The sequence below is a fragment of the Chroicocephalus ridibundus genome, chromosome 5 (assembly GCF_963924245.1).
Source record: "Chroicocephalus ridibundus chromosome 5, bChrRid1.1, whole genome shotgun sequence".
In the NCBI taxonomy this organism is placed as follows: domain Eukaryota; kingdom Metazoa; phylum Chordata; class Aves; order Charadriiformes; family Laridae; genus Chroicocephalus; species Chroicocephalus ridibundus.
This window is the reverse complement of record NC_086288.1, coordinates 83,631,011-83,702,854: the sequence shown is the minus strand read 5'-3', so window position 1 is coordinate 83,702,854 and position 71,844 is coordinate 83,631,011. Positions and strand designations below refer to the sequence as shown.

At 46.3% G+C, this 71,844-nt stretch overlaps 1 protein-coding gene and 1 long non-coding RNA gene across 3 annotated transcripts; both read right to left on the bottom strand.

The window, feature by feature from the left end:
- Positions 1-22,260: 22,260 nt before the first annotated feature.
- On the bottom strand, positions 22,261-28,690 carry LOC134516185 (uncharacterized protein DKFZp434B061-like). 2 transcript variants are annotated; one of them, XM_063336122.1, is made up of 5 exons: positions 27,584-28,690; positions 24,851-24,913; positions 24,386-24,441; positions 24,130-24,299; positions 22,261-22,314 (listed from the first exon to the last, which is right to left on the bottom strand). In XM_063336122.1, exon 1 carries the CDS (start codon positions 28,653-28,655, stop codon positions 27,702-27,704), a length of 954 nt encoding a protein of 317 aa, XP_063192192.1. In that variant the 5' UTR covers positions 28,656-28,690; the 3' UTR covers positions 22,261-22,314; positions 24,130-24,299; positions 24,386-24,441; positions 24,851-24,913; positions 27,584-27,701. The 2 variants fall into 2 exon arrangements, with proteins under 2 accessions (XP_063192192.1, XP_063192193.1); XM_063336123.1 differs by lacking the exons at positions 22,261-22,314; positions 24,130-24,299; positions 24,386-24,441; positions 24,851-24,913 and adding an exon at positions 27,029-27,080.
- Positions 28,691-29,839: 1,149 nt separating this feature from the next.
- Positions 29,840-46,343, bottom strand: LOC134516487 (uncharacterized). Its single transcript, XR_010071333.1, has 6 exons — positions 45,288-46,343; positions 37,220-37,298; positions 36,112-36,159; positions 35,351-35,437; positions 34,301-34,483; positions 29,840-33,668 (listed from the first exon to the last, which is right to left on the bottom strand). It is a non-coding gene; the product is annotated as an uncharacterized LOC134516487 (long non-coding RNA).
- Positions 46,344-71,844: the final 25,501 nt, after the last annotated feature.

Here is a 71,844-nt window from a genome sequence, read left to right as displayed (position 1 = left end):
AGAGAGACCTGGACAGGTTGGAGATCTGGGCAGAGAGAAACCTTATGAAGTTCAACAAGGGCAAGTGTAGGGTGCTACACCTGGGGAGGAACAACCCCATGCACCAGTACAGGTTGGGTGCTGACCTGCTGGAGAGCAGCTCTGTGGAAAGAGACCTGGGAGTCCTGGTGGACAACAGGATGACCATGAGTCAGCAATGTGCCCTTGTGGCCAAGAAGGCCAATGGCATCCTGGGGTGCATCAAGAGGAGCGTGGCCAGCAGGTCAAGGGAGGTCATCCTCCCCCTCTACTCTGCCTTGGTGAGACCGCACCTGGAGTACTGTGTCCAGTTCTGGGCTCCCCGGTTCAAGAGGGACAGGGAACTGCTGGAAAGGGTGCAGCGGAGGGCTACGAGGATGATTAGGGGACTGGAACACCTCTCTTATGAGGAAAGGCTGAGGGATTTGGGTCTCTTCAGTCTGGAAAAAAGACGTCTGAGGGGTGACCTTATCAACGCTTATAAATACTTAAAGGGTGGGTGTCAGGACGATGGGGCGAGGCTCTTTTCAGTGGTGCCCGGGGACAGGACAAGAGGCAATGGGCACAAACTGGAACATAGGAAGTTCCACCTAAACATGAGGAGGAACTTCTTTACCCTGAGGGTGGCAGAGCACTGGAACAGGCTGCCCAGAGAGGTGGTGGAGTCTCCAACTCTGGAGACATTCAAAACCCACCTGGACGTGTTCCTGTGTAACCTGCTTTAGGTGACCCTGCTCTGGCAGGGGGGTTGGACTAGATGATCTCCAGAGGTCCCTTCCAACCCTATGATTCTATGATTCTATGATTCTATGATTCTATGATTCTATGATTCTATGATTCTATGATTCTATGATTCTATGATTCTATGATTCTATGATTCTATGATTCTATGATTCTATGATTCTATGATTCTATGATTCTATGATTCTATGATTCTATGATTCTTAGCTTTCAGAGGGCCGGGGGTCCAAAGCTGCTGTCAATGAAAGAATGATGTGTCAGCTATCTGGGACTTTCTTGCAGTCACCAGGTTCCTCTTCATCATCTGAAATAATAAAAAAAGCAACCACACTAAACAGTGCTAGCAAAAAGTATCACAGAAGTCAACACTGACCTCTTCCACAACTCCCCCTTCCTCAAAAGCATAATGGCATTCTGCTCACCAGCACACTGCAGAGTCTGATGCTGTGGCCGTCTCAGCTCCTAGCACCTGAGATACCAAGAAATTAGCATTAGATACCAAAATTAGCATTGCGCTTGTGAGTAATGACTGGCCCCGTGATCCTCCTCGCTACTGCCCCGGCTCACCTCAAATGCTTCTCTAATTCCAAAAGATGGCTTGCAGAGCCTCTACAAAACCAAACGTTAAATTCTTAACCGAGTCACCATATACTACTTCACTATGAGACACTGACATGGCTCACACGTGCCTCACCTGCTTGGCCCGCTCATCCCCATGTGGCTGTGCCCCTCTGAGCCTGCGTGCCGCACATGACATAAAAAAACCCACCCAAACAGAAGGCACGAGCTGAGATACTGCCAAAAACCTCAGCCTGAGTGCAATAATTCTCATACCCCACTCTTTTACCTTGCCCGCTAGTCCACCTGGCCTCCATACTGTGGGGCTGCCACCTTGAGGCTTGCGCACCCCCTGTAAGACAGAACCAAAGGACTTTTAGAACTTTGCCCACAATACAACACCTGAAAGAGAACTGTGACTTCAGCCCTACCCACTGCTACTTACCTTGCCCCGCCCAGCCCCTGTGCCCATATCAAATATCGCCCATTGCTTCAAATCAAAAAAATAGGATACCACAGTGTAGTCACAGAACCACCGGGCACATCGCCCCTCTCAGACCACACGCCGACCCACCTTCTTACCACACGGCTCTCCTACGTTGCCTGATACAGCTTGTCCCTCGTGCTTCTGATAAACAATATCAAACTAATAACCTGAATGCAGAGCGATACCTTCATAATACAAAAAGTCTTGTTCCAATTTAGAAATACTATCTCAGCTCCAACTGCAGCCTACCATTAAAAACCCCACTGAATTTAAGGCCCACACAAAGCACCCTTGACATCTTTGAAATGCGGTCTCCTTCAGTACTGCTGAACAGCCATTCCCACATATCTCTGCTCTTCCCCATAAAACGTTACTCTAAGTCATGTCCGTACAACATGCTGATGTCTACTCCAGCTGAGGCGACTGTACCGCCCTGGCCTCAGTCTAGGCAGATCCACATACTAACCGCAGACTCTTACCGCTGTTCAGCCTACCCCTTACTCTACATCCCTGGGCAGGCCGGCTCCGAACCAAACACACACAAGCACAGACCAACGCTACACAGATTACTGTAAAAAGTGTGCCTCAGAGATGAGAGAAAGCTCTCTGCAAGAAGAATGACACCAGGACGGAAGTCACCGTCAGGCAAGAAGACCTGTGGGTCCCTGATGGTGATGTGAAGAGGCTCTACGGAACTCCCTGAAACCAAGCGTAGAATGTCAGGGTCTGTGATAAGAAGAGACTCTCTAAAATGAGAAGATGTGTGCGCAGGAAGCGTGGCTTCGAGACCTAAGAACGTAACAACGCACAGCAGAAATCCCAGAAGTCCCTGAAAATGGACCGCTTAGAGAGAAGAACTGCTCATGCAACCGGGAACAACTCTGCAAAAGAGGACCGACTGGAAACTTCCCAGACTCGAGAGCAATCCATCATTTAAGCTTGTAATGCAACGAAAACAGCTTTGCCCGATTGATGTTCTGCCAATATGTACCGACATTTGAGACCCTACAGGCTGCGACCGAGGTGCATGCTGTTGCCCTTCAGCACAAAGGGCAACAAGGACATGGAGAATCCAGGAAGGTCTAAAACACAGACGACAGACCACACCAACTACACAACAACAGACACAGGCTGGAACTGCCCTGCCCGGCGCAACCTAGCATCATGCCAAAGACTAACCCGCTCCCTTTACCTGCCCTGAGGGGACCACCCCTGGAAACGCCTCTGCTCTATGCTGACTTTAAAACCCCTCCCTGCAATTGCCATCCTTGTCCCCTCCCTCCCCTGACTCCGCTCCAGTGCTGGTCCCTCAACTTACCTTTTGGGGAGCAGGGAGTCTGACTCCATACTCAACAAAGAAAACCACAATCGGCCAACAGGATGAACCCTTCAGTTGTCAGGTTCTTCATCATCTACAAAAGAGTCCACACACAACAGGGCAGTCAGTCAACAACGCATCAGCCAACACAGACCCTTCCTCCAACAACCTGCTCCTCTGAAGGCTCTGGCCTTCTGCTCGCTTGCACTGTGCAAACTCCAAAGTCAGATGCTGCAGCTGTGTCTGAGCTGGCAGAGGCAGGACACGTTAACAACCACAAAACAACAGAAAAACTGCAGAGTTTTGTTACATCGGCAACAAAGGAATGCCAAAAGCGGCACCTGGGCAAAGGCCCACAAGCAACACTGTAGGTGCTGCAGAGCTCAGCTGATGCTAGCTGATTGCCAAGCACCCTGTTTTCACTGGTCTATCAGGGATTGACACAGGTAGAGTTTAACCACTGTGCTTCAGTCTTTCCCACGGCAGAGCAGGGGTTTCAAGTGTGTTCCTTAGGGCGCTTCTGAGCCTACAAGAGGCCTCTTATAAGTCAACAGGTGTTCTACTTGTTAAGCACAGAAGACTGAATACCGCTTAAGATACAAATCTTTTTCTACACCCCACCCTTAGAGTGACCTCTAAGTCACTTGAGCATGTTTAGAACCGTGCTCACCAACATTCCCTTTTCACCGCCCCCCACAGGCTATCTTTGGTTGTGCCATCTAAGAGACCAAGACAGAGAAAATAATCATTGCGCTTAAAGTAATCACCAGCCCCATGCACCTGCTCTCTACTACCCTGCTCACCTCAAACACTCATCCGGTTCCATAAGCTGCCCGCACATACCTGAAAACCAAAGACAAGCACTCCACTGAACTGCCGGACACCGATCGTACTAAAACCACCTGACCTGTTTGAGTCCCTTATCAGCATGTGGCATCACCCCTCTGAGCCTGGGTGGGGCACCTGCAAAAACCCAAGCAAGACGGTACATGCTGAGATACTGTCCAAATCCATAGCCTGCGTGCACCGATTCCCTTCTCCCGCCCCTTTACCTTGACAACTTGCCGGCCCATCCCCCATCAATTTGGGTTGCTGCCTGAAGGCTTGCACGCCACCTGTAAAATCCACATCAAATGGGTTGCTTAAAACTTGACCCACAATACAACACCTGAAAAAATAACTGCAACTTCAGCCCATCACTTACCTTGCCCTAGTCAGCCCTGGCAGCCAAATCCAATATCACTTCAAGCTCCAAACTGAAAAAATACATTACCGTACTGCAGTCATAGATCCACACATCCCATCTTCGCTTTAATACCACCCACTGACCCCCTTTGTTACGATGCTCCCCTCGGCTCTCCTATGTTGTTCTGCACAGCTTGTCCCTCATGCATCTGATATAACTATATCAAACCGGTCAGCTGGATGCAGATCAATACCTTCATAACACTGAAATTCTTCTTCCTATTTAGAAAGACCACCTTGGCTGTAACTACAGCCTAACAATAAAAAACCCCATTAACTTTAAGCCCCACACAAAACAGCCTTGACATCTTTGAGATGCAATCTCCTTCACTATTGAACAACCCCTCCCACATAGCTCTGCTCTTCCCGTAGAAGATTAATGAAGAACCTGTCCACACAGCCTGCTGATGACTACAAAAACCTTTACCTCAGTCCAAGCAGATCAACATATTAACCACAGACTCTTATTGCTGCACCTCCTACTCCTGACGCTACACGCACAGGCAGGGCAGCCCCGAGCCAAACACACGTATATGCACAAACCAACACTACACAGAACACTACAAACAATGTGCCTCCAAAATGACGGAAAACTCTCAGCAGGAAAAGTGACGCTTATGAAAGAACAATCTCATTAAGAACACCACACCTAAATGGAAGTCACCCTTGGGGAAGAAGGCCTGCGTGCCCCTGATGGTGACGTGAGGAGGCTCTAGAGAAGCCCCAGGAAATGGGTAGAATGACATGGCCCAAGACAAGAAGTGACTTTCAAAACTGAGTGGACATATGCACAGGAAGCCTGGCTTCAAGACCTAAGAACATAATGATGCGTCTCAGAAGTTTCCAAATGACCCACTTACACAACTAGGACTTCTTTCCTGCAAGACCGATCTACACTTTAAGCATGTAACACAAGAAGAGCAGCAGATGATTGGTGCTACGCCCACAGATGCAGGCATTCAAGACTGTGGGGATGGCACCTGAGGCACTATGCTGTGCTCCTGGAGCTTAAAGATGACCTCAAGACCTGAGAAAGGTCTAAGACACAGAACACTGACCACACAAGTGACATGACAACAGACACAGGCTGGAACTGCCCTGCCTGGGATGTGCTAGCATCATGCTGAACAGTAAGCCACATCCTTTACCTGCCCAAAGGGGACTGTGCTCCAGGACAGCCCTCACCACTACGCTAACTTCAAAGACCCATTTCAGCAACTGTCAACCCCATCCCCTTGGCCCCTCTCGGGCACCAGTGTCTCAACTTAGCTTTTGGATGGCCAGGGGTCAGAAACCATCCTTGACGCAATCCACAAAAAACAGCCATCCGATATCTTCCTGCAGTCACCAGCTTCCTCCTCTTCCTCTGCAAAAGGAAAAAAAACCCATGAATCCCCAAAGCAACCACAGCATCAGCAATAAGCATCTTGAGAGGAGATGCCAACCTCTTCCACAACACCCGCATCCTCCCAAACGCCATGGTGTTCTGTTCACCTGCTCCACACTGATTCTGGAGGCCAAAGCTGCAGTGACAAAATTATTTATGGCAGCTAGTATACCAAGAAACACAACGTTACCAGTGTGCTTATGTGAAATCACCAGTTCTGTGCTCATCCTCGCTACTATCGGGCTCACCTCAAATGCGAGAGGCTAGAACAGACCAGACCCCATCAACACCCAAACCCAACTGCAAAACCTGTCTAAGACAGAATCGTGAACCTGCCTCCCTTTCCCAGCCATCCCCCAGCACCAAAGCTTTAGAAACCCCTTCTGTTCTCCCGAGCCATCAAAGAAAGAATCCCACTTCTTCCTGACAGCTCCTGCCCCCCGTTGGCTGGCTTGAGCCCCTGCATCAGTCACTCCTTGGGAGCTGATCTTCCAAGCCCTGCCCTGTGTTCAGCAGTCACCTCCTATCTTGTGTATTACTACAGACTCCAGGCTCTACTACAAATCCATGAAATCAGTGAAACCCTGATATGACCTACGAGGGGCCTGCCGCAAGCCACAACAGCTCTAGGGCCACCATGATACTCTGCATACCACCAGGGAAGAAAATGCGCTGTCCCATATCCTGAAAGGCAACATGCCTTACATCCCTGCTGCTTCCTCAAAGCGCTAAATCCAATGTATATACACATACAAGACATTCATCTTAACTCCTACTCAACAATCTCATAACTGGCCCAATTAAGGCTAATAAAAACAATTACTAAAAGAGTGTTGTACAAAACTAGAAAAAACACAGAATTCTATCTTCAACAAAGTGAGGAATTACAGTAAGACACACAGCACCTGGAATAACAAAAGAAGAGAGACATGCTATTAAACCACCTAGCCACACTAAACACTCATTGCAAAACCACTGTTCCAAAAAAAAAAAAAAAAACACACAAGAAAAGTAACATACAAGTCCATTTTCTACTATATATGGCATTAAGCCTTACATTAGTTGAAAAGTCTTACCTCTAATTTCTTACCTATACTAGTCTTAATATGAAAAGAGAGCTACCCAAACAGCTGAAAAAGCTCCAAAGCTGCACTTTGCTCAACAAACCACAGAGCTCTCATCCTGGAAAAGCCCAGCAGCACAATGAGCTCCTGAGCCCAGGCTGTGGCTCACATACCCCGGGCCCCGCCCACTGCCCTTCCCACAATCCTCTGGGTAAAGGGTGGGGCCAACCCCCCAGAAGCATAAAAGTGCCCAGAGAAGTGCGTTTTGTTATTTGCCTTAAGTTTACAGTGTGTGAGGTGGCAAAGGAGGAGAGTGACCTTTAGTAGAAGAAGAGATACCTGCTGTTTTACTATAACTCTATCTATTGCATCAACAACATGACCAGGTAGGCAATTAGATTGTTTTTTTTGTGGAACATAGATAGAAAAAAAACCACCACAATTTATGTACTGGAGTATCATTTTAAAAAAAAAAATCTCAACATACTACTATGGGCTTATTCTTTGTTTCTAGTAAGACCTTGTGTGTTACTGAGCTTCTGCCCATATTCTGGATGGGACTGAATGACAAAACAGAATCAGATTCCATGAGAAAACATTCTCAACAATATCTTCCTCTGCAAAATAAGTTATTTATTCTAAACTAGCAGCAATTTTGAGTCATATTGGTGATCTCTTTTTGACTTATTTACTCAACAGTGCTACTTCAGTCACAAAAGACAGAAAGCAACAAAAAAGCATGGAAATATAAGTAACGTACCTGAAACTGCATAAAGTACATTAATTAACATCTAAGTAGCTAGAACAAAAACAAGTTGTAAAAGGCAACAAAAATAATCATGGCAGATATATTGATAAAAGTAGATAAAGGCTAAGAAAAGGTCCAAGCCTACAATAGACATCGTTAGGGTACCAGATACAAAATAGAAACATAATATAATGCAGAAACCAAACAGACTGCTCTAGAGCACAGAGATGATTTTGGAAAAGGCTCTGGCAAAATGAGAGGCCTTGCCAGAGAAACCAAAGATGTCTTGGGATATGATGATCTCAAAAGGGAATCGAGCAAAGATACGGTTGTCCTCAGGGGACAGACTGCAAGTGCACCAAAAAGATGAGAGGAACAAAAGACTGATGAGGTTAATGGTTGCGGGCTCTGGAAAGGTTCTGAGGGGAAAAGAGGGGTTCAAAGTGCCCTCCGGGACTAAAACAGGGCTCTGGGGCATAGGGGAGGTCTCATGAGAGCTCGGCGATGGGAGTGGGAGAGTACCAGTAAGCCTCAGAGATAACAAGGCAGAACTCTGAAGGGGATTTTGACAAAGTACAGATGATGTTAGGGGGCCGGGGACAGAATGAAGGCATCCTAAACAGCAAAGGGGAAGTTAAGGGCACTCTGAAGAGCGTGAAAAAAAACAAAATCAAAAGGGAGCTGAAGTGCTGACAGTGCTGTGGGGTATGAGAAAGGACTCAGCGGACCCAGCTTTAGAAAGCAGGGGCATTATGAGGGGGCAGGGTAGGAAAAGAAAGCTCAGAGACGCAGCGAGGGCTTAGGAGTCTTGGGAGGGGGTCTGGGCAAACTACATGAATGAATGAGAGAGGAACTGAACGGAGATGCCCTCGATGGCAGAGAGAAACATGACGGGGCACCATGTAGCAAAGAAAGACGAGAGGCTCTGATGGAAGAAAAGGCATAGGGAGGTAAAATGCTAGGAGAGGCTGTGGAGTTTGAGGAAGATCTTGGGAAGCTTCGTGAGGGCGGAGAGGCGTCGAGCAGGGCGGGTAGACAAAAGAAGGCTGGGGAGGACAAGGAGGGACTTGGATGATCATCTGAGGGGAGTATGGATGTTCCCATGTGGCCGGGGACTAAACACAGGAATCCTAGGTAGCATAGAGGAACAAATGAGAGCTCTACGACTCAAAGATGGACCCACCTAAAATGCTGTGAGGTGGATGTGGAGGGCCAGGAAACTCCTGGGGGGCATTGTGACCAGGAGAAGAAAAGTCCTGATGGAGCCAGAGAGACAGAAAAATGATGGGAAGCGTGATGATTAAATCCAGGGGGAATCTGAACTGAGTAAATGTTGCCTTGGAGGCCAGGGAACTAATAGAGGCAGGGCTAGAAGGAGAAGACGACAGAAGAATGGGGCTGGGTGTTGAAGAAGAGCCCGGGAAGACCCTCCTGATGAGCAGCGAGGTTCAGACTGGACTCCCTTGCTTTCTAAACTCTTTCTCGGAGAGGAGTCTGGGTGCGGCTGGATCCAGTCTTAGCCTCCAACTGTAAAGGACAATTCGGACCCGGGTTCTGTCACAGAGTCGGTTTAATACAGCTTGAGCTGGGTACCTTGGAAGAGGGACCCCCTCAATACTTTTCCTGTGCTTTGTAAAGCCTCAAAATCTATGATGTAAGCAGTTTGTGCCCCTGTTCACATCACAAGCGTGTGTCTCATCTCTGATAAAATTGTTCAGCCATTACGTGTCCTCTTTGATGACTGGAGTTTTGGTGCAAATGCTTTTACCTTCTGACCTGGTTTTGTGACCTCTTTGTCACATCTGCACCTGTATTTTATCCTCCTTCTGCCGACTCGGGATAGAATGGTCCCTTTCTTCATTTCCAAGAATTAGAGTTCCCTTTCCTTGGATCATAACGGTCACTGTAGTTCATAATGTTAAGCATATAATCTTCCTTAATGTTACTTATACAATTTCATTGTGTTAGTTAAGTTACAATGTATCAAAGTAAAACAAAACTACTATCCATCCTTCTAGGACTAAGAAGGAGTTCAGCCAAAGTTTGCTATGTCGCTGGGTTACATCTTGCAGGTAAGGCTTCGCCAGTCTAGGTGCTTATGCTAAGCAAAACTTCAGTGTTGGACACCGGCTCACAGATACGGAGTCGGGAAGCCTTCTGAGGGAAAGAGAGGGGTGTGCGAGGTCCATCACAAAGATGAAGACGTACTGAGGGCAACCCTGAAGGCATCTATAGCGGTTGTGACACCATGAGAGGGGTCCTGAATGGGCCAGAGAGACCAAACAAAGTACAGGGACATGAGGAGGAAGTCCGGGTGGGGATTGCAATGGAGTACAGACGTCCTCAGGAGGCCGGGAACCAAATGGAAGCATCCTAGATGGCGCAGAGGATGGTAGGAGGGCTCTGAGGCGCAAACAAACCTGAGGGGATGGGTTTCTGAGGGAAAGAGCTCAAACATAATTTTATAAGTAACAGGGATTAAGAAAATAAGGAAAAAATTAAAAAACAGAAACAGTGAACTCAAAACGTGTAGAAAGAAAATAAAAAACCGGAAGGTGCTAAGGAAAGACAAGAAATAATTAAAACTAAAGATGGCAAAGGAGATAAATGTAGACAGAAAATCTTAAGAGCATCCATGATTAAAGCAGCAAGGAAACAAATTATAAAATAACAATGGCAAACTAAATCGGAGATGTAGAAGGAAAAATTAAAAAGCAACAGCACTAAGGAAAGACAATAAATAATTTTAAAATGACAGCAAAGGGAACAAAAGTAGGCGTAGCAAGAACAGTTAAAACGTGCTAGCTGGTAGGGTAAATAAAGAGAAATATTACAAAATAGGGATGGCGAACAAAAACAGATGTAGAAAGAAATTTTTAAATGCGACGGCAGTAAGAAAAGACAAGAAATAATTAAAAGAAAAGATAAGCAATAAAGATAACAAACAGGATAAAAGTAAGGAATTTAAGAAGTGATGGGGATTGGGGAAACAAAAGGAAATAACTAGGAAATATGGAGTGCAAAGTGTAATGGAGATGTAGAAAGAAAATTCTAAAAAGGCTCTGCATTAATGAAATAAAAGAATTAAAAATATACCCAGTGAATGAGATAAAAGTGGACAGAAAGAACCTTTTAAAAGCAAGAGTGGTTATGGAAAGAAGGGAAAAAAGATAAAAACATAGGGACAGCAAACTAAATAAAAATGTTTACAGGCAACGAAGTACAAAACCAATGCAGAACAAAGAAAAATCGGTATTGGCAGATTCGTAAAAGTAGACAGAATTTTTAAAGTGAGGTGGTAAGAGAAAGACAGGAAAAATTAAAAGGTGAGGATGGAAAACTGGATAAAAGTTGACATAGTAAGAAAATTTAAAAAGCAAACAGATTAAGAAAAGAGGGAGAAAAAATAGGTTCAGCAACCTGAATAAGTAAAGACAATGAAACAAAATTTTAAAAGTAACAAAGTAGAGGACAGGCAAGAAGAATTAAAAAACACAGACGGGGACCTGGGTAAGTGGAGACACAGAAAGAAAAGTTGGAAAGCAACGGGGCACTGGCCATACAGGTAGTTAGAAAGTTAAATAGCAGGAGATAGAGTTGGACCAACAGCCACAGACAGACAATGGAAGAGGGATGGGGGGTGGAGCACAGGGAGTCACTGGAAATAGAGATGGGTCACTGGGTAGAGGGAGACCTACAAACGCAATTTTCACAAGCAATAGTGAAGAAGGCAGTGTGGGAAGAATGAAATAATAGCAGATGGGGAGCTGGGAAAGCAGAGGCACAGAAAGGAAACGGAGAAGGGGACGGAGTACAGGGTGCCATTGGCAGAAGAGCAAAAACTTTTGGGGAGCCAGAGTCTAGGACAGGCAAGGACACGGGCAGAGATAACGAGAAGCATGGCAGGGAAGGGCCTGAACACACATGAGAGGGCATGTGACTCACCACAGCTCCTGGCGCAGGTGGGAGACCTTCATGGCCCAGAGGATTCTCTCTCTGCCCCTTGCTCTTCGGTGGTGCTGGCAGCCTGACCCTTGCCTGCCTAGGAGCGGGTGGTGGGTGCCTTGAAGCTCTTCTCCCATGAGGCATCCCAGAGGCACGGTGGCTCACACGTGCAGACGACAGAGGCAGCGAGCTCCTGGCGCTCTGTGCTGGTGGTGCGCTCTGTCGGGGATGGCTGGGAGGGATCCTTCCTTGCTGTGGGAACCGTCTGCGCCTTGCTGGAGGCACATGCCTGTGGAACCCCCTTTGTGTCACTCTTCAGCCAGCTCCAGCAGGCAGCCATGCCCAGGCAGGCCCCTTGGCACAGCAGAGCCAGCTGTGACCTCAGCCTCACTGGCTGAACCTGAGCCTGGCCCAGCCCAGCCCATCCTCCCCTCATGGGTCTCACCTGGGCTGCCTCAGCCCCAGCTGGAGCCCACTGGGAAGAGGGGCCATTGCCAAAGCCCCACAGCACATCACCCCCTCCCCTGAGCCTGTCCCCAGCAATGAGCTCTGCACCCTGGGGGCAGCAAGTGCCTCCAGGGGTGCAGAGGAGGTGGGAAGTGTTTATTCCTTAACATGCCCAAGAAATCCCGGCAGTGAGTTGGCTACAAGGCTCAGTGTCCAAAGGCAGCAGGACAGAGGGACAGAAGGGAAGAAAAAAAGCAGGAGAAAGGACAGAGGGACATGGAGAAGAGGTGTGGGACAGGAAGGCAGGAAACAGGATGCCGCAAACGAGAGAGGAGTGGGGAGCAGGACTGCGACGTAGGGAGAGGAGAGACTGCGCAAAAAAACAGCGACAGAGAGATGGAAGAATACACAAGAGAGACAGGGAGCAGGAGAGAGAGGTGGGAGGGACCAGCAGGACAAGAAGACAGAGACGAGACAAGGGGCGGGGAAAAATTCTACCGCGACCGTGAAAAAGAAGCAAAGGCAAGAAATAGAAAATAGAAACAGGATGCAGGACAGAGGTAGATGTCGAAAAAGAATTTTGAAAAGCGACAAGGTCCAAGAAACACAGGCGAGAACTAACAAATAGGGACAAGGAGAGGTAAGAAGAAAGTGTAAAAGGTGACATGGTGCAGGACAGAGAGGGAAGAACTGGGGAATTATAGATGGAGAGATGGCTACAGGAAAAAAATGGGAAACGTGAGACGGGGGAAAAATGGGGGAAAAAAGAAAGGATGAACAGGGAAGGGAGAAAGAGTGCAGAAAGAAGGAGGAACAGGCAACAAGCAGAAAGAATGGGGAAAAAGGAAATGAAAAAACGGGACGGAGTTTACGAACGGGCAAAGAAGGAAAGGAAGAACAGGGAACAGAGGGAAAGAATGAGGGAAAAAAGGAAAGCAGGAAGAGGGGATGGGGGGAATAAATGGGGAAAGAAGGAACGGGCAACAGGCAGAAGGAATGGAGAAAGAAGGAAACAAGGAACATGTGTTGGGAAGAAAAGAATGGAGAAAAAAGGAAAGGACAAAGAGGGGACGGGATGGGTAAATGGGTTAAGAAGGGATAGATGGACAAGGGAAAACATGAGGAAAGAAGGGAAAAAAGAAACAGAGGATGGGGAAATAGTGGGGAGAGAAGGAAATGGGGAACAGAGGACAGGGGGAAAAACGGGGAAAGAATAAAAAAAAGGAAGAGGGGACGTCAGGGAAGAAAGAATGGGAAAAGAAGAAAGGGAGAAACAGGGGGCAAGGGGGAAAATTGGGAAAGAAGAAGAAAGGAGGAATAGGGGACAGGGGAAGAATGAGGAAAGAAGGAAAGGAGGAACAGGGCACCAGAGGAAAATTACTGGGAAGAAAGAAAGAAAGAGGGCCAAAGGAAGAGGAGAGATAAATGGGCTAAGAAAGAAAAGGAGGAACAGCGGAGGGAGAGGAAAGGAGGACAGGAACACAGGGTGAGAAGACAGAGGACGAGGGGGGCAAAAAGGGGAACTGTAGGATGACACGGGGGGAAGGAGGGAGCGAGGGACATGGTGGAAGAATGCAGAAAGGAGGAAAGAAAAAAGAGACGACAGGTGGAAAGAATGGGGAAAGGAGGAACAGGGGACCGGGTGGGAAGAAAGGACGGGAGGAATCTGAAGGGAAAAGTCAGGGAGGACAAAAGGGGGGACAAAAGAGGAGAAAGACAGGGGGCAGGGGTAAGAAATGGGAAAGGGGACAGGGAAAAAAGACAGAAAGCTGGGGACAGGAAGCATGGGGGAAAGGGGTAAGGCGGGGGGAGAAAAGGGGAAAGGGGGGATGGGACACGTGGGGAAAGAAAGAGAAAGGATGGACAGGGGCCGTGGGGGACAACGGGGAAAGCGGGGACAAGGGAGGGGGCAAGAGAGAATGTGGGGTGGGAAAGAGGCAGAAAAGATGGAATGGGGACCTGGGGGAGAAAGGGGAAAGGTGGGACAAGTGGGGAACAAAGGGCAGAGCGGGGACATGGGAGGGGAAGAAAAGGGCAAGGGAGAAAAGGGGGACAGGGGAGAGGCCAAAGGGAAAGAAAGTGGAAAGAGGGACAGGGGAGAAAGAAAAGGGAAACGGGGGACCAGGTTGGGGGCGGGGTAGAAAGGGAAAGGGAACAGGGGGAAGAAAAGGAAAATGGGGAATGGGGGAACTGGGGGGGAAGATGGGGGAAATGAGGGGATAGGGGTGATGGGAAAAGAAACGGGAAAGGGGGACAGGGGAGGCTGCGAGAGAAAAGGCGGGGAAAGGGAGACATAGAACAGAGGAAAGAAAGGGTAAAGGAAGTAGAAAGGGGGGGACACAAGAGAAGGAGGAACAAAGACAGGGGGAAGGGCTGACAGGGCACTTGGGGGTAGAATGGGGAAAAGAAGGAAAAGGTGAGGAGAAATAACTGGACTCCAGACGATCCAATGTGAATCAACAGAAGCCGTTTATTAAGCACAGATCATCATCTTTTATACCCTGTGTTGTAGCCGTACATGCCACTTGCTTATTTCTGATTAGCTAGTTACACTGTCCACGAGCTGTCCATGCAGTTCATTCACGGATCAGATTGGTTACAAGAATTCACATAGTAAATTGCTTAGTCATTAGCACAACATGTTTTCTACTTTCTCAGTTCTCACTTTTCCCATGTACTAATTCCATCTTCTACCACCTGTTTTGCCCTTAATCTAATCTCTCATAGTAGGGAGGCTGGCTCACGTGACCATTTTCTCTTAGACACATTCCTACAATACCCCCTTTTTCTTCTTGAGCCAGCCAGACCTTATGCATGGCATTTTTTATCATATCAGTCACTTTGCAGAGAACACGAGGCTACCATAATCAATAATAAGATAACCAACAATAGCATGAACCCTTGCTTTAGTAAATCTGATAACCATCCCGTTATATCCCGTGAGCTTAACCAATCATCGAAACCGTTTTTAACCACTTTTAATTTGGACATGTTATCCTTCAGCTCCCGTAACTGCTTATGAATGCATGATAAGTGGTCAGAAAGGTTCGTACAACACATACCTTCAAAATCTTCACATCCATGACCCTGAGCCAACAGCAAAAATCAATCATCACCCCTGTGGTGTCTCCACAAAAGTTCACTAGGGTCGTGTTAAATGTTTGGTAGACTGAATTGAATCCTGATGTATTAAAAGAAGCCGAAATACCAAGGGTTCTCAATTTTGTGCTCAGCTGCAACTTCCAATCACAAGGATAAGCCCGACACTAATTCCCAGTGGCATCTTCAAATATCGGTACCCTTGCCCTTCTTTCTGTGCTGTAGATGACCGAACCTGTTGCTGCAGTGACGTACTACCTGTTCCCACTAGTCCTCCAGAACCGACCAAACCTCTGGCAGTAGCACTGTGTAACAGCACTGTATGCCACACCTTGACCAATCCTTGTGAATGGTAGACTTCCCTAATCTCCTGTTGCTTAACCAGCTTGTGTTGAGGTGAATCTGACTTTATGTACTCTATTGCAATAGCTAAATGAATTAAACCCATCACCTTACTTAATTCCTTATTAAAACACACAGCACACCGGAATTAAAATACTAGAATTAAAATAGCACACCGGAATTAAAACACACAGCACACCGGAATTAAAATACACAGCACACCCTGTCACCTTACTTAACTCCTTATTAAAACACACAGCACACCAGAATTAAAATACACAGCACACCGGATTAAAAACATACAGCATACCCTATCACTTTACCTAATTCCTTATAAAAACACACAGCACACCGGATTAAAAACACACAGCACACCGGGCCGCAGCACATGGTCTTTCAAACCACCACCGGCCTCAACAATCCTCACAAGGCACAAGGATCCATGGGTCACAGTTCCACACCTAGGACACTGCACTTTTTCAACCCTCATCGTCGTCGTTGGTATTGTGGGGTAACTCATTCGAATCCGTCTGCTCAAACCAGGGCTTTATCCACTTGGCTGGTACCCATCTGGTTCCGGCCTCTGTAACGATACAGGTATATCCTCGACCCCAGGTTAATAGTCTACACGGTCCTTCCCACTTCCCCGTCACACTGTTTTTAACTGCTACCATGCCATTTTCCTGCCTAAAATCTCCCAGGTCTCTCTGCAGGCGTGCGCCATGCCGCATGATTGGAGGTACAAGGCAGTGTTGAGGAAGGCGTAGGAAGTTCAGGACGTAAACGGCCTTGTTCAGTTGATCTACAGGACTCAGCCCTTGCTCTCCCCCTTTTTGTTTTTGAAGCAAATTTTTTAAAGACTGGTTCATGCGTTCCACTATGGCTTGAGCCGTCGGAGAATGTGGTGTGCCAGTCACATGTGTAATGCCCCACAGCTGTAGAAATACCTGTGTTGAACAGGTTACATACCCTGGGCCATTATCAGTCTTTATCACACGTGGTACACCTAAGGCCGTAAACGCGGATCACAAATGCTTTTGTACATGTTTACTAGATTCACCAGTCTGCGCAGTTGCCCAAATTGCAGTTGAATAACAGTCTACACTCAGGTGTATAAATTTCAGTTTTCCAAATTCTGACATATGGGTTACATCAGTCTGCCAGAACTCCAAAGGTCCATGCCCTCGGGGACTGACGCCTGGGTTGAAGTTAGGTATAAATGGTTGACAATCAGCACACGTTTGCACTATACCTCGGGCATCAGACTCCGAGATCCCGAATTGTCTGCGCAGCATTCGTGCAGATTGATGAAAAAATGTATGAGATGCCCGTGCCTGTGCAAACTTATCTGGAGGTGGTGTGGCCCATGCAGGAGCCACAAGTTTATCAGCTCGTCTATTGCCCTCAGCTAAACCTTCTGGGAGCCCCGAATGGCTGCAAATATGGGTGATGAAATAAGGATCGTGCCGTTCATTAGGTAGTAGCAACAATTCATGGAGCAGGGTGAACAGCTGCTCATCTCTGACCTCCTTCAGCAAAGCACGCTCCGTTCATTGAACGATTCCAACCACATATAAGGAGTCACATACGATATTAATACCTCCTTTTGTCCACCTGCGAAACACTTCTAGTACAGCACGTAATTCTAGCTTTTGTGTGGACCCTTTACAGTCCGTGATCACAATATCATGCCATTTATTGTCCATGTACCATGTTATTGCTGCTTTCTGTGTCTTCCCCCCGGCATCTGTAAAGATTGTCAGCCCTCGGACAGGTCATTGAGACAAAGCAGGAATTTCCTCAATGTGTCCTACTTGTAACACACTAAAAAACTTGTGTGGAGGCAAGTGTACCTTAACTGTCCCAGCATAGTTCAAAAGTGCAATCTGTAATGCCATAGAGTGTCGTAAGGCCCACTGCAAGTATTCAGCTACTAAAGGAATTACCACATATTCAGGTTCCTGACCAGATATCTCAACGATCCTCTGACACCCTTTAATCACAAGTTGCGCCATTGCCTCTATCCTCGGGATAAGCGTACGTTTTGGTTGGAGAGACAAAAAAATCCACTCCAGAATTCATAGCGGGTCCCTTTCCTGTACCCATTGCATTACTAAAGCGAAAGGATGTTCGTCATGATTTATAATTAATAAACCTATCAAATAATCAGGGTCCCATTGATGCGCGTAGGCGTTGATGACCTTATCACTGACCATCTGCATCGCCTTCTGCGCGTCCAAAGATAACTGTCTAGGGGCATCAACGCCACTGCCTCCTCGCAACAAGCGCATAAGAGTTGCTAAGTCTTCATTCGTAAGGCCACACAATGTACGAACCCAGTTTAGATCTCCTAAGAGTTTTTGAACATCATTCAGCGTCGAAATGTGTGTTCTAATCTCTAACTTCTGTGGCCTAACTGTAGTTTTAGATATTTCCCATCCTAAATATTTCCAGGGTGGTTCTTTTTGAACTTTTTCTGGTGCAATTTGTAACCCTGCTTTCCCTAGTACCTGCTGCAGCTCCTCAATAGCCTTGTCACACTCTAATTGTTGTCCAGCAATCAAGATGTCATCCGTATAATGATAAATTATCCACTGAGGGTGTTTTTTTCACACTGGTGCCAAAGCCCATGCTACGTACATCTGGCACAAGGCAGGTGAATTTTTCATTCCTTGTGGCAACACTACCCAATGATATCTGCACATAGGCCCGTTCTTATTTGTTGTTGGCACGGAAAAAGCAAATTTCGGATAGTCATCGGGGTGCAAGGATATTGTAAAAAAGCAGTCCTTCAGATCTATTATCAGAATCTCCCACCCTTTAGGGATCATGATAGGGGATGGCAAACCTGGCTGTAAAGCACCCATGTTCTCCGTAGCCTCATTGATTTTTCATAAATCGTGCAGTAACCGCCCTTTGCCACTCTTTTTTGGGATGGTAAAAATAGGTGTATTCCAGGGGCTGGTTGTTGGTTCTATATGCACCTTCTCTAACTGTTCCTGTACTAACTGGTTAATGTGGGCGATTTTTTCCAAATTGAGGGGCCATTGGTCCACCCACACCGGGTCATTCGTTTTCCACTTCAATTTCAAAATAGGTCGCCCTTCCCCAATGGCCGCCCTGGAAAATCCATCCCCCCAGTCGTTAAATGAGGGCCCAGTTGACTTAAAGCATCCCGGCCGAGCAGGCATACCAGTGCTACTGTCACATACGGTCGAATTGAGCAAACTCCACCATCAGGCATTTGGCACTGAATGACCTCTTTGCTTATTTTTGTCGTCTGAGTTCCTCCGACCCCCATTATGGATATAGCTGGGTGTTCTAGGGGCCAAGAGGGTGGCCAACACTCTTGACTGATAACAGTCACATCAGCGCCGGTGTCTACAAGCATATCAAGCACACATTTTTGACCCCCTGGTGCTCTTAGGGCAACTCGCTGCAAGGGCTTTGTTTTACTGATTTCAAGGGCTAAATATATATCTGCATTACCTGTTGAGCCAAAACCTTTATTCCCCCTTATCTGATTTCCAGCCGTCGGAACGGCAGCCTTAAATGGCACTAGTTGTCCAATGCGAGTACCCGCTGGGATATGCACCGGTAGAGTGGGTGTCCATACCATCATTTTAATTGGACCTGTATAATCAGCATCCATTACCCCAGGTAACACAAACAAACCCCATCTGGTAATGGAAGATCGTCCTAATAATAGTGCACTCAGTCCATACCCCAGCGGCCCTTTCATATTAATAGGAATGCACTGCACTTGGGAGTCTGTAAGGGTAACCTCCTTTATTGTTGCCACGTCCACTCCGGCGCTTCCTGTGGTTGCGGAGGCTGCACTACCCAAGCACCCTGACCCTGAGGCCTGTTTTGTGTCATCGCGCTCGGGCCCCCTGTGCTCATGTATGCCATTCTTACGAAATTTTGAGCGGCATTCAGATGCTCTATGTCCAGATTTCTGACACCGATTACATGTGCCTGTAAATCCTCCTGTTCCTCTGCTCCTAACAGGCATCATATCTGTCTCTCCCCTCTGCTTTCCTGCTCTACACTGTATCTTCAGATGACCAACCTTCCCACACTTAAAGCATTTCGGTCCCAAATTACGATTATTAATCAAGGGCTTGACAGCTGCAGCAAAAGCGGAGGCCAAAAATCCTGCCTGTTCTTCAGGTGTTCCTACCCTAGAGCATGCCTCTATCATGTCAGTAATGGTGGCGTGTCGAGGCAAAGCTTGCAAAATACGCTTACAGGCTGAATTAGCGTTCTCTACGGCCAATGAATGAAAAACCGCCTCTTTGGCTGCCACTGGCAGTTCTCCCCGGTCTAACGCATTCCTTAGTCTATCAAGAAACTGCATATATCCCTCGCTGGGGCCCTGTTTTATCATCGTATATGGGGGAGTGACCTTGCCATCCTCTGGCAAGGTCCTCAGTGCTTCGCGCGCCAACTCTGCAGACTGTTGTAAGATAGTGACATCTAGCCGCGCTTGTAGCTGAACATCAGTGAAAGGACCTGTTCCTGATAACATCTCCATAGTCACCAAGCGTAACGGATCCCCCTCTGCTCTACTCAAATTTGCTACAACCACACGTTGTACACCATCCTCCCACCTTGATCTCCACATTAGTTCTTGCACTGGTGTGAGGATAAGGGACATCAGTGTCCGGCTATCAAAAGGAGTCATAATATTAGTAGTGAAAATATTGTTAAGAAACAACTGAATGTAGGGAGAATTAAGACCAAAGTCATGCACCGATTTTCTCGCTTCCTTTACGATCGGCCAAGGAAGACCCTCCCACCTATTGGGATTCTTTCGACCTCCCGTAGTTCCCCCCAGTATCACCGGAAATGCTGTTGCTAACATTACACCCTCTATCAAGGCATTTTGAATAATTCCTTTCCAAGGTAATCGCGGATCTGGCGGCTCCCCTGAGCCCGTGGTCACACCCCCCAACTCTCCTCCCGCGTTCCCGTTACCGGCACCCCAATGCCATCGTGTATTCGGCAGCTCCCCCGAGCCCGCAGTTGCACCCCCCAACTCTCCTCCCACGCTCCCATTACCGCCACCCCAAGCCCCCCTGCTTTCACCCCTCAGTCACCTCTCCATATTTCGTATTGCTTGCTCCTCCTCTAGTTTCCATCGATTCTGCCGTTCTCTCTCTAGCTGTTCCAATTTCTGTTGCAGCGTTTTTGCCTCCACGCATGCGCCTTGCAGCGGTTCTTGTTCAGCAGGAGAGGGAGGTGACGGTGGAAGCGGCGAGTACAATGATGGATCAAAAGGTTGTCTGGGGCGCACATCAACACGCTGCCGTGGAGACTTAGGTGGACCTTTGTAAAGCCCAGTTCTAGGATTGTACCATTCTGGTGGAGGTGCCGTTGGTCTCACTTCCAAGGGTGGTGGTAGTGGCCAGGGAATGTCCTTTTCCATCGGTTCTTCTTTCTCTGGAACTTCCTCAGGTGGAGCAGAGGGGATCGGCAGGGGATCTTCCCAAACCTTCGGACCTGGTCTGTTCGATCCTCCCCCCGTGGGTTGTAATGCTGCAAAAGCCCCGGCTGTCACAGCTCACTCTGCTTCTATATCTTGTAAGGTCGAATACACCAACTGCCACGTTGTTGCTAACGGTGATGCCTCTTTATCTCCGTTGCTTATCACTTCCCACAGTTTTTCCCCAACAGCCTCCCATATTTCTGGTCTAAAAGCTGTCTGGGGCTCTGGTGCAAATCTGTTCTCTCTGCACCAGGTTAACAGCCTTCTGAGCATACGGTCATCATATTTCACCCCTCTCTTAGAGAGGATATGCAGGAGAAGTTTTAACATAACCCCTTTTTCTTTTGTTACTTGCTGCCCCATCTCCTGCCCCGGCTGCTCACCTCTCTCTGGGTGTCTGTGGCCACGTTGTCTGTTTCCTCTATTCTGGATTGCCGCCCAATCCGCCCAGTCTCAGTCCAGCTGAGCCATCCTCCAGACGGTGGATCTCCTTCTGGGTCTTCCGCCCCTCGCGTTCCGCTGCTCAAGCCAAGCGCTGATCGGATCACATCGGGGTCACCATCTGAGGAGAAATAACTGGACTCCAGACAATCCAATGTGAATCAACAGAAGCCGTTTATTAAGCACAGATCATCATCTTTTATACCCTGTATAAAAGGGTATAAAAGTACATGCCACTTGCTTATTTCTGATTAGCTAGTTACGCTGTCCACGCGCTGTCCATGCAGTTCATTCACGGATCAGATTGGTTACAAGAATTCACATAGTAAATTGCTTAGTCATTAGCACAACATGTTTTCTACATTCTCAGTTCTCATTTTTCCCATGTACTAATTCCATCTTCTACCACCTGTTTTGCCCTTAATCTAATCTCTCATAGTAGGGAGGCTGGCTCACGTGACCATTTTCTCTCAGACACATTCCTACAGAAAGGGAGACAGAGAATAGGAAAGGGGGAGGGGGTGAGTGAAACAGGGAAAGGGGGGAGAGGGAACAAAGAAGGCTGAAAGAGGAAAAGGGGAAAGGGGAGACTTGGGACAGGGGGAATAAAAGGTAAAGGAAGTGGAGAGGTGGGACGTGGAGGAGCAAAGAGAGAGAAAAGGGGTGACACGAAACAAGGGGGAGAATGGGGAAAGAGTGGAAAGGCGGACAGAGGACGGGGGAGGAAAAGGGAGAAGAAAAGGGGAAATGGGGAAAGAGGTGAGAGCGAGCAGGGGGGTTCGAAATGAGGAAGTGGGGGATGGTGGGAAAGTAGGGGGGAAAGGGAGGACTCGAGATGCTCACCCTACCCCCTGCTAAATAATCTCGCCATCACCCGTATAAAGAAAAATGGTATCAGCAACTTACACAGCATACAGCAAAGCCGTTGAAAAAAAACAGCGCCCTCTTCCGTAAAGTTGTGAATTCCTCAAAATGCAGTGTACCTGCAATTAAAAAAATGGTGCGCTCTGGTGCGCTGGTGGTGCGCTCTGTCGGGGATGGCTGGGATGGAGGGATCCTTCCTTGCCGTGGGAACTGTCTGTGCCTTGCTGGAGGCACATGCCTGTGGAACGCCCTTTGTGTCACTCTTCAGCCAGCTCCAGCAGGCAGCTGTGCCCAGGCAGGCCCCTCGGCACAGCAGAGCCAGCTGTGACCTCAGCCTCACTGGCTGAACCTGAGCCTGGCCCAGCCCAGCCCATCCTCCCCTCATGGGTCTCACCTGGGCTGCCTCAGCCCCAGCTGGAGCCCACTGGGAAGAGGGGCCATTGCCAAAGCCCCACAGCACATCACCCCCTCCCCTGAGCCTGTCCCCAGCAATGAGCTCTGCACCCTGGGGGCAGCAAGTGCCTCCAGGGGTGCAGAGGAGGCGGGAAGTGTTTATTCCTTAACGGAATAAACTAGAAAGAAATCCCGGCAGTGAGTTGGCTACAAGGCTCAGTGCCCAAAGGCAGCAGGACAGAGGGACAAAAGGGAAGAAAAAAGAAAAAAACCACAAGAGAGAGAGAAATAAAGGAGACAGACAGGGACCAGGGGAGAGAGGTGGAAGTAACCAGCAGGATAAGACGAGACAACACACAGGAGCAGGGGAAAAGAAATATGATCAAGAAATACAAAATAGAAACAGGGACCCTGGCAGAAGTACACATTGAAAGAAAATTTTGAGAAGCGACAGGGTACAAGAAACATAAGCAAAAAAATGACAGGCAGATGCAGAAAAAAAATGAAAAAAGTTACAGTGTGCTAAAAATAGAGGGGAGAATTGGGAATTACAATTCTGAGCCAAACACACACAAGCACAGACTGACATTACACAGAACACTACAAACAATGCACCTCACAAATGAGGGAAAACTCTCAGCAAGAAGGATGACACCAACATAAGCGACTGTCGGGCAAAAAGACCTGCAAGACCACAATGGTGACACGAGAAGGCTCTAGGGAAACCCCAATAAATGAGTACAATGTAATGGTCCAGGAAATCAAGTGACTCAAACTGAGATGTACGTGCAGGAAGCCTGGCTTCAAGACCTAAGAACTTAAGGATGCAGGGAAGAAGTCCCAGTCACTGAAAATGGATGGCTAGAGAACAGAGCTGCTCACGCAGCCAGGAACAATGCTGCAGTTGAGGACCACCCAGAAACTTCCCAGATGCAAGGCCGATCCACTGTTTAAGCTTATAATGCAAGAAAAGTGGGGCCTGACTGGGGCAGTGCCAATGAGTACTGGCATTCAAGACTCTTGGGATGGTGTCTGAAGTACAGGCTGTGCTCCTCAAGTGTAAAGAGAACATCGAGACCCAAGGAAGGTTTAGGACACAGAAGACAGACCACACAAACAACACAACAGATGCAGGCTGGAACCGCCCTGCCCGGCTCATGCTAGCATTGTGCTGAAGACTAATCTGCTCCCTTTACCTGCCTAAAGGGGATGGCTCCAGGACAGCCCTCTGCCCTGCTCTAACTTTAAGATGCCTCCCTGCAAATCACAAACTTTTCCCCTTCCAGCCCCTCCCCAGCCCTGGCCACTCAACTTAGCTTTCAGAGGGCTGGAGGTCTTAAATCCGATGTCGACAGAAAAAAAAAAAAAAAAAACACACACAGCACATCGACTATCTGGGACATTCCTATAGTCACCAGGTTCATCATCATCATCTACAATTAAAGAAAACCAAACAGTGACAGCAAGAAGTTTCAGAGAGGCCACCACCAACCTCTTCCACAATTTCCCCTTCCTCAAAAGCACAATGGGATTCCACTCACCTGCTCCCTGCTCCTTCCAGAGTCAAATGCTGTGGCCATCATTGCTTGAGATACCAAGAAACAAAATTACTGTTGCACATGTGAGAAATCACCAGCCACAAGCTCCTCCTCACTGCTGCCTCGGCTCACCTCTAATGCTCATCCACTTCCAAAGATGGCTCACAGGGCACCTGCAAAACCAGAAGATAAATAATTAACCAGGTTTCCGTATAATACTTCACTATTAAGACACCAATGTGGCCCACAACCGCCTCACCTTCTCAGCATGCTCATCAGCATGCAGCTTAGTCCCTCTGAGCCTGCGTCCTGCACCTGAAAAAAAAAAAAAAAAAGCCAACCAAAAGACATATGCTGACATACTGCCCGACACCTCAGCCTGCCTACAGCCATTCCTGTCTCCTGCTCCTTTACCCTGGCCTCTTGCCCACCTGCCCTCCATGGTTTTGGGCTGCTGCTTTGAGGCTTACAGACTACCTGTAAAACAGACACAAAGGACACTAAAAACTTCACCCACAATATAACATCTGAGAAGAATTGCTACTTCAGCCCACTATTCATTGACCACCTTGCCCAAGAGCCACATCCGGTGCCAATATCCTGCTTTACTCATCACTTCATACCTTCAAAATGAAAAAAAAACACCCACACCCCACCACCAAGCCATAATATAATGACATAGCCACCAGTCACATCTTCCCTCCAGCACCGTGAACTGAGCCACCTTCTTACAGGGTCCCACTTGCCTTCTCCATGACTCTTTGGTGCACATCTTGTCCCTCTGCATCTGAAAAAAAAAATCAGTAAACAGGTCACCCAGATGCTGATCAGTAGCTGAACGATTCCAGGGGTCTTGTTTCCATTTAGGAATATCATCTAGGCTCCAACTACAGCCTGCCATTAAAAAAAATTGGACCCAGCGTTAATCCCCACACATACAAGCCTTAACACCTTCAATCTGCTTCACTACTGCCAAACAGGCCCTCCCAGGAGGCCTCCAATCATCCCCATAAAACACTATGGAAATGACTGTCCCTGCCAATGGCTGCTTGATCCCAGATGACTGTACAACCTTTGGCTAAACAGTCTTGGCAGATCAACATATTACCCATAGACTGTTATTGCTGTTCCACCTACCCCTGACTCTACACCCCCAGGCAGGGCAGCTCCACGCCAAACACACCCGCGTGCAGCCCAACACCACACAGCACTATAGACAACAACGTGACTCCAAGATGAGAGAAAACTCTCCAAAGAAGAATGACTTTCAGACAAGAGACACTGTTGGGCAAGAAGACCGATGGCCACAGCACAGACGTGAGGAGGCTCTGTGGCAAAGTCGTAAAAATCATAAAAGAGTCAAATGTAACAGCCCATTCCAAGAAGTTCCTGTCAAAATGGAGATGACATATGTGCAGGAAGCCTGGCTTCAAGACCTGAGAATGTAAGGATGCAGGGAAGAAATCCCAGTTCATAAAAGCAGATGGCTAGAGCTGCTATAGCTCAGAGAACAGAGCTGCTCATGCAGCCACGAACGATGCTGCAGAAGAGGACCATCCAGAAACTTCCAAGAGGCAAGTCCGATCTGCACTTTAAAATTGTTATGCAAGAAGTGCCCATTGGGCGCTCTGCCAATTAGCACAGGCATTCGAGACTCTACAGGGGCTGCCCAAGGCACATGCTGTGCCCCTTGAGTGCAAAGAGAAACGAGGATATCAAAACCTAAGGAAAGTCCAAGACACAGAAGACAGAGCACACAAACTACACAACAACAGACACAGGCCAGAACTGCCCTGCCCAGCACACACTAGCTTTGTGCTGAAGAGTAACCCACTCCCTTTACCTACTCAGAGGAGACTCCTCCTGGATAGCCCTCTGCTCTACCCTGACTTGAAAACTCCTCCCTGAAACTGTCAACCTTGTCCCCCCTCCAGCGCCTGTGCCTCTACTTAGCTTTCAGACAGCCAGGGGCCTGAATTCATCTTTCACAAAAAACCCACAACAAACAGCTAACTGATGTGTTCCTGCAGTCACCAGGTTCCTCTTCATCTGTAAAACAAAAAGAAACCATGGCTCCAGCAGTGACGACCCTGATAGTAGAGGCCAACCTCTTCTACAGCACCCTCATCCTCAGAGGTGCCATGGCAATCCGCTCACCTGTTTCATGCTGATTCCAGAGTCAGAAGCTGCAGCAACAATTATTTATGACACCTAAGATACCAACAAACACAAAATTACCATTGCATTTCTGTGAAATCACAAGTCCCATGCTCCTCCTCAGTACTATCCAGCTCACCTCAAATGCAAGGGACTAGAACAGACCAGACCCTCTTGACACCCAAATCCAAACGCAAAACCGATATGACAAAGACTGATGAACCTGCCTCCATTTCCTAGCCAACCCCCAGCACCAAAACTTTTAGAAACCTCTTCTCCTCAACTGTCAGGGAAGGACCCCCACTTCTTCTTGACAGCTCCCATTCTATATTTGCAACGCTGAAACCCCTGTGTCAGCCACTCCTTAGGAGCTGCTCTTCTGAGCCATGCCCTGTGTTCAGCAGGCACCTCCTATCTTCTGTCTTCCCACAGACTCTGGGCTCTGCTATAGACCCACAAAATAAGTAATGCCCTGACACAATCTACAAGGGGCCTGCTGCAAGCTGCAAAAACTCTAGGGACACCACGGCACTATTTGGGCAATGGGGAAAGGTGATGAGCCATGCCATACCCTGAATGACACTATGCCTTACATCCCTGCTGCTTTCTTGAGAAGTGCTGAAGTACAATATGCAGATGCATACAAAATGCTCACCCTAACCCCACAACATAATCTCATCATCAACCCAATTAAGAGAAACAAGATCAGCAACTCACACAGCATACTGCAAAACTGGTGGAAAAAACCACAAGCCCATCTTCAATAAAGTCAGGAATTCTAGGAAAATGCAGCACTCCTAGAATAAAGAAAAGCACACTATTAAACCATCTGGGCATCCCCTAAACACTCATCACAAAGTTACTGACCTGAAAAAAAAGGAAACAAAAAAGCTGCATACCAGTCAACTTTCTACTATACAGGTGGCAGGATATGTACTGGTCCTGAAGGTCTTAGCTCAGCCTTCTTACCTCTGCCTCCCTAAATACCAAACCATGCCTGCCCCAAAGCTGCAGCCAAGTGAAGGACCAGCAGAGCACTGACCCCAGAGGAGCCCAGCAGCAGAACAAGCTCCTTAGCTGAGCCTGTGGCTCATACACCCCGGGCCCCGCCCACTGCCATCGGGCCCCGCCCACCGCCCTTCCCACAATCCCCTGGAGAAAGGGGCGGGGACAACCCCCCAGAAGACAAAAAGGTGGCCACAGGAGCAGCACCTCCTTTACTTATGCCTTAAGTTCCCAGCAGGCAAAGCAACAGTCATTTTTATTTCCATTGGGTACTTGCCTCTGGTGATTCTCTTACCGCTTTTGTTTGAGTTCTGTCTACTTGTTGCTGTAAAGAAGAGAGTACTGCAGGCATCACTTTATTTTTGCGATCTTCAGATATTTTGGTGGTTAATTGGTAATCGTGTTTTATGGTTTTAGAAGAGTGCTGGAAGCAGGTGATTTCCAGAAGACTGATGAGCAGTTCCTGGATCCTGGAGGACTAAAGTGCCATAGAGAGGCGGGTCGGCTGACTGAGCGGCTCCCTGGAGGACTAAAGTGCCATAGAGAGGCGCGTCGGTGGACTGAGGGGCTCCCTGGAGGACTAAAGTGCCATGGAGAGGCATGTCGGCTGACTGAGGGGCGTCCTGGAGGACTAAAGTGCCATAGAGAGGCGCGTGGGAGGACTGAGAGGGTTCCTGGAGGACTAAAGTGCTATAGAGACACGCGTGGGAGGACTGAGCGGGCACTTCCGGGCTCCTGGAGGACCAAACTGCCATAGAGAGGCGCTTCGGCTGACTGCGCGGCGCCCTGGAGGACCAAACTGCCATAGAGAGGCGCTTCGGCTGACTGAGCGGCGCCCTGGAGGACCAAACTGCCATAGAGAGGCGCGTCGGCTGACTGCGCGGCGCCCTGGAGGACCAAACTGCCATAGAGAGGCGCGTCGGCTGACTGCGCGGCGCCCTGGAGGACCAAACTGCCATAGAGAGGCGCGTCGGCTGACTGCGCGGCGCCCTGGAGGACCAAACTGCCATAGAGAGGCGCGTCGGCTGACTGCGCGGCGCCCTGGAGGACCAAACTGCCATAGAGAGGCGCGTCGGCTGACTGCGCGGCGCCCTGGAGGACCAAACTGCCATAGAGAGGCGCGTCGGCTGACTGCGCGGCGCCCTGGAGGACCAAACTGCCATAGAGAGGCGCGTCGGCTGACTGCGCGGCGCCCTGGAGGACCAAACTGCCATAGAGAGGCGCGTCGGCTGACTGCGCGGCGCCCTGGAGGACCAAACTGCCATAGAGAGGCGCGTCGGCTGACTGCGCGGCGCCCTGGAGGACCAAACTGCCATAGAGAGGCGCGTCGGCTGACTGCGCGGCGCCCTGGAGGACCAAACTGCCATAGAGAGGCGCGTCGGCTGACTGCGCGGCGCCCTGGAGGACCAAACTGCCATAGAGAGGCGCGTCGGCGGACTGCGCGGCGCCCTGGAGGACCAAACTGCCATAGAGAGGCGCGTCGGCGGACTGCGCGGCGCCCTGGAGGACCAAACTGCCATAGAGAGGCGCGTCGGCGGACTGCGCGGCGCCCTGGAGGACCAAACTGCCATAGAGAGGCGCGTCGGCTGACTGCGCGGCGCCCTGGAGGACCAAACTGCCATAGAGAGGCGCGTCGGCTGACTGCGCGGCGCCCTGGAGGACCAAACTGCCATAGAGAGGCGCGTCGGCTGACTGCGCGGCGCCCTGGAGGACCAAACTGCCATAGAGAGGCGCGTCGGCTGACTGCGCGGCGCCCTGGAGGACCAAACTGCCATAGAGACGCGCTCCGGCTGACTGCGCGGCGCCCTGGAGGACCAAACTGCCATAGAGACGCGCTCCGGCTGACTGCGCGGCGCCCTGGAGGACCAAACTGCCATAGAGACGCGCTCCGGCTGACTGAGGGGCCATGGAAATGGACACCCGGAAAACTGCCGGGCCCTGCCGGGGGCGCGGTAACGCGTAAGAGCCGATACTGGAGCGCCGACGGCCGCTCTCGAGGCCGGGCGGGCTGCACCGATCGCGCTCGAGGCGGCGGGCAGCTCGACGGAATCCCGGCGGTCCTGGTTCGCTCTCCGGCCGCCGCGCTCTCGAGACCGGCCTCCGCGAAGCTGCGGAATCAACGCACAGCGCCGCCGGGGGCGGGTCCAAGGCGGGCCGGGGGCGGGGCCACAGCGCACGGAGGAGCGCACACCTGCAGGACCAGCCTTCAGCCGCCGGGCGGCAGCACCCCCTCAGTTATTTACACATTATCTATTTAGGGAATTTATATCACCTGTTTGCACTTATATAGAAAATATGCTTAGACTTATACATTAACATTTATGATACAGAATATCTATTTAGACTGTCTGCTTACACACCTATTTTGTCACTAATATCTTTTTATAAATACATTTTTTTAAATATTTTTATATTCTAGGATCTTTTGTATAACACAGAAGCACAGAATCATAGAATCCTTAGAGGTTTTTATTTTGAACTTATTTTACATACATAATATTATTTCTCAATATATATATTTATCATATATAAATGAGAGATTGTTCTCTATTTCAGTGCCTCACACCCATAGTTACAGGTTCTCACATTTTTTAATGCATCCCAAGAATTTTCAGATGTTTTGGGGCTGTGAACCACCTCTTTTGGGAGGTGCTCATGTAACCCCCCCCCCATCCCCCACTCACCTGCTCCTCCGCTGCATCATCGCTGCCCTGGTGACGTCGCAGTGTCCCAAATGACACCATCACGCCCCAAGACACAGACAGACACCCTTCTATTCCCCCCCAAAAAAGTCCCAAAACACACAGACCCAGGGCTGGCCCCTTCCCCCTCAGGGGGCCTCCGCCACCAGCTGCAAACCTGGCCTGGGGCATCTCTCGAGCAGCATGAGACGCCTACACTGAGGCACCTGGAAAACAAAAATCCCCAGTTATAGCTCAGTATCTTAAAAAATAGCCTGGAAGAGAGTAGAGGAATTCCATCAGAGGGACAGGACAGGAGCTGAGATACAGGAGGATTCTGGGGAAACAGCTCAGCTCCAAACACAGCACAGCCTGCAAAAGCCAGCGCCAGCTCAACTCTTGAAGTCAGGATTAAAGCTAACCAATGCCATTTTGAACACGTTCTTAGCGTAACAGTAACCTCCTCACTGGCGTTGGGAAATGCTTCGTCCCTTCCCTTTCGGTAAAAAGGTGTTAGGTTTATGTACACCAAATAAAAATACTTACACTATAGAAGTATTTGACTTTCCTCTGGCACTAATTTCACTTGCACAGCTGCGAATTGATACCATGACACACTCTCTCTCTAAAATACATAGTTACAATTGGTCTGCAAGGTTTTTTTGTGTGCTACGCAAGGAGGAGGGACATCTGGCCAGTGGCACTGCCCGAGAGAGATGCTACTGGGCTGCCGGGGTAACGCGCCGCTGAAAGCCAAACAGAAATAAAGTACTTCAGAGCACGCCGTCTAAATATCAGGGAGGAAAGAAAAAAGCTTGTTACATTCAGTTGCCTCTTTTTAATGCTTTAGAGACAATACCTTCCTCCATCTCTGAGGCACCTTGTGGCACTTCATCTCCCTTCCCCTCTCTCATCCCATCAGAGCTCCCATCGTTCTCTGCTCCGCAGCTCTTTTATCTTCCTCTCCGCATCCAGGGGGTCCCCACTCGGTTCCTCTCTCACTCACTCATCTCTCCTTTGCCGAGATGCTCTGTCAGGCTCCAGCAGTCCCAGAGCATTTGGCAGGAGCTGGTGTCCCCTGGGAGGGGGAAACAGGTGTAACGGGGGTTGCAGTGGGATGTGGGGGGGACCAGGGGGCTCCAGAGGGTTCTGGAGTGTCCTGGGGTGACCCAGGGGACTCTGGGGTGTTCTGGGGGGTGTGTGGGAGGGTCTGAGGGGGACTGTGGAGGGTCCCAGAAGGCTCCAGAGAGTCCTGGGGGAATATGAGAAGTTCATGGGGTCCTGGAGGGCTCCAGAGGGGTTGTGTATGAGGATCCCAGGGGGCTCCAGGAGATCCTGGAAGGCACTGGGGGCGCTCTCAGGAGGTGTGGGGTGTCCCAATGGGACGTGGGGGGTAACAGGAGGCACTCCAGGTGGTCACAGAGGTCTCTGGGGCATCCTGGGGGCGATCTGTGGGGTGCTGGAGGGAGTCCTGGAGGAATTCAGGGGGGTCCCATGAGGGTCCCAGAGAGTCCTAGGGGAAGACAAAGGGTCCCAGGGGGTCCTGGAGGACTCTGAGGGGCTCTCATGGGGTTGGGGGGAGGTCACAGAAGGGCCCCAGGGGGATGCAGGGGATACCAGGGTGGGCTCCAGTGGGTCCCAGAGGGCTCTGGGGGGCTCTAGGGGATCCTACAGCAGGTGTCAGAGCGACCCAGAGGGCTCCAGGGGGTCCTAGAGGGGTCCCAGAAGTCTCCAGGGAGCCCTGGGGGGAACATGAGGGGTCCCAGAAGATCCTGGGGGGCTCTCAGGGGGTGGGTGGGGCGGTCCCACAGAAGTGTGGGGGGCAAAGACGGGTCGAAGCCAAAAGCCTTTGTCCAGCAGGAGGGGCAGCCCCACCATGACCTGCTGGACTCGCGTCCAGTGCCGGTGGGAGCTTTCGGAGGGGCTCTGGCTGTTGGGCACACTCCTGCCCTGAGTCCGGTGGGTCTTTTAACAATCGTTAGTGATGTTAAGAGCCATGGTGACAGCCCACTCTGAGGAGAGAGGGGATTTCTCCATCCCAACCCGCATGGGGTGTCCCAGGAATCCCAGGACTTGTGCACTGACACTCTTTGAACCAATTTCTCAGGGGTACAGGTGGCCAGCCCCCTCCTGGTGCAAGACCCGGCTCACGGCAATGCCAGGAGAAGCAGCCTGAAGAAGCCGGCCGTCGCCTCCTCGCTGAAGAGACAAGGTAAGCCTCGGCCATGCATCTCAGGGCGCTCGGGGACCAGGTGGATGCTCACAGCCCCTCAGTTTGTGCTGCCGTGACCCCTGCGGAGGGGACAGCCAAGCTCTCGCCATCCATCGCTGGCTCTAGGAGGTGAAAATTGGGCTTGGGCAGCTTGGTGTTACCGGTAGCTGTGTGTCTGGCATGGCTCGGGGTGTCGGCGTGGCTCTGGTTGGCCATAGATGTGGTCGTTGTTAGAGAAGGACAATGCCAGTGTCCTCACAGAGTGCCTCCTTGGTGGATTTTTGGCACAGCAAGCTTAAAAAAGTTGGCTTTTGGTAGGGCCAGTGCTGTTATGAGTGGGCAGGTGTTAGTAAGTATCTCCTACTGCCATGACATGCTTTCCTGGGTAAAATGAGCAGGTGAATCAGCTCAGACACTGTTGTCAGCTGGTTTCCATTAGTTTTCTGACACTGCCAGTGTTTGCAGCATCTCTTAATGGCCAGAGCTGCAGGGGGGAACTTCTTGTGGCCAGAGCCACTGTGGTTTCTAGTGGCAAATCCTTGCTTGGAAGCACAGTCCAGTGCAGGGAGCGTGCCAGCAGTGGAGGAGATCAGAGCTGGGGTCACCCCAGGGAGGTGGTTGTGGGCACCAGCGTCATGCCTTTTCTCTGAGCAGATGGCTGTGTGTTTATATGTGCTCCTAGAAGATGTTCGGAGAGGGAAGGGTCAGCCCAATGCCATGAAAACCTGGAAAGCAACTCGGAGCCCTTCAGAGAAAGCCGCTCTCCCTGCTTGTTGTGGTCTGGGCCTGGGTAGGAGCTTCGGTTTAGTGCTTTTGTTCCTCCCAGCTTTAGTTTTGGCCTAGAAAGGGGTACAGATCTCTTCTCATTCCCTGAGGTAGTGTTGCTCCCGCAGATGCCCACGTGTGCCCCAGCGGGTTTCGGTGCTCCGGGCTGGGGGTGAGAAGGTGTTGGGTCCCGCTCCCACGGATGGGGGCCGTGGAGGCAGCTCCTGGGTGTAACTGTACAGTGGCGCTGAGAGCAGAGGGGGTTTTGGAAGTGGATTAAAGCAGTGCTGCATTTCCCGGCCCTGGGAGCGAGGTGCTTAAGGCAGCGGTGTCTCATCCATCGAGCTGACAGACAGGGTTGTGTTTGATGTCCTGCTGCCTTTCAGAGCTCGGTTTAACACAGGCAGCTGTGGCTTGTGCTGCTGGGGGGAATTCATGCAGGTAGAATGGGGAATACTGGACCGGAGCTGGATGCAGCGGCAATTCCTGTTGAGCTGCAAGCTCATCGGTGCACACCAAGAGTGTACCAGGGTCCGGTAGACAGAAGCCTGCTGGTTTAGGCATCTGGCTCTTCCCTAGAACTCAAGGGCATCCAGGCTCATCAGGCTAGGAAAGACTTAGAGTGGCTGGGTTGGATTCCAAAAGCTCTGTTGAGTGTGTGTGAAGACTGAGTTCAATCAGCGGACACGGTGAGGAGGACTATCGACAGTCACCAGAGGACCCTGGAAGACCACCAATGGACACAGATGCGCATGCATGAAGGAAATTTACATACATTAATGAATTCTAGGTGATAATATTAATATGTTAATCATTTCTGGGAAATGTAATGAATATGTATATTCTGATTCCTTATAACCTTTGTAGTTGAGCAACTCAGTGCGCACGCTAGGCAGAGTGATCCCCTGCACACCCAGCACTGCAATAAAGAACGCCTGCTTTCCAACACTCGAAAATTGAGTCTTAGAGAGTCCTTAATTGCCAGCTTACGGTAACAGTGGCCCCCAGCAAGTCCCCAAAATAAGGAAGACAGTTCATTGCTGTCTTCCAAACTACAAAGGACTTCTTTTGAAATGCACAAAGGTTCTAGAACCCCAGTCCTGTTTCCTGCCAGATAAGTTACCCAAGCATCAGCAATGAACTCAAAATAATCGTTTCCTGCCTGGGTTTTGCAATTTTGTTTGCTTGGTGAGAAAAGGTGATGGAGTCAATCCTGACTCTAGAAAATGTCTGAACTTTAGAGAAGACAGACCCAGCTGTATTCTCAGTTTCTTTCTATCAGCCACCACTAGACAACCTACTTTGTTCTTCCACCTTATGAAGACTATTTTTGATCCCAATCTTAATCAGTTACCTCTCTATTCACGCATTCTGTAGGTGGATCAAAGTGCTTAATTTTGGAGATTTTGTCTGAAATACTTAGTTTTCTCAGCTTAGCTTTTGGAGGGCCAGGCGGCATCCAAATCCATCCTTGAGGCAGCCCACAAAAAACAGCCATCCAATGCATTCCTGCAGTCACCAGCTTCCTCCTCTCCCTCTGCAAAAGGAAAAGAGAAAAAATAATCCCAAAAGCAGCCACAGCACCAGCAAAAAGCACCCTGAGAGGAGATGCCAACCTCTTCCGCAACACCCTCAGCCTCCCGAATGCCATGGCTTTCTGCTCACCCCTCTCCCTGCCGATTCTGGAATCTGAGGCTGATGTAGTTATATCATAATTATATCGCGGTGATAGTTATTCATAGCACCTAAGATACCAAGAAACACAACATTACCACTGCGCTTCTGCCAAACCACCAGTCCCGTGCTCCTCCTCGATACTATCCGGCTCCCCTCAAATGTGAGCGCCTAGAGCACACCAGGCTCCGTCGACACCCAAACCCAACTGCAAAACCCATCCAAGAAAGACTCATGAACCCGCCCCCCTTTCCTAGCCATGCCCTGGTGCCAAAACTTTAGAAACCTTTTCTCTTCTCCCTGAGCCGTCAGGGAAGGAGCCCCACTTCTTCCCCACAGTTCCTGCCCTCCATTTACTGGCCTGAACCCCTCGCGTCAGCCGCTCCTCGGGAGCTGCCCTTCCAACCCCTTCAGCAGTCACCTCCTATCTCCCATCTTCCCATGGACTCCAGGCCTTGCTACAGACCCAGAAAGTCACTGAAGCCCTGACCCGACCTAGCAGCAACCTGCCACAAGCCGCAAAGGCTCCAGGGACACAGCGGTACCCTGCACACTGTGGGGAAAGGCGACCAGCTGTCCCATACCCTGAAAGACATTATACCTTGTGTCCCTGCTGCTTTCTGGAGAGATGTGAAAACTCCACCTACGGCTGCAGACAAGATGCTCAGCCAAGCCCTGTGAAGTGATCTCATCATCTGCCTGATTAAGACAAATGCTATCATCATCTTACCAGGGATACAGCAAAACCAGTGGAAGAAAAAAAAACCCGAAGTTCCATCTTCAATACAGTCAGGGATTCCAGGAAAACACACCGCACCTGGAATAAAGAAAAGCATACCATTAAACCATGTCGCCACCTCCGAACGCTCATTACAACATTACTGACGTGAAAAACCAAAAGGAAGAGAAGCAGCATACGAGGCTGCTCTCCACTATACATGCTGCCAAACCTCACCTCGTCCTCAAGGTCTTACCACCTCCAACGTCTTACCTCCAATTCCCTAAATGTGATAACATCTCCACCCAAGGAGCTGAGCTGGCTCCAAAGCTGCAATTGATGGAAGGACCGGCAGAGCTCTGACCCGGGAGAAGCCCAGCGACAGAATGAGCTTCCCCAGCAGAAGCCGTGGTTCATGTACCCCAGGCACCACCCACTGCCCTTCCCACAATCACCGGGGAAAGGGGCCAGGCCGACCACCACAAGGCATAAAGTCTGCCAGAGGAGCAGTGAGCCTCTCTGCAAACCGTTCCTTGGTATTCACTACAAGTGTCTGACCTGATCTGCTAGAAGCAGATACCATCTCAAAAATAAGCTGTGAATCTCAAGGAATGCAATTAGAAGCTGAGCTATCAAGTATAACTAGCAAATTTTAATTCTGTTTAACCTCAGACCAGGACATTTGCACATGGCTTCGCAAACTCAAATTTAAAAAACTTAATGTCACATAAACACTGGTTGCATCTTCTCTCTAATACCACACACCAGCCCACCTTCTTTTGGTACTCCGCTCTCCTCCTACGCAGCTTGTCCCTCTGCATCTGAAAAACAACAATAAGAAACACATTACCCAGACACACATCAATAGCTTAACAGTTCCAAAGGTCTTGTTTCTACTTAAGAATACTATCTAGGGTGCAAAGACAGCATGCCATAAAAAAACCCAAACACAAGCATTAAGACCCACGCAAAGCAGCCTTAATAACGTTGAGATGCCTACTCCTCCACTACTGCTGAACAGCCCCTCCCATGTAGCTCCGCTTTTCCCAAAAGCCACTAATGAAACAACTGTCCACACAACCTGCTGATGGCTACTCCATCTGGAATGACCAAACCACCTTTGCTTCAATAGTCTAGGCAGATGCACATATTAACAGTAGATCCTCACCACTACTCCAGCTACCCCTGATGCTACATCCCTGGTCAGTATTTATGGCACTTAAGATACCAAGAAACACAACATTACCATTGCACTTCTGTAAAATCACTGGTCCTGTGCTCCTCCTCAGTACTACCTAGCTTGTCTCAAGTGTGAAAAGCTAGAGCAGAACAGACTAGACCCCATCAACACCCAAACCCAACTGCAAAACCTGTCCAAGATAATCATGAACACACATCCCTTTCCTAGCCATCCCCCAGTGCGAAAGCTTTAGATACCCCCTCTCTTCTCCTGAAGCAGTGGAGCCCCACTTCTTCCCCACAGCTCCTACCCTCCATTTGCTGGCCTGAACTCCCTGTGTTGGCTGCTCCTCCGGAGCTGCTCTTCCAAGCCCTGCCTTGCCTTTGGCAGACACCTCCTGTCTTGTGTCTTCCCACACACTCCAGGCTCTGCTACAGACCCAGCAAGTCAAAGCCCTGACCTAACCTACCAGGGCCCTGCTGCAAGCTGTAAAGGCTCTAGGGACACCGTGATACTCTGGGCACTGCTGGGGGGAAAACAAGAAGCCATCCCACACCCTGAAAGACAGTACGCCTTACATCCCTGCTGCTCCCTCGAAGTGCTAAAACACTATATGTAAACACACACAAGACGTTCACCCTAACTCCCACTCAATAATCTCATAACTGGCCCCATTAGGAGTAATAAAAATGAGAACTTACACAGTGTGGAGCAAAACTGGAGAAAAACACAGAATTCTATCTTCAATAAAGCCAGTAATTACAGTAAAACACACAGCACCTGGAAAAAAAAAAGAGACAGGCTATTAAACCATTTAGGTACCCTGAAGGCTCTTTGCAAAACTACTGGTCTGAGAAAAAGCAGAAAAAAAAATCAAAAAAACCCCAAGAGAAATAACATAGAAGTTGACTTTCTATTATATATGGCATCAAGCCTTACATCGTCTGAAAAGTCTTACCTCTACCAGTCTAAATATTAAAACAAACCTGCCCAAACACCTGAATGAGTGCCAAAGCTGCACTTTACTTGAGAGGCCACAGAGCCCTCCCCCTGCAGAAGCCCAGCAGCAGAATAAGCTCCTCAGGGGAGGCTGGGGCTCGTACACCCCGGGCCCCGCCCACTGCCCTCAGGCCCCGCCCACCGCCCTTCCCACAATCCCCCGGGAAAGGGGCGGGGCCAACGCCCAGAAGCATAAAAGCAGCTGGAGGAGCAGTAGGTTTTATTTGCCTTAAATGTACTGTCTGCAAAGTAGTGGGGAGGGAGACCAACCCTCGCTAGAAGAAGCAATACCTGCTCTTTTACTACAGCTGTATCTATGGCATCAACAGCATGACTAGGTAGGCAATTAAATTATTCTTTTGCGGAGCATTGGCAGGAAAAAATAGACAGTAGGCTAATCTCTATAGGAAAGTAGCTTATTAAATGTAACAGCAATGTTATTATCAAAATTTATGTACTCAAATATCCTTTAAAAAAAGAAAGCAACAAATCACAGCATACTACTATGTGCTCATTCCTTGTTTCTGGTAAGACCACGTGTACTACTGAACTGCTGCTAGAACTACATTCTAGATGGGAGTGCCTGACAAAACAGCATCAGATTCCATGAGAAAACATTCTCAAAAATATCTTCCTCTGTGAAATAAGTTATTTACTGTAAATTACTGGCAATTTAGAGTCATATTGATGATCTCTTTTTGACTTATTTACTCAGCAGTGCTACTTGAGTTCCAAAAGACAGAAAGCAACAAAAAAGCATTGAAATAGAAGTAATGTACCAGATACTGTATAAAGCACAATAATTAACATCAAAGTAGCTAGAACAAAAATAAATTGTGAAATGCAACAAAAATCATCATGGCAGATATACTGATAAAAGTAGATGAAGGCTAAGAGACGATCTCAGCCTATGATAGACATCTTTCGGGTACCAGATACAAAATAGAAACATACTATAACACAGGAACCAAACGGACTGCTCTAGAGCACACAGATGACTTTGGAAAAGGTTCTGGCAGAATGAGAGGCCTTGTCAGAGACATTAGAAAGGTCCTCAAGGGGCCAGAGAAATCAAAGATGTCTTGGATGCGATGAGCTCAAAAGGAAATTGAGAAAAGTATGGTTGTCCTCAGGGGACAGACTGCAGGTGCACCAAAAGGATGAGAGGACCAAAAGACTGATTGGGTTAATGGTTGCGGACTCTGGAAAGGTTCTGAGGGGAAAAGAGGTGTTCAAAGTGCCTTTTGGAGCTAAAACAGGGCTCTAGGGCATACGGGATGTCTTACGAGAGCTTGGCGACGGGAGCAGGGGAGTCATCACCTGAGAGACCAAATAAGCCTCAGAGATAACAAGGCAGAACTCTGAAGGGTATTTTGACAAAGTACAGATGATGTCAGGGGACCGGGGACAGAATGAAGGCATCCTAAACAGCAAAGAGGAAGTTAAGGGCGCTCTGAAGAGCACAAAAGAAACAGAATCAAAAGGGAGCTGAAGTGCTATGAGGGTGCTGTGGAGTATGAGAAGGGACTTGGAGGACACGGCTTTAGAGACCAGAGGCATTATGAGGGGGCAGGGTAGGAAAAGGAGGCTTGGAGATGCAGCGAGGGCTTAGGAGTCTTGGGAGGGGGTCTGGGCAAGCTACAGATGAATGAGTGAGAGAGGAACCAAACGGAGCCACCCTCGATGGCAGAGAGAAAGATGAAGGGGTGCCACGTAGCAAAGGAAGATGGGAGGCTCCGATAGAACAAAAGAGATAGAAAGGGAGATAAACATGGGCTACTGGTGGAATGTGAATCAGAATATAACACTCCATTCTACCAGTAAAGAAACTGGATAGGACTTATCGAGTAGTGCAAGATCTGTGGGCAGTAAATAAAATAAATATTTGCACCCTGTAGTCGCCAATCCCTACACCTTACTTACCAAGTTGAAAAACAGTCAGGTATGGTTTACTGTACTAGACCTGAAGGATGCGTTCTTTTGTCTGCCTTTAGCCAAAGAAAGTCAAAGGTTATTTGTATTTGAGTGGGAAAGCCCCACCACTGGCAGAAAAACCCAGCTTACCTGGACAGTGTTACCCCAAGGTTTCAAGAACAGTCCATCAATTTTTGGAAATCAATTAGCACGATAACGTGAGGTCTGGAAGCCTCCCTCCAAAAATGGAACCCTTTTACAATATGTGGATGACTTATTAATAGCAACTGAGACAAAACCTGAATGTATCCAATGGACTGTGAGTTTGTTAAATTTTCTTGGACTAAATGGATATCGAGTCTCAACAGAAAGCTCAGATGGTACAACAGCAAGTGACCTACCTGGGATACGAGCTGCCTGGAGGACAACGAGAGTTGGGAACCGAACGGAAGGAAGCCATCTGCAGACCTGCCCTCCCTCAGATGGTAAAAGAACTCAGGACCTTTTTAGGAATGACAGGTTGGTGTCGATTATGGATTTACAATTATAGAGTCATAGTAAAACCATTATATGAGCTCCTGAAGAATAATCCCACTCAGTTGACCTGGTCCAAGGAAGCTCAAAAGGCATTTGAAACACTCAAAAAGGAACTAATGAAAGCCCCAGCCTCGGGCCTACCTGATGTCACTAAACCCTTCTGGTTGTTTTCCCATGAAAGACAAGGCATAGCTCTATGAGTTCTAGCTCAGCCGCTAGGACCCTACAAAAGAGCAGTAGCATATTTCTCTAAGCAGCTTGACAAAGTGAGCAAAGGATGGCCAGGATGCTTACGAGCTGTAGCAGCTGTGGTCTTGAACATTCACGAAGCCTGGAAATTTACCTTAGGCCAAAAGATCACAGTGCTAGTCTCACACACGGTATCAGCGGTACTTGAACAGAAAGGAAACCACTGGCTTTCCCCATGTGGGTTTTTGCAATACCAAGACGTTCTGATTGAACCTGATGATGTGAATACTACAACTACTTGAAAGGACATTGGAGACATGTTGGTGCTGGTCTCTTCTCACAGGTAATTAGTGATAGAACAAGAGGGAGTGGGTTCAAGCTGCAGCAGGGGAGGTTTAGACTGGACATTAGGAAAAAATTCATCCCAGAAAGAGTGGTCGGACACTGGAATAGGCTGCCCAGGGAGGTGGCGGAGTCACCATCCCTGAATGTGTTTAAGACTCGTTTAGATGTGGTGTTAAGGGATATGGTGTAAGGGAGAACCTTGTAGAGTGGAGTTGATGGTTGGACTCGATGATCCCAGGGGTCTTTTCCAACCTAAATGATTCTATGATTCTATGAATATTGAGGTGACTAATGTTACAAATCCAGCTTCTTTCCTCAGTGGGGTGACATCTGAACTGCTGACACATGATTGCCAAGAAACCATAGAGACTGTGTACTCCAGCAGACCAGATCTGAAAGAAGACCCCCTGGAAGATGCATAGGACTCCTGGTTCACGGATGGAAGCAGCTTTGTCCGACGAGGTATCCAAAAGGCTGGGTATGTGGTGACAACAGCAAATAAGGTAATTGAATCACAGCCCTTACCTGCTGGAACATCAGCTCAAAAGGATGAAATTATTGCCCTGACTGGGGCCCTAGAATTGGCGAAAGGGAAGAAGATAAACATATGGACAGATTCCAAATATGCCTTTGGGGTTGTCCACACTCATGGAGCCATTTGGAAGGAACGAGGATTGCTGACCACACGAGGGAAGCAGATTAAACATGCTGAAGAAATACTTCGCCTATTAGAAGCAATTCAGCTGCCAACCAAAGTCGCTGGCATGCACTGTCGAGGACATCTGGAGGGTAACGCTGACCAGGAGAAAGGTGACTGATTGTCCGGTTATGAGGCTAAACAGGCAGCAGAAAGACCGCAAAAGATCTTAACGCTAATTCCAGACAATAGAGGTAAGAGTGTGGATGAGCAGGAAAATATCGAATACTCTAGGGCTGATAAAGAACTAATAGAAAAGTTAGGAGGGCAGATTCCTTCAAAAGGGTGGGCCTACTTGAATGATGGCAGAATTATAGTTCCTGCCAAACACATATGGGGAATTGTCAAAGAAGAACATAATAAAACACACTGGGGAGCAGATTCCCTGTATAAATTTCTAAATCAGAAATTAGTAGGGAAAAATTTATACATTACAATCCGACAGATGACTCAGCAATGTGAAGTATGTTTGAAAAACAATCCTAATACTAGAAATCAAGTACAATTGGGAAGCATTGGAAAGGGAAATACACCAGGAGATCACCGGCAAATCAATTTTTCTGAATTTTCGAGAAGAGGAGGGTACAGATACCTACTGGTAGTTACAGATACCTTTTCCGGATGGCCAGAGGCATTTCCATGTAGATCAAAGAAAGCAAGAGAAGTGACTAAGGTACCATTAAATGAAATAATACCTCGATTTGGGGTACCCGTGATCATTTCATCAGACAGAGGTGCTCATTTCTGTGCACAAGTAGTGCAACAGGTAAGCAAACTATTGGGCACTGAGTGGCAATTACATACACCTTATAGACCGCAAGCCAGCGGACAGGTGGAAAAAATGAATCACATGATAAAACAACAGACAGCCAAAATATGTCAAGAAGCAAACCTATATTGGTATCAGGCACTACCTATTGCACTACTCAGGATATGTGTAAAACCCAGAACTAAGGAAAACCTGAGCCCCTTTGTAATATTATACGGCCTAAATATCAAGGGGAAGACTTGAATCAAATAGGGAACCAGTCTTTACAAAATTATGTTATATCCTTAGGAAAACAATTGGAAAGGATTAATAAGAATGTTCTGGGAGCTAGGGCTAAGGAGTTGGACCATCCGATCCACCCATTTAGCCCTGGGGATTGGGTTTATATTAAGAATTTTTCAGGTGATCCACTAGAGAAGTGGAATGGACCATTCCAAGTCTTACTGACCACCTTCACCACAATCAAAATCAGAGAACAACCAGCGTGGATCCACTACTCCCGTGTGAAGAAGGCTCCAAATAAGCAATGGACTTCTGAACTGGCTGGACCCTTGAAGGTGAGGTTACAGAGAAGTTAGAATGAAGTCTTTAAAGGGCTTAGCTTTAAGTGTCAGCATTGTAAATATTGTTGTAGCTTGGGATGAAAATGTACATTATGCAACGCAACCCAAGCAAAAGACTGTTGGGTATGCACAGCATTACCAAAAGGAAACATGAGACTACCCTTTTTTGGGGTGGTCTCAACTCATTGGAATTATGATAACAATGATTGGCCTGAATTCTGGAAACGGTCAGATGGTGGTTACTGCCAATATGATGATACGAGCAGGGAAGAAGGTCTGAAATTTGATTTGCAATTGCTAAAAGATGAAAATACTCAGTTTCTAGTGAGCAACAATAATTGCAGTTGGAAAAGAAGATCCCAGAACTGCTTATGCCCACCCCCTCCTTTTAACATATACAGCTGTACTTGTAATGATGGATAGAACAATTTTTGGATAAATAAGACTACCATAAATGTAGCTGAATGGAACCTTATGGGTTTAAATATAACATACATTGACTTTTGCAACAGCACCCAACTTTGGACCTACAAACCTGAAGGTTTAGATCCAGCTAGAAACAACTCCCCTCATGGGTGGCACAGTGTAGGAAGCTTCTATGGAGCCAACATGACAGCGACATACAGGCCCTGTAAATTACCTCATGGGTATTGGTGGCTGTGTGGAGATGGTATTAGTAGAAAGCAGCTTCCTGCAGGATGGAAGGGAATGTGCACCATAGGGTACTTAACTTCACAAAATAAATTGCATAATCAGTCACAAATTCCCCAAGGAATACTGAGATCACTGCTAAGAAAAATAAAAACCAAAAGGGAAGAAAATCCCCTTGTTATCCTCAATACTCGTTATCAGTTTTATATGGTGGTTCATACCTTCGCTTGGGGTCTCAGAAAAGGCAATCGTCAACATATCAGCAACTATTGATAGAATCATCAGCTCTACTGCAGATGCAATTCAAGGACTACAAATAGAAGTAAACTCATTATTGAAAGTGTTTTTGCAGAACCGAGTGGTTTCAGACTTGTTGACGATAAAAGGAGGAGGAGTGTGTGCAGTGATTAATCAAAGTTGTTGCACATATAGAAATCGAGAAGGGAGAAACGAAGATGATCTAGAGAAAATATGGGAGAAAAACAAAATCCTATATGAAGTTAGCAAAGATAACACTAGTTGGGGATTTTAAGAATTGTGTAATGAACTGACCTCATGGCTGCCTAATTGGAACTGGAGTAGGCAACTATTTGTGGGCATTATTACTCTAATTATTTTAGGGATAATCGTTTGCATGCTACTTAGGTGCTTTTTGTGGTGGCATTGAGATTCTGAAGAAAATTATAGCAATTGGAAATGGCACAGAATTAGACATCAGGTAGAAACAGGGAGGTATTTTGCTTGGGCTCTTCAGAAAGATGGACTGTTATAGAATTTGCAAAAGAATTTGCAATGATAAAGGGGGAATTGAAGTAGGGTTTGACATATTAAAGCTGTAAACTAATTGAAGTAGGTGCTTAATATATTAGAACTGTAAATTAGAGTAGGAGCTTAATTTAAGAGACTGGGTGCTTTAAGGCTGTACAAAGAGCAGATGCAACAGTTGTAGTACTAAATGTCAGAATTTATCTCCTGTTTTTTAATAAAGAATGCTTTAGGACAATATAACCTTGTAGTAGCAGCTTATCTCTCAAAACAAGAGGCCCAGGGTTACTGAGGAATGCAGAGACTAGTCAAAGCTAACACTTTTGATGCGCCAGCAAGAATAAAGGAGTAGAGGCTTGCAGTTGACCCAGAAGTCACAACGATGAAGAGGAGTGGAGGAAGAAAACGACCACCAGATGTCTCTGAAGACCACGGAGAGACTCTAGTGCACATGCGGGAGTGGGCAGTAACCTGTAATAACGAGTTAATGAATAAGTAATCATTTCTTGGAAAACTAGTGAATATGCATACGTGGTATGTATTTAAACTGTACATCTAAATCAGTCGGCACGCACATTTGGTGGAGCAATCCCCTGTGCGCCCGGCCCTGCAATAAAGAATACATGCTTAATAGTCACCAAGGCTATCGAGTCTTAACTTTGGCACTTCACTGCATCAAAACCTTATAGAGTTGTGTGCCACAGCACGAAATAAACACGTTGCGCGGCGCGGCCCCCCCCGCCGCGCTCCCTGGGGTCCGGCGCTTCGCGGGCGGGCGGGGCTCCCCGTGCCTGGGGCGGCACCGGCAGCTGTGGCTGCGTGTGGGCCAGCACCTGCGGTGGGGACACGGCGGTGGGAGTGCCGGGGAGACTCCAGGGAGCTGTGGCGAGTTGACGAGGCTCCCCGAGTTTCTAGTCGGGGCGTGTCCCTCTTCTTCCCCTCTTTCCTTCCGTCCGCTTTCGGGTTACTCCCCGGGGCTGCCCGGACCCGTCTCGCCTCCGGCGCCCTGGCAGCCTGCCGCAGCGGGCGTTTTGAAGCTCCCCGCCCCGCCAGCCCCGGGCGGGCAGGAGACGCCCCGGCTCGCTCGCCTCCCCGGTGCTCCTGGCCCCGATGGCGCCCGGCCCCGCCCGTGCGGGGCCGGCGCTGCAGTACCGCACTTTGGCCACGGGGGGGAGCCGGGGGGGGGCACAGCGCACGCGCGGCTCCCCACCTGCAGCAATGGCCTTCGGCTGCCGGGCGGCAGCACCCCCTTAATTAACGCGCTCTCGGCGCTCATTAGGGCGATGAGCATTGACGGCTCTCAGTCCTCTTCGGTCAAGCCGCGGACTGTAATCACTCACCGATGCAGGGCCTCTTTTTCTCTGCCTTATCCCCACTCGCAGTCCGGCGCGCTCTGGAAGGCAGCAGAGCCTCACTGAGGCGTCCGTAAAACCTGAGAGAAGTTCTGGGGTCTTTATTTTTTATTATTTTTTCTTGTAGTTGCAGGTTTCGACCTTTTTCTGTAGTTTTGGAGGACTGCCGGCCCATAGAGCGCTCTCTCCGGAGGACTGACAGGCACTTCCAGTAGCTGGAGGACGGCCGGACCATAGAGTGCACGTTTTGGAGGACTGACGGGCACTTCCGGGCGTCTCTGGAGCGTGGTGAGAGCCGCTCCCGGAGTGCTGATGGCCGCTCTCGGTACCGGGTGGCGGCGGCTCTCGCTGCGGGCCGGCTGGGAATATCCATCCGTCGCCGAGAAGCCGCTCCGGGTGGCGGAGCCCCGGCAGTGCCGGTTTACCCTCCAGCCGCAGTTCTCTAGGCTCGGCGCCGGCCTAGCCTCCGCCAGGGCGTTTCTCCGTGGCCCAGGGCCTCCCGCTGCGGGTACCGGCGGTAGCGGCCGCTGCTGCCGCGGGTGGGTCCCTCTCGCTGCGTCTGGTTCTGCCTCCGGGTCGTTTCCCTGCGGGCCCGGTGCCAGTGCCGGGCTCGGTGGGTGTTGCGTGGGGGTGCGCGTGTGTCCTTCGGTGTATTTAATCGAGTTACTTTATTGGGTAATAATATATTTCTTTAACGCTCTCGTTAAATTATTTGCTATTACCAAATTCAGTGAGTGAATGACTAGCGCCCAGGGAGGATCACGGCTCTCTGCAGCTGCAGGAAAAAGGAAAAGGAGACAGACTGCCAAAAGCAGAGGCTGAGACAGAAGAAAAGATTAATTACTCTCCTTAATTGTGATGTTCTATTATGAATTAGAAATCAAATTAGGAGTATTGCAGCTCCCACAATTACAATAAGGTATTGTTATAATTAATTGTTCCCAATTAGCATTCTATTTTAGTTTTGTATTTGGAAATTTTTATTATAGAATCACAGAATGGTTTGGGTTGGAAGGGACCTTAAAGATAATGTTATTAAATAAATAAGATTCAATAATGATGCCCAGTTAAGTATTCTAAACTTGTTTTTAAATCCAATTTAACTGTGTACTTCTCAGATTTAATTTGCTTTGGTTTTACTGTTGTTTAGCTCTATCTATGGTGACTTGGTGGGGGTGGTTTGGTGGGGGTGTGGAGGGGTAAGGAGCCCTGAGGAGATTGGCACAGCCTGGGGCTGAGAGCACCCAGGGCAGCGAGCCCTGACTGGGGGGCCGGTTGTGGCACTGGCCCTACTCTGCCCCACACGGGGAGCCCACAGGGCCCAGCGTACCCCCCTGCCTCATGGCCTGCCCTCGGGTGTGCGAGTGCTCCCTCATGGGTTGTCCTGGCCATGTGAGGAGCCTTCACTCCAGGGACCACTGGAGTCCCTCTGCTGTGAGGACAGGCTGAGAGAGCTGGGGGGGTTCAGCCTGGAGAAGAGAAGGCTCTGGGGAGACCTTCGAGCCACTCCCAGTCCCTAAAGGGGCTCCAGAAAAGATGGAGAGGGACTTGGTCAGGGAGGGGAGCGACAGGATGAGGGGGAACGGTTTTAAACTGAAAGAGGGGAGATTTAGACTAGATATAAAGAAGAAATTCTTTGCTGTGAGGGTGGTGAGATGCTGGCCCAGGTTGCCCAGAGAGATGTCTGAGAAACCCGCAACAATTTATTGTCATTTAGACAATTATTCTTTCACCTGATGACCCCCTCCCCTGCCCTGGGAATGGGAAACAGAAAAAACAAGGAAACCCAAGGGTTGAAATGTAAACAAATTTAATAGAATAAGAATTATTCTTCTAATAATAGAATATTAATTAACATTAATAAAACTAAAGAACCAATATTGATACCAATATAAAGTACACAAGTATCATTCTCAGCCCATTCCATCAGCAGAAGCCATGCACTCCCAGCAGGGACAGCCAATGTGGGACACTGTGAGTACCGCATCTTCGGGAGGAAGGGAAGGGCTCAGGGCTCCGGCACCGGGGCAAGGAGTGCTCAGGATGGCAGCCATCAAGGGAGAGAGAGAGCTCTTCAGCAAACTTTGTAATTTATATTGAATGGGACAGTCATGGTACGAAATAATCCCAGGTCTCGCTCCTCCTCATCCCTGCACATGGAAACCACAGAGCTTGAAACCCACACACCGTAGCTGGCTATACAGTAGATATTCTCACAAATTCAGGCACTAGGGTCTTCTAAAAGTGCAGTTTTCTCCAGCATTAGGAGATAAATGAGTGCCGTGTCACTCAAACCAGGACAATGCCCCATCCCTGTAAAGATTCCAGGCCAGGTTGGACGGGGCTCTGAGCAACCTGGTCTAGCTGAAGATGTCCCTGCCCATGGCAGGAGGTTGTACTGGATGGGCTTTAAAGGTCCCTTCCAACAGAAACCATTCAGTGATTCTGTGAACTGTGTCCTTGGTCCTTCTCTGTTCTGCTCCCATCTGCTGGGTTCAGTGAGTTCTGTGTCTGCAGCGTCACTTTTATCAGAAAGTTTAGTCTCGGTTAGCTCCTGAGGCTTCATCTGCCGAGCTGCTGGTGTGTAACGGGGCTATTCAGAGAGAACGCAGTTCATCAAATTTCTCTGTAACAGCCCTGGTCGCCGTAGCTGGGGGTTCCCACGCATCGTGGGGGCTGGAGGTGGCCTCGAGGCCGCTCAGCAGCAGCCCAAACACCGCGGGGCTTTCTGACACCAGCTATTCTGCTCCCGGGGCTGGGGCTGCTGCCGAGAAAAATAACTGTGCTGGACAGGGCAGGACAGCGGGGCCTGCACGCTACCGGACCGCGGTCCTACGCAACAGCCGCTACGGAGGGGTCTCCGCACAACCGCCGCAGCGGCAAGGGGCACCGTGCGCATGCGCGCCGCGGGCCGGGGGCGCGGAGACTACAGCTCCCGGCGTGCCCCGCGCGGGGAAGCGGTGCGCTGATTGGCTGCGGAGGGTATTTAAAAGGGACGCGGAATCGCCCGCACCCCGGCGGCGGCGGAGCGGCCTGAGCCTGAGGGGCTGCGGGCGTGGTGGGGGACGGACTCCGGGCCGCGAAGGGGCTGTGAGCGGCTGGGGAGGCGGGCCTCGGGGGGGTGCCGGGAGTGGAGCTGTGTGTGTGTGTGTGCGCGCGCCCGGGGCGGGGGCTGGGAGTGGGGCTGGGAGGGGCCTGGGAGGCCTTGGAGGGGCTGGGGGCTCTGTGGAGGGTAACCCTAACCCTAGTGTGGGCGAGGGGCGGTGTTTTGTGGGTGATTGGCTCCGGGAGGGGAGGAATCCGCCCAGCGGTGGGAGGGGGCGTGGCCTGACCGCGCTCTGGGGCGTGGTCTGGGCTGAGGGGGCGGGGCTTCAGCGCCATAGGCGGGGAAACGCCTGCTGGGGGCGGGGCTGAGGGCGCGTGCTAGGAGCTGCGCGCGGGTCGGAGTGCGGGCGGCGGGAATTGTGTGGGGTTGCTGACCCCCCACCTCGGCCCCCCCCAGAGGCCTTCCCCGGGTCGCTGACATCCCCTCTCCGCACCGGCAGCTTGGCGAGGGCCGGGAGCCGCGCCCCGGCCCGGGATCCGGACGCGAACCCCTTGTTTTGAGAGCAGCAAGAGGAGCGCAGAGAATTGAGACTGCAAACACCAAAACTCTACTGTTTTGAGGTGCTGTTTTTGCAATTGTATCACTTTTAGTATAAAATGTAAATAACCCTAAGAAGCCCCAGTGTAGCCTGGGGTGCTGTAACTTTTGCAGTTTTACCGCAAGTCTATTCTGTAAGATTTGTCGAGTGCCCTATTTGAAGTTATAATTTCACATCTATTAAATGTGAGTCTATGAAAAAAATAATACTCTCTACAGAGGAGCCAGTCGGGAGTAAAACTACTGGAAGGGTTAAGGCCTCTGTGGCGATGGTCCCAGCGATGCCGAGGTTGCCCTTGGCAAGCCTGGCTTGTGGTCTGGTGCCTGCTCTTGCTTTCCATAGGACAGCACGTACACACTTCGCTTCCAGGTGCCGACCTCCAACTGAATAAAAATTGCAGATAAAATCATATTGGCATATTTTATTTGACTGAAATTGCTTTGCTGCAGGTAGTCTCTGAAACTCGAAATTAAGAGTCCCACCTGAACACCTTGGCTGTCTGCATTTCAATTTATGGGTTAAACTTTGGTCGATAATGCTTATTACTGGCTGGAGACAACCGATTTAAAAAGTGGCGCTGTCAAAATAGCGTTACGATGCGAAGGTGAAAATTTTAACGTGACAAATGGGAATGGCTCCCTGTGAGAAAATTGCATACGACCAGAAAATGGCTAAGTGTGAGGTCAGACATTTTAAACGTCAAAAGCAAATTGTTGCTGCCAAGGGCTGCCTTCCACAGGAGAAGCGCTGACTTTGTGTATGCAGAGCAGCCTGTGTGCAGCAAATCCTCGCAGGTGAGCAGCAGCCATGGAGATGAGGAAGATCCCAGCAGTGCGGAACAGTGTGAATCTGGGATGTGGACTCCCGTGGACACGGTTACCAGAAGGATCAGAGGTGCCTCCTTTTCCTCTGGGAAGCTAGAAGTGCTGCGAGCCTGCTAGCTGCGTGTCCAGAGAGAATTAGTGGAAGAGATGGGATGTTCATTGTCCTTTGGTTTGCAGATTAGTTGAGTAATTTCCTGATTCTTTGTCTGTCTTCACTGTCAGGTCTTGCGAAAGTAATTATTTTATTCTTCCTTTATGTAGTGCTTTTTTCAGTGGGACCCTGACCCTGCTGGCCCCTAATCGGAGCTACTGCACAACAAGTAGAATGCTGTCATTTGCTCCTCTCCCTCTCTCCTGAGGTGACTGCATCATAAAACCTGTTTGTAGCGTTCTTATCCAGGGTTTTAGAACTTGATGCATCCCAAAAATGGGAGAGGGCTTAGGGAACAGTGAAGAAAGATTGTCGAACAGTTACCAATCCTGCTGCCTACCCAAGTAAAATTAAACAGCAGTCCAGGTTCACCCATGTGCTATTCATTCTTGTTGACCACCGCGGAGTTAGGAGGACATTTTTATTATGTCAGTGTGCTTTCTGCAGGTGCTTATTTTGTTGGGTTTTTTTTAATGACTGGCTTCTTATTATGCTTCAGAGACTGTCAGATGGAAGTGACGGGACATCCATGGTATTCATAATATTCATAGCAGCTGTTGAGTGATGCTGTCTTAGAGGGAGAGACAGACCCGTGGTTCTGCAGAGTGACAGCTGTGGCTCTTGTGTGTTTGAAGCAGCCCTCTCTGCTTGAAAGGTGGTCTCACCCAGATATGTAGCAGTCTTACTCTCTGATTGACAACCTTTTTTTTTTTTTTTTTTTTTGAGTGTACCACGGCTGTCATCATTGCTTCCATCTTTGCCTTTTTCCAGTCAAGGAGAGAGGAAAGCACAGCATCTAGAAAAACACAGTTTCCTAGATATTCTAGCACAAACTCTAGAAAAGCTGACTTTCAGGGTAACAAATTCCTCAAAAGCAGTTGCCTGTTCCGGAATGTGTTCCTTTGATAGGATGTCTAATACCATGAGATGTTTTACTTAGATATGTGTCAGACACTCCTGTACTTTAAAAAACAAAAAAGAAGAGCCAGGAGTGATATTTTTCAGATCACTTTGTCCATTCTATAGAAGCTGAAATTGGATGGAGCAAAGATCAATAATGTATCCAGTTAATACACTAACGTATAAATGAAATGAATCATAAGAAATGAAATGACTTTTCCTGACAATCTTGAGATAAATGCTGTTCCATAATACCTCAGTCTTGTCAATTTGAATTTATATTACAGGCAAACAGTTGCTGACATGTGAACTCTATTATGTAAATCTCCCAGGAAGGGAGTACTATTATTTGCAACATATGCTATTTATTCCCTGGGCTTAGCCTTTATTACTCATTTTCATTTAGTGCAGGCAAAAGAGTTTTTCACCCCTGGCCTTGCACTTTCTTCTGTTCCTTGCAAGCTCGTATGTTTGAGTCTGACGCAAGAGTGGTGTGGAATAAGGAATGGCCCTAAACGGGGAATGAGATCATGGAAAAGTGAAATTGTTGCTTCATTCTTGTCCTTGCCTGGAGAAAAGATTTTTTTCAGGTGTGGTGGCAACTGGTACTAGAGATGTATTATGTTTCTTTGTGTATTTTTAAATTTGTCTGTTCTATTCAACATGGAATAATTTGCTGGGTTTTGCGTGTAATGTTCTTCAAACTGCTGAAGAGATCTTTCTGTTGTTGTTAATTCATGATTAGAATTTGGCCTCTTGTCATAAGAGTAAGTTTATCTCAACTTGGGCATTTATCTGTTCAATTTTATTTTCTGGGGTTTGCTTCTATAAACATAAAAAAATATGGGACTATACCTGTGTATCCTGCTGCAAGCCAAATTTTACTTTCACCACTTGTGATAGAATTATGCTTCTGTTCCATTAGGTTTTGTTCTTCTTAAGAGCTGAGTTTCTTCAGTTCGTATTCAAATTACATCTGTGGTAAAAAGAAAATTATGTCACTTCTTAGAACAGATGTCTACATGTGTTTCAGGAGCGAGGTGTGGATAAGCAAGACGCTCACATCAGTCAGTCTTACGGTGTTTATCTGCCTGCAGTCATTACATGGCTCCAGAGATGATACAGAATTCCTAAAGCAGCCTGAAGGTGCATCTGTCACTCTGAATGTACGGGGAATCTTGGGAGATTGCCTGATGTTGCTATTGCCTTTGAAGCTTGCAAATTCTCTCCTGTGTTATGTACCCTGTAATATCCAGTCTTAGCTTGATATGCTTCACAATTATTGCATGTAACTAGGACTCTTTAAAAATCTTGGAAAACTTTAGGAAAAGCATATTTTATATTTGTAGAGACTTAAATGGACCGACTCCATCTCCTGCTTGACTTCGCTAGTGGCTATTGCTCTACTATGTTTGTTGTGACATAGCGTATTACTGTGTTTGGCATCTCACACTTACCTCACGCTTGTCCAATGCCTTTGAGATTCAAACCTAAAATAATGAGAAGCTTCAGAAGCTGCAGAGTCTGTCCTTTGATGTAAAAAGTTTCTTTAACGTTGAAAATAAGTTAATCTCTATTGAAGGTTAAATATTCTTCAATATACTGAAAGAAAGAAGGAAAGAACAAAACCAAGACAAGGCAGGAGCGGGGAGTACTGAAGTGGTGAGCGCCATCCATTTACAGATGTGCTTCAGGCATACTCTGTGTCAGATAACCTTTTTTCTTTTTCCTCACCTCTTGTTTTGTCCTTCTTTTCTTTCTCATATTTGAGAACATCACCTCTGTCAAACATGCTCAAAGTACTGGGTTTCTTTTCTGTGGACAATTGCTACGTGTGTCTGCTCCTTTCCTAATGAAATTTCGAAGTGCATTGTTGTTCTGATAATGCTAATCTGTTCATTCAGGTTGAAGCAACTTCTGTTTTAATTACGGCAGCTTTTTCTACTCTGTCATCCTTATTCAAACAAATGCTGAGCCCTGCAATTCCAAGAGTGAAAAAAATGCATTGTTGCTTCCATCCTTGCAGGTGGCCAGGGTGATCCTTTTTCATGAAGTGTATTTGTGTCTGCCGGAATTCTGCAGTGCTGCAGGATCTTTGGGCATCATCTCTATTTTTTTCTTCCTTTCCCTTTCAGACTCTTCATTCCTCAGTTCCTTCTTTCTCTCTCCCGCTTTTCTCTTGTACTTACAGTTCTGTCGTTGGTTCCTTCAACTTCCTTCTCATTTTGCTTTCTCTGGTACCATGTTCTTTAATATTACATGGAACAGCTCCCCAGTTAAAGCAAATGCTTATTTCGGAGGAGATCCTTATCCAACCTGTGTGGGTTATAACCATGGTACATTTTGTTAACTACGTGCTACTTGGTACTAAATGTAGTGTTTTGTTTCGTGTGTTTTTTATTTTTTATTTAAAACTAACCTTCTCTTAGGAAGGGACAAACCGTTTTGCTGCTGCTATGTCTAATCCTGTAATGCACAATGTAACTTCCACAGGACAATCAGAATGATTTATTATCTGTTGGAATAACAGGACAGATGGAAGCAAAATCATGAGTTCTACAGGCTTGGTAGATCTTGGAAACGCTCCTTTAGTGGTGACGGATACAGATTGAATAAGGTTATATTAATTCATCATCAAATAATAAAAGGAAAGTTCCAGGAGGGATAGTTTTGTCTTGTTTTTAAATAGTACAGTTTCCTTCTGATGTTGAACTTCTTACTCTCACTTTGTAAAACAGCTTTATTCCTGCGTCAAGTGAGTCCTGATTGTGCTATCATTGTTTAATGTATTTTGTACTTCAGTGCTTGTCTCCCAGAGAAGCTCCTCATCTTTTTTCCTTCTGGCTTATCTGGGGCATGATTCAAAAATCCTCAAAGAGACAGCCTCAGCTGAGTTCATTTTTATGATCTTGATTTGTAAAGCACACTAGCTTTCTGTGTTTTTTTGTACACCACTAAATTTAAAAAATGATAAGCAGTTCTGCAAGCACCAACAATCCGTGGACTTGTACCTCTCTCAGCGTATTCAGAGGAAGCAATTGCATTCACAGAAAGAATGATAAAATTGACTGTGTCATATAGACTATGCAGAGCATTTTAATGGCATTTTTGCATTCATCAAAAGCTCTTAGCTCTGCAGTTGCTTTTGTTTTGCTCCCTGTTTGCATTCATACTATAAATCACTGCTCTTAAAATGGATTTAGAAAGTGCTTTTCTAACACTGTCAGCAATTAAACTGAGAAAGTTAATTCCTCAGGAATTAAGTTATATAAATTAGTCCGATTAGTTAGTAAAACTAAGGCAGAGATTGATACAAGTAAGATAAACTGCAGAGTGATACTAGTAAACATAGAAAACAAGAATACTCACAATGCAAATTCAATAGATGGCATCATAAATCAGTTTATCTTCACGTATAGAATATGTCTGAATTTCCATCATTTCTCCGAAGCACCAAGTATAAGTAACTGTTTGTACAACCACGCCATGTTTTTAGGGTAATTCTGGCTAATGCCGTGGAGCTGGGGGAGAGGCAGAGGGAAGAGTCTGTTGTCAGTGCTTATAGGTAGATGATCGTGTGCCGTGATATTTCCTGTAAAGGATTATCTGTGTTTGTGAGAGCGTCCTTGGGATCACAGGAATTCCGAATCAAAATTCTAAGCCACATATGAGTTTTAGAGAAGTTCCCTGTTTCTGTGTTTAGGAATTCTTAGGAGGGATTCTCACGCAGATGTGTGACTAGTGGGTGGTGGAGAGATTGATGCCTGTTTGGGGACTGCCTGAAGCAGCTTGGGTCAGCGTCAGAGTGAATGTGATTTTGCTTTTAGCATGGGTGCGTATTGCCCATACTTCAGGCTGAAACTTGCAGTGATTTTTTTTTTTTTTTTCTTTTTTAGAAAACTGTACTTGTGTTAGTGTGTTTACCTTGTGCCTAACCTAACCAGATGCCAGCTTTGCTCTGGCTACAACTGCCATAGGCGGATGTAGGGATGATACAAATAATTTAAAATATTAATTAGAAAACTAATCACCTCATTGAGTGTTCTTGGAATTTGCCCATACATTCTTATCATCTGTCACGTTCTACAGTATAGTGTATTGCCCATGAGTCTTAGGTATTTATGATTATTTTAAAGCTAGTAGAAAACTAAACTGTCAGACTGAAGGAGCCTTGAAGTTTTCTCCACTTGATGCTGCAAGAAAACCACAATTCCAAAAGGGAAGCGTGTGTCCGATTCCTGCCTATCTGTTTGTAAAAGACTGTTGAGGTGCAGTGCTGGATGTTTGCTGTTAGACCTTAGACTTTCCAAGCTTGGTAAAATATCAGGATTGAGTTATTTATTTATTTATTTATTTTAGTATTCTTGATGGGTAGTGTGGCAGCCACTGAGGTATTAGAAACGTTTTGAGGATTTCCTGCAAGGTGGCAGGAGCCTTCTCCAGCTGTCAGTCACCGTGACAGATCTGACTTCTGCGACGTGGGTCTCTTGACACCAAAGCATCTAGAGGTGGTGAAATACTCTCAAGAAGATCCTGTAGCCGAGCTTCACTTTGGGGAGGAAGAAGAACACTGTATATACAGGGCTGTGAGCCTGTCAGAGTGGAAGGAGTGAGACTCAAACGGCAGAATGCGGGTGTCATGGATGAGGAGCCCTAAATGTCTGGGTTGTGGCCAACAGTGAGTGGAAATAAATGAGAGTGCTGGAGGCGAGAGGAATGTAATATATGAGATGTTTTCACATTTGTTTCTTAAGTGACTTCCACTGCCAAATGCTTTCAAATATTTTTCTCTCTGAAAATAAAAATTAACATCAGTTTCAAAACAGAAATAGTACCATACATTGATCTGTTCATGAGAAGACATCATGTACCCTGTCTTCAAGCTTATTTATTTACATGTTGCTGGAGTTTTCTAAAGGTTTTTTGAATTACTTGAAACATTGTTTTTACTAAGCAACTTCTGTAATCTAGCAGTATGGTGTCAATTGAAGTCTTTAATTTGGATAAAACTGCATCAAAATTTTGGACTTGGTTTTGTAGCATATGAAACTGAAAAATTTAACACCTCCCACCGCACTCCCCAAATTCTGCTTCTTGGTTTGACGGCTCTCTATTCTTTATTTAGTTTAATATTAAATTGCTACAGATTTTGATCTGTTTTGGGTTTGCTCTTAGTTGATAAATGAAAGAGAAAGATTTTTGTCGTGTCATATTTCAGCATGATTCTAGACATTTAGAGAGATGTTTGGATATCATTGAGGCAACCTGGAAGCCTGACTGGTTCTCCTAATTACTCTTTGTCTCTTGCCGGAGTGATGAGCATGCTCTGTAATTCTTGGACAGCATATAAAGTAAATCTTGCAGGCAGTAGCAGAAGGCCCTTGAATTCTGTGGGGTATTAAAGTATGTATGGGCTTAATGAGAGAGTTTAAAGCCTGACACTGTGCTGTGGAGAGCTGTACAGCTCGGAGGGAAGCTGTGCAGTTGAGCGCTCACTTAGCAAAAGCTGTTGTATTGAAGCAGAAGTGGGAAAAGTCTTAATTTTACTGGCATATTCCTGAGATCCCCATGCGTCTTTGGTTATTTCCCAGTTCGCAGTGTACCTGGAGGAATGCAGTATCCCATAATAACCTGTTCTTTGAAAAACATTTTACGTAAGTGGTCACGTTGAAACTTTTTCTTCAGCTATGAAGGATACCTTTTGAAGCTGTGGAAGGTGTAAGCCAGGTAATGGGATTTCCACCCCTACCCTAAGGGGACTGATATGACTAGCCTTGGTGGAAACAGTTCTTTTCGTGTCCCTTCCTTAAGGGAATCTTCCTGTAGTTTAAGACAGAAGCTTCTTTCCCCAGCCCGCAAATAACAGTGTCAAGGCAGAGAGCATTATTCAGAAACCTGAGGTCTAATCTACCCATTTTCTCCCTGTATTCACAGCATTTAATTCCACTGGAAGAAATTGCAGAAAATGCAAATTCAAGCCTTTTGACTATCTGTATTTCCCATATGAGCGCGTAAATGGGAAAGGGTGCTGAGATTTGCATTGGAAACTAAATTTCAAGTTAAAAATCAGTTGTCATTGGAAGAAGCTGCTTTGAAAATTTGATCTGGTAACTCACGAAGATTTTTGGTTGCTAAATAGTATGCATACAGACTGTGGGAATAATGTATTTTTCTAGGTTTGAGAATCACTTGTAAACTGATTACGAATCTATGGGGGCACTTGTGTTGGGGTGAATGAATTTAGAAACTGTATTCTGAGCATTTTAGACAAGACTTGCACAGCAGTACAGAAAGTGATTTTCAGTTATTGCCCTGTCAGTTGTTTACCTTATTTCTCTGTTTTTCAGTGTCCTTGGAAGATGGGCCAACTATAATCCTATATATTTTATAAGCCATGTTAGCCTCTCTGCTTTCCGCAGAGAAATTATTTGCTTGATTGTCTGATTGTCAGTTGACTCTTCTCTATCCAAGTATAATCTTGGTTTTATAAGTTCCTGAAAAACTGGCAGTAAGCTTTCAATAAATAAAATTGTTAAAATGATGGCTTACTTAATGTCTGTTGCTATGCGGGGAATCCAGTATTATATGAAAGATTTTGGGATTTGAGTGAAGTATAGGAGTGTTTTGAAAATTTCCAAAAGAGAGGATAAACTCCATCATCTTGACTGAAATATTGTTTATATCTCATTTTGCAAACTCTTCCCCATCCGCTCTGGAGATACTTCAGACTTTTCCCCTCAAAAAATACACCATTGGCAAAACTAATGTTTGTGTTGTGAAACTTTAAGTTTGCTGTAACTGCCTCTCCTGACAAAGACTCTCTGAAAGTTTTTGGCATTTATCTCTATTACGTTTGTCTGCCTTTTGGGCTGACTTTCGTAGCAACATCTTGGTTTAGGAAAAATCGTCTAAGAAGCTGTTGTTTTGATGAGGTTTTGGAATTGGCTGAACAGTTTTCCCTCCTTTTATGCTGATACTAACTTTGCTGCACATGGAAGTTTAACAGAGCTTGAGTAATGTTTCTTTTCATCCCTCTGGACTGGTTTACGTTTCTTTCATTCACCAGGTAATTGTTGGCTGTGCTGTGGGCATAGACATGATATTTGCCAACTCGCAGACTAGACTGAACTAAAAGTGCTGAGTTTCCAGGTTTGAAGCTCTCTCACTATTTTATAAATTGTAATGTAGTCTGTGCAAGAATAACTTTAAAAGATCCTGTAAGCTGCTTCATCTTCAGAACTTGTCAAAGATATGAAGTGATGGCCTTATGTCACTCCTCTGCCCAGGAGAGAATGGTATCTGCGGTATCAAGAACAGCCGAGTACAAAATCCTAGTTGGAATGCATACGCTCACCTCGGTCTGCGTTTGTGGTGGTACTGACAACTGACGTTGTCACTGACAACTGAAGTACCAAGCACTGACAACTATTGGTGACGACACGCCAGAGGCTGGATGTCAGTTCTTGTGTTCAGGGCATGCTTTGTAATTCATTTTCTGTCTAAATTCTTCAGGCTGCCTCCTGTATTTGAGGTCTTTTGTGTGAGACATCAGTAATAATCCTACAGGGAATAATTAAAATATGCCTAAGCTGCAAAGGCTGAATTTCATAGCCGTTTGGACTCCAGTGTTTGCTTCCAGTTATAAAGCATAAAATGAGAAGGCTCAAGTTTTAGACTCACGAAATTGCAGTTATTTAACATCGAGTTTTCTCATCCCTGACTTCAGTGAAGCAGCCTGGTTCGGTGAACAGAAAACAAATCACTTTTTTAGGATAATCTTTGAAACAGATTAACATAGGCTTTAGATGGACATAAAGCCTTCTTCCCTACCACCTTATTTTCTTTTCTAGCTTTTTTGTGAACAGTTGAAATGAAATTTCTGAGGTAGAACTTACACAAAAATAGTAAATGAAGGAGAAAACATTCTTTTATTATACTTTACATCCAGCTCACACTTCTCCGTGTCATCTGAAGATGCAGCTGTTCTTTCAGATAGTCGATTAATGTCACCCGCAATTAAATTGTCCTTGCTATTTAAAAATGCTTCTCAGCATGTCTAAAAAGGTTGTCGAAACAATGGCTTGTTCACAGGGAGAGAAAGGCTCTTGATGCTTTATAGAAAACTGATGGAATGACTTGATTAGAAAAATCTGTTTTTATCTGGTTTCAGATGAAGTCATATATTTTCTTGTATCTTGACAGTTTAAAACCAGATCTTCCTGATTCGGAGCCAAAGATGGTAAGCTACACTGTATTTGATTGCTGGGTTATACAACATGTTTACGAGTACATTCATATTGATCTCGTTCACCATCGCCGTTTCTATCAAACAGGTGCATTTCTTGCACCAAATATATTGCTTCACTTGTTGAAGGTACTCAGGGATATGCAGTCTAAACTTTCTAAACTCCATACCTTTGATTATTGATAAAGAAATTTGCATTCTTTGTGATATTAGAGTCCTTTGAGGAGAGCAACATCACGAGGCATGTTCTTGCTTACTGAGTAATGGTTGGGCATTTCTAAAATATTAAAAAAAAAAAAAAGACTACTTCATTCAGGTTCATGAAAAGATTGAGTTGTCACAACTCTTTAACATCATAATAAAGTACTAACAACATAATTTTGAACTTCTTGCTGTCTTCTGGCATTCACCATCCCAAATTGGACACGTAGGTGTCCTGTACAACGTGTGGGGAGGGTTCCCATCTCCTGTGAGCATGGGATCCTGGTGTACAGACTTCTGACTAACTGTCTGATGTCCGTATGTCCATCCTTGGTACTTGTTGGGATCCTTACCTTGCAGGGCTGCCGAGCTCAGAGTTGTGGCAGTGTTTTTCATCTGTGGTTCAGACCCCATGCTTCTCTCTGGAAGCTGCCTGGCGAGCAGCGGTGAGAACGGAACCCTTTTCCCTTTCTCAGTGAAAGCTCCTGACAGGAAGTTACAGATTTTTTGTGATGATGTGAGGTTTATTCAGTTTGAAGCTTTTCCTCTCTTGATAGTGTAATTTGGTGTTCACAGAGGTGATGTATTTTACTGTTTGTGGATGGAGATCTTTGCTCAGTGAAGCAAGAGCACGCTCTGGAGCAGGAGGCAAACCCCTCTTGCTGCCCGAGCCAGCAGGACTGCGGTGCTTGCAGGGTTTGGCTTGCAGAAGCTGTTACTCCCTTCTGAACTGCAAAAGCTTCACCTGAAGGGTTTGTGTTTTGTAGCAATTGGTAGGTAATAAAGATCCCTGCAAGCTGGGCTGCTGTAGCTGTTGAGTAGTCAGAGCACCTGCCAGCCATACTTCACATGAAGACAGTTGCATGAGTTTTTTATTTGTTTTTGATCTGTTTCAAAGCATAATTCACAGTGAAGGGTTGTGAATTTCAAGTGGGGAGGCCACCTTTTTTACAAGGAAAAGCAAGGCACCTGAATTACACTGCTAGGTGGGTTTAGGGTAAAGGTGTCTATTTTGCTTTTTCTATGGTCTGGTCAATGTGAGGAGATTTCTTAATCCTTCCTATATATTTGTAATTACCAGCTGTGTTATTAAGGAAGAAACAGAAAAAGCTCTCAGGACTTATGTAGCTTGTTGCAGTTTCAAGATATTTAAAAATTGAGTACCACATTCTAAGCGTTGCTGTGTTCAGGCCCCTTGAAAAGACCAAAGTACCTAAATTCAATTAACATTTGATCTGGTGCACCTGTGCCGCTTAAGCCTGAAGATTTTTTCCTGCTTTGCAAGGGCTAAGCCATTCATCCCTTTCCCATTAACCGTTCTGTGCACAGATGTGCTCAGTGCGATTGTCATCGTATTCCTTAGGGATGGCTACAAGTCGCTGTGGCAAAAGGTTTGTGACATTGATGTGAGTTTTACATGAGGACTTCTAACAGTCCAGTGCACCTGCTACTGTCTGAATTCCAATGACTACCATTTTCATGTTGCAGATGGAAGTTTATTCCTACAAAGACTACTAAATAGTCCCCATTTATCTTTTCCCTTTCATTCTCCAACTTCTGCTTGTTAATAAATACGTGATGTGCATGTAACTTGACTGTTTTTTGAGGCAGGCATCATGGTGATAACATCCCCACCCCAATGAAACTGATAGGAATTGGTTTAGGATTTCACATTTAACCCAGCTTAAGTTTTTAATAATATCTGTTACCTTTGTAATAATATGCATCTTATCTAGGAAGACCTGTTGACATGCCAATCTATATGCACATTTTCTACAGCTATTTTTCTACCTCATTGAAAGTCGAGATGCTCATAGTCTCATTATATTAAACGTCTAAGTTGATCCCATACCAGTCTACCTTGTAATGTGTGATAGCAACACAAAGTATCCCCGTTCATGTGAGCAATGCTTTCAGACATAAGGCAGGTTGCTTCAGGCAAAAGGAATTTGCACTGTAGAGGAGTAACTGTGATATGGTCATGAAAACAATGGAGATGTTTCCCCTCCTTCAGAGAGGGCTTTCTATAAAATACAAAATAAGCCATTCAGAATTTAGTCAGGCTTGTCTCGCCTTATCCTGGGGTGTCAGTTTCCCCATCTCCTGCACTTCCTGTCTGTCACAAGATTAAGGAAGAAATGAAGAATCACAGGAGAAAGATAAAATCAACATCTATCAGGACAATTAGCAATCTATTCAGAGCTCATTGCTGTACAAATTAAGATCCATTACGTTTTGCTACTATCTTTAATTTAATGAGGGTAGCAGCTGCTCTGATAGTTCTTATAGGAGTCACAGTATTACAGCACCACGCAGAGGGGCTTTGTTTATTTTTATCAGCTCAGAAGGTGGCAGTATATTCAGCAAGTAGTATTTCAGGGGAAAAAACTGCCTATATTAAAAGACTCTTCAATTATTCCCCCCAGCTCCGTATGACTTCCTCCCTTACATATCCACAAGTCCTCATTATTCAAAAACTCATTTTGTCATTAAATTATAAGAAAATATTTTCCGCAGATAATGGAACTAAAGAGAAGTCAGGGACAAGTCAATAAACTATTATGAGAATCACAAACATAATAATTTCACAAAAATGACAGGTGGCCTGCTCAGAGCTACAGTTGTACTGCCCTGGTTTACAAGGAGACTAATGATTTATTATGATTATATTTTTGGTTTTAGAGAGCACTAACTTAACTTTTCCAGTTGAATACTGAGTTGTTTGGTTTTGGGTTTTTTGTTTGTTGGGTTTTTTTGTTTGTCTGTTTTTGTTTGGTGGTTGTTTGTTTGTTTTTAAAAATCCTCCAAAAGAGGGGTTCAGGCTGGTCACATTAAGTCTAATGTGACTAGTCTTTGTTAATTTTCAATTGCTAGCACAGAGACAAGCTCCTTCCAGTAATGATGTAAAGTGCTTAAACAGAAGTTTTGTACTGAATTGACTTCAAGGGAAGGACAGTCTGTCTCGCCATAAACAGAGCGATGTGAGCATTTCTGAACACGCCACAAGTGAAGAATTTTGAAACCTCAGGTTTCAGGGGTTCATGAAGGTTGGTGCTGAGAGTCCTGAATTTGACATCAAGAGTGTCAGCATTTCCAGGGGACTAATGCTAATAACAGTGTGACTGGGGGAATAATTGGGTTTCAGGGTTATGATAATGTTTGCATTTGACTGAGGGTATTTGTATCAGGAAACTTACCTGCAAAGTTTGAGCAAGTCAGAATGAAAAAAAAATTACGGTGTAAAGTTAACTTAAGTATTTAATTAACATGAAGTTGAAGGATTTTGTTTTGATGCCAGATGTTTCTCAATGTGTATTTTATATATAATTTATATGTATTAAAATATTCTACATATATGTGTATAGTTTAAAAACTAAAGGTTAGGCTTTCAAAATGCTGGAATGTTCTTATAAAGTTTTTTATAGTATGAAAAATTGAAGGTAACTGACAAATTTGCAGAGCACCTTATGTTCCAGTGAAGATGCATGATTTGCTAAAAGCTTGCGTGTTTGTTTTTTGTTGGTGTGTTTTTTGTTTTTTTTTACATTGTCTAAGTGTTTTATTAGGTCTGTGTGTCTCGATCTCGTAGTCCTTAATAGGACTATAGTGCCAAGATAATGTAGATATATTTCTGTACTGTGAAAGAAAGGCATATTCATCTGATATCAACTTGTTTCATTTGTATACATGAGTGGTAATAAAATGTGTGCAGTGAGCCATTTCTATCTAACATGAAGGTTGCCCAGGATGTGGCTGAGGAGTCGCTGCTTCAAGAAGAGCTGGATCCACAAGCTTAGAATAATAAAAAGAGAAAGTCCATTTGGCTGGACGCTGTCTCAGAAAGATACACTCTGAAATGTGCAGAAATTGTAAAGATAGGAGTTATAATACTGCATTTGTGTGCCTTAAGACTTCCAGCCTGACCCACCTCCCTGCCCTGTTGCAGGTGTTGTTTCTGCTTGGGAAGGTTAAAATGAATTATTTGAATTCTGATCTGAACAGAAGCCGGCTGTGGGGACTGGCTGGAGTGAAGGGCTGGGGGCTGGGCCAGAGAGGAACCCGGGTCCCGGCTGTCTTGAGCAGGTGGTTTGAGGCTCTTTTGCTTATTTCTCCTATTTTATGTGCTTCCGATGAAGTAAAAACCCACAAAAGGAGGTGAATTGTCAATTCAACATGGCATTACTAAAGATGCAGCTTCCTACGAGGCCTAAAGCCTATTTCTTTGCAGAGCAGAGCTGAAAACCTTGCAGAGCAGAGGCAGAAAACCTTGCCTGCAGAGGCAAGTCTGTCGGCAGTCATGCTTCCCTCTGTCTCTTGCTTTGGGGATGCGGCGGTTTTATTTAGGAATGCTGTTTCTCCTGCTCTGTGCGCTCCTGTTTCTGTGCCGGGAAGGGGCAGGGTGTGCGGCAGGGCCTGGGTGCAGAGGGACTCCCGGGGCCTGCCCTGGGGCCGCGGTCAGAAGGAGATGAATGGCGGGCCTGGGGATCCCGGGATGTGTGAAAATTTGATATTCAACATGTGACAGCTCTGTCATTGTGGATGGGACTATGTTTTGGATGAAATTAAGATAGCTACTCGAACATAGACACTGTTGAAGTACTCTGGTATCGATCATCGAGGAAAGAAATTGCTTCAATATTAATGACAAAATGGACACCTAACTAGAACATAGCAAGAATTAAATGTTTTTAACTTGATCAAAACTCAAGTGTTTGATACGTTTCCACTTACTTCTCTTCTTTTAAGCAAGTAGCTGTCTTGATCATTTGTTTAACTGTAGCTTGTTAAGTCTGAGATGGACTGTAACGCAGACTGTCTGACCCCTGGAGGGGCTTCAGTTTCCTCTTGAAAATATGTCTCTTCTGTTCTGTACCGTTGTCTTGACCATAACAGCACCTGTATTCAGATCAGATTGTGGCTAATCACACTATCGAGTGAGTCTCTTCTGTCCCTGAAATTAAAATGTCAGCGTAGTCCAGGCCTCTTCTACTTGTATTACAAATGGTAGGTTGAGGAGAAATAACTGGACTCCAGACGATCCAATGTGAATCAACAGAAGCTGTTTATTAAGCACAGATCATCCTTTTTTATACCCTGTGTTGTTGCTGTACACGCGACTCGCTTATTTCTGATTAGCTAGTTACACTGTCCACGCGCTGTCCATGCAGTTCATTCACACATCAGATTGGTTACAAGAATTCGCATAGTCAATTGCTTAGTCATTAGCACAACATGTTTTCTACCTTCTTGGTTCCCGTTTTTCCCATGTACTAATTCCATCTTCTACCACCTGTTTTGCTCTTAATCTAATCTCTCACAGTAGGGAGGCTTGCTCAGATGGCCATTTTCTCTCAGATACATTCCTACCGTAGGTTGTTTCTCAAATCTGTCCTTTCTCTTTCGAAATCCCTGGATTTTTAAATGTGGCTTTATGTTGTGGGTTTGCATCTCCTGAAAATTGTCATCAGACTTGAAGCAGATCCTGAAATTTCTCCGTGTGTTTATAAAATGTTATGTGACTAGGACAGAGCAACCTTGCCTTTGTAACAGGGGGAAAATCACAGAATCACAGAATGGTTCGGGTTGGAAAGGACTTTAAAGATCATCTAGTTCCGACCCCCCTGCCATGGGCAGGGACATCTCCCACCAGACCAGGCTGCTCAAAGCCTCATCCAGCCTGGCCTTGAACACCTCCAGGGATGGGGCATTGACAATTTCCCTGGGCAACCTGTTCCAGTGCCTCGCCACCCTTACAGCAAAGAATTTTTTTCCTGATATCCAATCTAAATCTACACTCTCTCAACTTGAGGCCGTTACCCCGTGTTCTATGATAACGCTCCCTGATAAGGAGTCCCTCCCCATCCATCCTGTAGCCCCCTTTAGGGACTGGAAGGCCGCTATAAGGTCTCCCCGGAGCCTTCTCTTCTGCAGGCTGAACAACCCCAACTGTCTCAGCCTGTCCGCATAGCAGAGGGGCTCCAGCCTTGTGATCATTTTTTGTGGCCCTCCTCTGGACCCACTCCAACAGGTCCATGTCCTTCTTGTGCTGAGGACTCCAGAGCTGGACGCAGCGCTCCAGGTGGGGGTCTCACCAGAATGGAGTAGAGGGGCAGAATCACCTCCCTCGACCTGCTGGCCACGCTTCTTTTGATGCAGTCTAGGATGCGGTTGGCTCTCTGGGCTGCAAGTGCGCATTGCTGGCTCATGTTGAGCTTCTCGTCCATATAATAGGTTTTGAATTAGTATCATTCTGTTTGCATGTACAGTACAGTTCTGCTTATGCCATATTATGATCATACTTGCTTGCTTGACCAGAAAAGGACTTCATGTATGGAACTTGCGAGTCTTATGGACACCTTTTTAAATTTTTGAACTTTCCAAAAATAAGAAAGTCATGTTAAAAATTTATTTGATGTGACTTTAGTATTAATATTAAACATTATTTTCTCTTAATTATTTTTTTAAATCATTCTGGGATCTGCATGTTATTCCTTGCTAATTTTGGTTATAAGAGAACTAAGTAATTAAAAACATTGGGCTTTGCACTGCACTGTTAAAGTTAATGGGAAGTTTGTAGTTTATAGCAATGAGCTTGCAGGATCAGTAGTCACCCAAGTACTTTTAAATAAGGCCCTAATTACAAATAGAAACATATTGACTATGTGTAGAAACCCTCATCTCTGCTGGATTAGAACACTGGTGCCTATCCGTTTTGCTAGATAACCGCCCTCCCACCCTGTCGTCTTCTATCAGTGTAATAACAGTATTGCAAAGACGACTTTCATTTCTGGCCAGTGAAATTAGTCAGGGAGGTCCAATCTTTTTGAAATAATGAAATTAAGGACAAATATTACTAAAGAAGCAATTACACTAATTGCAATATTACTAAACAGCTTTTAACTAGCTGTTAAAACACTTTTTCTCAGGGGGCAGGAGAGAGGGGACTAGCTTCGGGCATTCTTTGTGCCGTTTTCTGGGGGCTGCTTATCTGTACAATGCTGTGTCTGCTTTCCAGAAGCTGTGAAGATGTCTCTTTCAAAGAGATTGCAATCTAATGCCCTAAACCTGCATTGGAATTCAAGGAGCAGAAGACTGCAGACTTTTTTCTTATTACTTTGGTATGTGTCCGTGTAGACGTCTGCACAGGTCAGCCTTCCCACGCTGATCACAGTGTAAGACAGGGAGGTGGGAAACAGAAGAAATATTGGTGCTTTTACATTTGACGCTTTTTTTAACACCCTAAGGAGCATTGTGACTTCTCCTGTCACAGTTCTTTCCTGTAGACAGTGTTGATGATTTGACTTTGCAGTTCCCCCTGACGGTGGGGTGATTCACAACTGGGTAACTGGATACAAAAGTTGTGACAAATCTCACATCATTTTAGTTGACCTCATTAAGGTTCCATGGTTTTGATTGGCTTTGCCATGCAGCTGACTTTTGTTAGTCCTCAGAGTGATTACTTGGGAAAGGATGCATTGGGTGCTTTCAACCAGAAATCCAGTATGTGAGGTCTTGTCAAAGACTTGCAGCACAAAGGCTAGTCATTTCATTGTGATTTTGTCATTAAGTACTTCCAGAAGTTAACGGTTAGTCAAATCTGCAGTTTCTTTCCAATTACAAGAAAGAAGAGCTGTGGTCACAGTGGAAGGAAATAATTAAACCGGTTAGGCAAAGTTCTTAAAACAAGAATTGAAATTGGCTGACGTACCAGTGGGAGATTATTTGCTGCTTCATGTTGGATTTATTAGTGTTTTCCTGACTTGTAGGTGAATGAGAATAACAGATATTTAAAAAAAAAAAAAAAAAAAAAAAAAAGAAGAAGAAGAAAGATTTCCATTATATGCCACTGGTATATTTGCAGCTGGTTGGGAAGAAATTTTAACCAAAAAAAGCAGAAATTATTGAAAGATCCTTCTGACATAATGTAATTCTCTTACTGTTCAATAACATTACTTATTTGTGCAAGTAAGTCCTACTCAGCTGAAACATCTTACTTACAGTGAATTTGGGTACCAGAGCTGTGCTTTTTAAAAAAAAAAAGAAAAAAGAGTTTATTTGGTGGCATTTAAAATGCTATTTCTGTTCTTACTAAGGATTTCAGTGACACTAGTGATTCCCTGGGTATTTTTGAGTAATGCTGTGAACACAAATGTTGACTCAATCTTTGAATCTTGAGGAGAAATAACTGGACTCCAGACGATCCAATGTGAATCAACAGAAGCCATTTATTAAGCACAGATCATCATCTTTTATACCCTGTGTTGTAGCCGTACATGCCACTTGCTTATTTCTGATTAGCTAGTTACACTGTCCACGAGCTGTCCATGCAGTTCATTCACACATCAGATTGGTTACAAGAATTCGCATAGTAAATTGCTTAGTCATTAGCACAACATGTTTTCTACTTTCTCAGTTCTCACTTTTCCCATGTACTAATTCCATCTTCTACCACCTGTTTTGCCCTTAATCTAATCTCTCATAGTAGGGAGGCTGGCTCACGTGACCATTTTCTCTCAGACACATTCCTACAGAATCTGATCTGAAAGATGCTGTGACATACATGGTGAGACTGCGTATAACCATTATTTGATTTATAGCTCATATCCCACATATCGGTAACTTTGGCCTTGGAAGGAAAAGTCCCTTTGGCAAAGGAGCGGGAAAGATGCTGAGTTTCCCCGTATAACCTTGGAAAATTGCATTCGGGCTGTTGTGACACAGTGTGACTATTTACACTTAATGTAAAATTATGTGAAAGTTACTTAGCTTTCAGATACCTGGCATTTAAGTAGATTTTAAAGCTTGTCCGTTACATTCAATAAACCTTCTGACCTGCTGCTCTCTAACCATTAGATTTACCCAGGGGCGTACCCGCTGCTGCTTGTCCTCTGTGTTTCCTATGTGAATAAATTGGCACAATGTGTGAATAACCCCAGCCATGCAGAAATGGAGACAGAGGCCTGCTTTGCTCTTCACGCTCTCTCCCTCTGGGTAAATCAGCTACTGAGATGCTCACCATAATTTTTATATGTGGTCCTGGTTTGAGGTAGAACAGAACTGATTTTCTTTTCAGTAATTTTACTTTTAAGTTAAGTCTCTTCCAACTAATTGCACTTTCTGAAATTAATGGCATATTTTTCAGACAGTGTCTGCTTCTAGCAGTCATAAGGCCTGATGTTTATAGTTAATGCCAAGGAATGGTACGCAGAGAGGCTCTTTGCTTACACTTATTGCTATAACAACCAAGGTCAGCTAATTTTGTTATTTGCCCTGTTGGAGGGTGGGAAGCAGAGAAGCACAGAGGGGTCCCACCTGTGGGAGGGAGGGGGAGAGGGGACCCAAAGCTGACTAAGGGGGTGTTCCATCCCATCTGCCCTATGCTCAGTGTAAAAGCTGAGGGATCAAAGGGTCAGCTCTTCTTCAATGGCTGGTGTCCAAGGAGGATTCTGTCTGTTCATCTGCCTTTGATCCTTATCTGTGCGTTCCTGATTCCAGATCCGGAATACAATTCCCATCCATCACTGAGTCCAGTCTGGGACTACCCCAGTGCCTGCCGGTGACGTCATCCTGGGAGCTCTGTACGGTTTAGTAGATATTGTATGTATTTTCTTATATTATTATGATATTTTATTTTTATTAATAATATTTTATTAAAGCAGTTTTAGGGGTTTTTTCAACCCATAAGTCTCTCCCTTCTTTTCTTTCCCTTCTCTTCTGGGAAGGGAGAGAGCAATTTAAAGAGAGCATCTGTTGTTCGTGTAGTGGCCTGTCCAGCCCAAATCTCAACACATACCTTTAGGGAAAGTGCATGAAGAAATCCTGCTAGAAGGATAACCATTCAAGCATGATAAACCATTGAAAACCAAAAAATTCTATTCCGGCAACACCTGCTGTCCCTCTCCATTTTAATTTCTGAAGAAGTTACATGATGAAAGGACTGTGTTCTCCCCCTTCCTGTATCACATTAACATTGCGGAAGATGGTGTCTGTGGTGTTTCACTTTTCAATGTTCTTTGTAAAACAACTATAAGGAGTAAGCCCATCAGAAAAGAAAATAATACACCTTGTCTGGTGGACCGTGCTTAGCAGTTGCTTATTATAGGAGCTCATGGGGAAAGTGTCTTTACCTGTAATAATTCACTTAGTTGTGTTGTATTTATAATGCAGCCCATAAGGAAAAAGGCATGGATATCCTAAGAAGATTTGGATCTGAGACTTCAAGCATTTGACCTAATAGTTCTTGTAACTTTATTCTATCAACTATGAGTAGAAACAGCGTTATTCTTGGGCCAAAAATGTTATCCTTGCACAAATTTTATAGAGTGTCTCTGTAGACATTTAATCATATTCATATCCATTGTTCTTGAATTTTACTAAATTATTCACTTCACTGAACTGCTGTGGCAGTAAGTCTCTCAAATATTTTACGGGACATAGAACCACAGCTCTTTTGTAATCTCTAATATATATTGTAATTTTTTTTCACTAATTGAGTTTGTACAATACCCTAGCTGGCCCCCATTTACACAGTGAGGGTCAATAGATTTTCCAGTATTTTCTAGCTCTATGTTGTGTGTGTAGAGTCACTGTTTGGCATTACAATGGAGCTTAATGAGTTTGAAGTAGACACATCTTTCCAGAAAAAAGTTTTGGGTATTTTTCCCTTTGGTAAGCTGAAATTTTACATTTTTATGTTTGGGGGTTGGTTTTTTGTTTTTGTTTTCTTTCCCCTCGGGTTACAGTTAGTTTCTAAAATACCTGTATTTCCTAAATCTTCATAGGTAATCTGTGCATGTTACTGAAATATATTCTAACATAATACTCATTAATGGTACAGTAAAAGTTCTCTCCTAACACAATTTTGGTGTCTATTTTGTAAGCTTACAGAGCTGAAGCATCATGGTATCTACTTGATATGTGCATGAGGAGTGATAAGATTAAACTAGAAAAAACCTGTAACAGGGTTAGGGAACTGTCTGGTTTCAGAGGCTTAAATCTCAGCACCTGAAATGTGACTGAATTCCAATATTTCTGTAGATTTATCAAGGTCTGTGTATCAGTGTACGTGAAGGTAGATATGTGCCAAAACGTACATTTGCTTCAAAATGTTTTTGAGGAAACAGTCATTAACTGGAGTTGAGTTGAACAACAGTGTCATATCTCTAATTGTTTTGCCTTTTAAATTGCTCAGTTATTACTTATCTCACCACGTAGGGTAACATTTGTTGCAAGTGGAAAAAAACCTCCAAAACATTTTATATATAAATTAGGGAAGACAGGGGCCCAACTGATTAAATTACGTTCCAGCAAAGTGAACTTAGACGTTTAAGGGGGTCACTTTAGCTAAGTAATTTTAGAAGCTGTAACTCTTGAATAAGGTGGTTATTTGGGGGGGGAAAAAACCCAGGCATACTCCAGTATTGATTACAGGTTATCCCTTACTTATCTGTTCATTAATAGCAGTCACTTTGGGTGATACAGGGTACAGATTGAAAGACAGTTCTCGTAAGAGTCTCTGTGCAACCAGGCTGTTTTTGGAAGCTTCACTGTATATAATCACCCTGACATTGTACGTATCAGGAGTGACAAGTCCAGCAATACTGTTTGGACAAATAGTGTAATTTGACGGTAAGCTTCTGTCTTTCTCAAGAACTCCCCGTTCCTAACAAAGCTTTCAGTGTTCACTTGCCTAAGAATAATGAGGGTTCCTATGGTCACAAGTGGTGTAAAAAGCCTGTGATGTTTGAAGGATGTATCTTTGAACACCAAGCGTAGCATCTGCTACTTACCTGTATTTGGCTTGTGACGTACCCAGTACCACCAATGATGTCCTTCATTAGGGGTACAAATACCAAAAGCGATGCACGTTCTGCTCTGCACTGGGAGTCCAACGCAGGTGGAAATGCACGTGGAAGCATCAAAAGCGTGGCAGAGGTGCCAGTAATTTGGCACTGCTTGTCAGTCCGTCCTGTTGATGGGCCCCTCGTGGTGGTCAGCGCTTATGGCTCGCAGTCAGTGTGTGTAGATTTACTTTTTTCTGCTCATTCCTCATTTACAAACCTCTGGCACTGCTACGGTGTGATTCTACACGTATACATCAATTTGTTCTGCAGGTGGCCCCATCAGCTGTTGCTTGTCCCTTCAAATCTCAGCAGAGCTCTCTGGGGGTCTCCGAGGAACGGCCAGGCGAGCCAGGCTGCATCCCAGCCAGAGGGACAGTGCGGGCTGCAGCACGCCTCTGAAAGTTTGGTCTGTGACAGCCTGAAACATGAAGCGGTTTTGCAGTATAATTGTTTCACTGGTAGAACATCTCAAAAAGGAAGTTCTTCTCACAATTTCTCTTTTCTGGTCTTGATCATTTTACTTCCAATCCTTGTGTGTCACACCAGATAGATCTCCTCCTCCTTATAAGTTAACATCTATCAAATATTCATGGATACTTGTGCTTGCTTTTCACTGCTGGTTAGCAAAGATCCTTGTGTTTAACTCGTAATCTTTCTCATAAATCAATGTCTTGGTCTTATCATTCCTGTTACTCTTCACAGCCTGGTGGTGAACATTACCAGAGCTGCACACAGCG

Excerpts from the sequence above, each read along its gene's own strand:
- LOC134516185 (XM_063336122.1), bottom strand. The coding sequence starts at position 28,655 with ATGGCAGTTTGGTCCTCCAGGGCGCCGCGCAGTCAGCCGACGCGCCTC.